Source organism: Nicotiana tabacum, chromosome 6 (assembly GCF_000715075.1).
Source record: "Nicotiana tabacum cultivar K326 chromosome 6, ASM71507v2, whole genome shotgun sequence".
Classification (NCBI taxonomy): Eukaryota; Viridiplantae; Streptophyta; class Magnoliopsida; order Solanales; family Solanaceae; genus Nicotiana; species Nicotiana tabacum.
In genome coordinates this window covers 75201-147289 of record NC_134085.1, presented here as the reverse complement: position 1 = coordinate 147289, position 72089 = coordinate 75201, and the positions used below count along the sequence as shown (strand labels likewise).

Here is a 72089-nt window from a genome sequence, read left to right as displayed (position 1 = left end):
ATTGGGAGGATTGGGGAGGTGGCATATGAGCTTTCTTTGCCACCCAGCTTATCGAGTGTGCATCCGGTATTTTATGTTTCGATGCTCCAAAAGTATATTAGCGACCCGTCTCATGTTTTGGATTTCAGCACGGTTTAGTTAGATGATGATTTGACTTATGATGTGGAGCCAATAACTATTTTGGAGCGTCAGGTTTAAAAGTTGAGGTCAAAGGATATAGCTTCATTGAAGGTGCAGTGGAGAGGTTGTCCCGTATAAGAGGCTACCTAGGAGACCGAGCGGGAGATGTGGAGTTGATATCCTCACCAATTTGAGGCTTCAAGTATATTTCTTCACCCATTCGAGGACGAACGTTTGATTTACAGGGGGAAAATGTAATGACCCGGCCGGTCGTTTCATTCTAGTTTCCCCATTTATGCTTCCTTATATGTTGTTTAGCTATATTTCTTCACATTGTGTTGGTTAGTTTGGGTTCAGAGTGGTTTTGTAGAGAAATGAGACACTTAGTCTCTTAAGTTGCCCTTTTATTTAGAAAAGTCAACTAGAAGTTGACTTATGAGTAAATGATCTCGGAACGTGATTTTTATGATTCAGATAGCTTCGGGAGGTGATTTAGGACTTAGGAGTGTGATCGAAATGGATTTTGGAGGTCCGGGGTAGATTTAGGCTTGAATTGGCGAAATTGGAATTTTGGTGTTTTTCAGTTGGTAGTAGAGATTTTGATATTTGACTTTGTCTGCTGGGAGGGTCTGTCCAACTGTCGATGAGGACCTGCAGGCATGAAATGCAGCGCCCCTAGCGAAAGGCACGTCAGTACGAAATAATGTACCGAGTATGTAAGGCAACAAAAAAACTGAAAGCTCAAATAGAACTGATAATATAATAACTGAATGTAACTCAAAGTCAAAGATAATGTGAAAACATGCTTACCTGCTGATACTAACTCAATTCTCTCCATATAGTATGTAAAATAGTTTTTCGGCCCTATAAGGCTCGGTATGTGTAAATGGTCTGCCTTAGTAGGCTCGCTTATAGGCGCTCAGCCATACTTGGTTCTATATCTCGGCCATTCTGGGCTCGCTCATAGGAGCTAGACCACAGTAGGTTCGGTATATAACTTACCATCTGATCAGAGGTTGTTCAATAGGGGCCTGCACACTACTTATAGATTTATGGTGGTGAAAATACTATAGTACTGCCCAATAGGGTCCTGCCCACCGATTATAGCTCGATGGTGGTGAAAATACTGTAATACTATATAAATATCCACTCTCTGCTCTCTTTGCTGACAGAAGACAAAACTAAACTGAATATGAAGTCCTGATATAGGAGAATGTTGTAACTTATGAGACTAGGAAAATTTACATAAATTCAGTAATATGAACTTCTCTTTATGTCTCGTTATCAAATACATTTAGTTACTGGATCATGCAAAAATGAAGGAAAGGTTTAGCCTTAATATACCTTATCACAATATTTCAAATCACCAAGTTGAACTCGCCTCTTCGCACCTTAATCTACAACAATGACAATAATACTATCCTTAAGTTACGAAAGGTACAACTATCACACAACGAACGACAAGTTTATTTTGTATAAAAATGGGTAGTATCTCCCATATAATCCTTACTTCCTCCAAATTCAAGATAACACCAACGACACAAGAACACAACGATATCAACATATATACATTATTTTTCAACCTTATATACACCACAAAATACTACAAAACAGCCCAACATACCCCAATCTCTTCATACACAAAACGACCACCGTAGTAGTATCAAACAACCCGAAAATATTTTAACGAACAACAAGCCCTCCACCCTGCATATATGTGAAGTTTCTCCTCACCCTTCCTCCTCCAAAACTCCAGAAAATAGTAGTAAAACATGCATCCCAACAACAATACAAAATAGTCCACAAAACAGTCAAGTGAATAACTCGAACTCACGACTTCCGATCACCGTCCCGTGAGTTCTTATAACTATAGAACGACTTACCATGAATTTACAGAAGAAAAAAAGGATGAAAGAGAGCAGTAAAATACCTTTTTTTGTTTGATAACTCATCTCCTATCTTGGTTCTTCAAACTCTAGGTTTTACCCCCAATTAGAACTTGAAAGGGAGAGAAAATCAATTAGGGTTTGTGGGTAATTTTTAGGAGGAATTTTGCAAGGGTTTAGGTGTGGTTATTTGTTATATATAATGAGGTTTATATTGCAGGAGATAAGCCCTTAAATGGGCTATTTGTCTGACCTGAAATTGCCTCTTTTTGGGCTCTCATTTAACCAAGTAGGTGACACACCTACTTGTCACCTAGTAGCCTGTGCAGTCTCGCAAAAATGCGTATATCTATCTACTCCAATGTCGTATTGATAAACTATTTAATGAGTTAGAAAATATACTCATAGAGATTCAATTTTATGGGTGGAACACCCCATAACTTTATGTATATTGGGACAAATAGCAGTTACATTTGACCTAAGTTTCAACATATTTATGAATGTAACTTGTGATGACCTTTTCCAACTTTTGTTCCACAACTCGCTTGACTTCAAATCATAACACACGTCTATCATATTATTAAAATAACTCATAACATAATCTCCTTATAATTTTAAACACCCTATTCTCTCCCAAAAGTACATGTTACACCATTCCCAACCTATCGATTTTCAATGAAACTTATATTCTTCAATTCATTTAGCTTTGAAGCCTTCAAACCCTCTTGGTACTTGGTATTCATGATCTTAAATATTTGTAAACTCCATTGTAACATGATTAACTTACTTTATGTACTTTCAAAATTGATCTCATTTCTGAGCTTACATCAATTGACTTACGAATACTCTCACGTACGAAAACATGGGGTGTAATATCATTCCCCCCTTTGGAATATTTGTCCTAGAATGTTGATTGATGCGACTATTAGTCTCATAACCCATATCTTACGAATATTGTAATAAGGTCCTTGTCATCTAGGCAACTGTTTTATGTATAAATTCGAAAGCTAGGGCATTCCCCCCTTTAGATCTCTTTCTCACACTATGACTATGCGACTCTGCTCTCCTACTTCCTCCAGCTTTTAGCCAGTCTCTAGGCTTCATTTTGTGAATATATACAAAATTATGGCAGGTTGTCCCTCTAAGAATCTATAGGTGTACTGAAGTCCTTCGCTTGGTACTTTGTTGAACTTACGACTATTGTTATATCTTGTTTCATAGCCTTGTATATCTATCCTTATGGTTTTACTATATCTAGGTAGGTTATACTATACCATAACAGTTACTTCGGTTTATTATTACCGAGGTTTGCAACACAACTCCAGGTTACACTCTCGTTGCTTATCCTATATGTATAAATCTAAGTCCTTTAGTGCTTCCTCATTACTATTCATCTTAAGAATAAGAAACAAATATCATCTCGTACTTTGGAACTTGTACCCATCTATTGTTGATTCACTTTAACGCTGATCTATAATCTATCATTGATCACTTGAAACCTCTTTTGTAATACATATAGTTAGGTCTCACGTTGCATCGAGGAACATCTGAGTTATTTGCCTGATCCACCTAGGGACGATACAATACTTCATTAACCGTATTTCATAGCATCCCAATGTGATTCACCTTATGGGGTATTTTAATCTTGTTCAATTCATGAAATCCCTTTTCTTTGAATATTACCCAATCAAAGGTATAAACGTCATCCTATTATTTATCATAATTACACCCTTATTCTACCATTAGAGTAGCATTTCATCTTTTCTAAATTCTCCTAGTCTTAAACTCCTATGAGTTCACTTATGCTATACTGAGCTTTTTATAACTTTATGGAAACCATCAGCTCTCTTGTTGTGATGGGTTTAATCCCGAGGACTTACCTATTCTCGTCACCTTCTCACTCACCTTTTCTTATCCTTACTCTTGTCTAGCTAAAACCTTATCGCTCTACCATACTTTAGCTTGCTACCTACATATATCTATTTATACTACTCGCAACCTTCCTTTAACTTGCTAGCACCATAGATTTTCTTATGTTATTCTGGAACCTCAAGCGAGACATCATATCGTCTCTAACTCTTCTTTAATCTCTTAACTTGTCCTCTCAGTATCTGGAAACCACAGGATGGAAAAGATGCCACTAACGACACCACTATCATTTCTTGATACAGAATTACAATGCTTCCAGCCCTCTATCTGATATCTAGATTATCCGTAACCTTCTGTACTTGGGCATCTTGTACCTTCTTCACATGTACCTTACTTATCTTTAAATCTTGCATCATATATTCTGTCTCTTTCATAACATCCCTTCCACATAGGTGGACTTCACATCCACAATTTGAAGCTCTACTATAATACTTGCACCTCTAGTGTATGCACGATCCAGTGGGAGCTTCATATTGACTTCTTATGTGGATGGTAGACTCCTACATGGCTTTATCGTAAAACCATTATAGAATATGGCTATTGTACTATCTCTTTTGTACCTCTGATATTTAGAGTGATTCTTTAATGTTCTGAATCATGATTTCTATACTCATTGGGGTCTAGTAATCAGACTCCTAATTCATTTAGTTGATGTAACTCTTTAGTTTCCTCTTCTATCTCAGCCTTTAAGTAGGCTTACCTTATCTTCTGATCTGTGGCTCAATGTATTAGTTATTACTTTAGCCCCTCGTGGACATTATGGAACATCCATGAAATAACCTTCAAGCAAATCAAGCTTTTGTCTGTGACGTGGACTCAATTCTTTCTCTTAACTTATGCTGGAGTCTCCTATAATTGTATCATTGTAAACATATATGTTGCATGGATAACACTCCGAAATCTTATGTGTGTTCATAACATAACTACCTATGGTCATAGATCGAATAGTTCCTTTCATGCCTTCTCAGCTTTCTTTAAAAGTAAGCAATTACCTTTCTTGGTCATTCTTCCACTTGTTGCATGAATACTTGACTTATCTTAGTTCCCACACCTATTGGAATTTCGTGCAACTCATATAATCTTGAATATTACTTTGGATTTTACTTCCTGTTACTTAGTCACGATAGGTGCCACTTCCTTATGGAGTGCATACAATATTACAGTGAGACTGTTGTTACAAGACCATTTCTTCTTTAGGTCACTATGCTTAAGTTGAATCCTTCTTCTTTATTTCGTTAGCTAGTCTTTCGTTGCAGTGCTTAAGGAAGACCCTCTGACTCTTGTAAAGCCGCAAGCTTATTGCATTGTATACCCCACGGAATTTCTGATGTTCTTACTCGCCTATCATTATCCGCAGTTACCTACCTCCGCGCCCTTGTGCTCGTGGAGTTACTTTTGAACCCAAATTTTGATAGTCTCCCTAGTGGCACTCTTTGTTTTTCTTTATGTAAAACTTATACTTTACCTTTTACTACCCCAACTCTTTTCTGAATATTTCTCAAAGATTACGATGTCGTGTCTGAGAGACTCAATTTCCTATGTTGGGTTTCACTACGTTCATCTTGCATGATCTACTGATTTATCTAATACCTCTTGTCTAGCCATAACCAAGCTCTTTCTGAATCAAATACTAACTACTCGCCAGTCCATGCTCATATTTATATTCTGTGTAACCTCTCTTGGGTTATGTCCTTTGACTTAACTTACCTCTCGTATTGGCTTCTTATGTATCAAATGCCCATTCACACTTATTTATCTATAACATACTGGGCGGGAACCCTTACTGCCTCTCCCCGACATCGTGCTTGCATAGTGTTCTGGAGTCGTAGTATATATGTATGATCTGAATAAATTCAATCTCACTCCTTTAGCCTTTTTACCGCATTACTCCTTTACTATTCCATAGATACTTGAACTACATAACTCTGACTTACTACCATATCACACCATCTTCCCCTCTTTAGGGGAGTACTAGCATTTAATGCTCTGAAGATTTTCCTATATATGGTTTACCTCTTCATCTTTGGCATTTTTTCACGTCTTCATTGACTCTTACTCGCCATGCGGTAACCCATCTCTACCAGGGACAACTGAGTTCCATATGCACGAGGGTGACACTTAGTGTAACTGGCACACTTAGTCCCTTAAGCTTAACTTTTCTCAAAGTTTTTACTTTGGCGGAGCGTCTTCCTGAATGCCCTTTAAAGGTTATTCTTTTGTTGTCCATTTTATTATTGTTGGAATGCGATCTTTGAAATTCTCTTGATGTTAACTATTATCACATCGCTCGATCCCTAATTGATGTTCAATTTATCTTGTTCACTATCCCATGCTGATTTCTCTTACTCCAGGGGTCTAAATTTTTGTTCTAGTAATCACATTAGACTCCCCAACTCATTTCTCGAAATGAGGATATGACTTTTGACCTATACTCTTTTATTGTCTCAAGGCCTGTCACCTCTTGTCTTTTCCTTCACTTGACTATAAACTCTGTCATTATATCATATTATGATTTACTGTTACCACACTTTTATCACATCTTACTCGTAATGCTTCATTTACTCTCTTCTTATTCTCCTGCTAATATTTTTGTCTATCACATTATTTTGAAAACCTCAATAAAACATTGTTTCACTTTTAGCTCCCCTGGATCAATCCACCATTTTGGGTTACTCTAACCCAAGCTGGATCTTGATATTCCATCCTCCTCTTAAACTATATATGTTAGCTCCCATAGGGCATAACTGAGATGGGTGTGGCCATTTGTAAATACCTCTATTACGTTTGAAAGTAAACTCAGAGTACTTGTATTTCTCTGCCTGAATTGTAAATATTGATAATCTCCTCAAACTGGGTACCTCTTACCCTCTTTCACCTTGCTTCAATTACATGATGAAACTTAAACTTTTACCTTATTATACTCCCATGGCCTGCTATTCATAGGGTGTATTTTATATTACCATCTTAGGGTCTTAAGCTGGAAATTTGCACATTTGGTATGCACGATATGATAGGGCCTCAAACAGGGCCACGTCGTCAAGAGCTCTCTTCTATTAGTGCCCTTACTTGTTGCTATATTAGCCCTCTGGCTAGCTGTAATTTTTTTTCTAATTGAAAACATCTCTATATTATTAGCAAATATAAGTCTTGGCTCGAACTCTTATAACTCAGCTCTATAGAACGATTTGGATTTGAAAAAAGGGTAACAGACTCCTAAATGCCTTGTAGCTTCATGTTTATATAATGTGGTGCACAACACATCTATAAACAAGGCTCTACTAGACACGACTTGTAGACTCCCCAGGAAAGAACTGCTCTGATACCAAGTTTGTCATGCCCCGAACCTGGGTAGGCGTGGCCGGCACCCGGTGCCGTACTCGGCCCGAGCGTACCACTCTGTAACTGTGGACTCTGGAGGGGTAACCCTTAACTTAGCTCGATGAGGCCATATTCTAAATCGTCTAAAAATAACGCCTCTCTCGTCTGTGGGGTAAACATACCCAAAAGTTCATATATATATGGAGGCTAACGAGGCCGCCATGAATATCTACTAACATACATACTATACAAGACTCGTCTACAAGCCTCTAGAGATAACTAAACTGTACCATAGTCGGGACAGGGCGTCGACCTACCCATCAAACTTGTATATATACAATGGACTCCAAGGGCTAAACCTGGCAACTCCGGGGAAGTGGAGCTTACCAACTAAGCTGATGTTTGACTCTGTCTGCTGGAAGGGTCTGTCCAACTATCGATGAGGACCTGCGGGTATGAAATGCAGTGCCCCCAACAATAGGGACGTCAGTACGAAATAATGTACCGAATATGTAAGGCAACAATAAAACTGAAAGCTAAAACTGAATTGATAATATAATAACTGAATATAATTAGGAGTCAATGATAATATAAAGATATGCTTACCTGCTGATACTGACTCAACTCTCTCCATATAATATGTAAAATAGTTGTCCGGCCCTATAAGGCTCAACATGTGTAAATGCTCTGTAGTAGGCTCGCTTATAGGCGCCCAGCCATACTAGGTTCTATATCTTGGCCATTGTGGGCTCGCTCATAGGCGCTCGGCCACAGTAGGCTCGGTATATAACTTACCATCTTATCAGAGGTTGCCCAATAGAGGCCTGCCCACTGATTATAGCTCGATGGTGGTGAAAATATTGTAGTACTGCCCAATAGGGGCCTGCCCACCAATTATAGCTCAATGGTGGTGAAAATACTATAATACTGTATACATATAGACTCTCTACTCTCTTGGCTGACAGAAGACAAAACTAAACTGAATATGATGTCCCAATAAGGGAGAATGCTATAACTTATAAGACAATAAAAATGTTAATAAATTCAGGAATATGAACTTCTCTTTATGTCTCGTTATCAAACATATGTAGTTACTGGATCATGCCAAAATGAAGGAAAGATTTAGCCTTATCACAATCTTTCAAATCACCAAGTTGAACTCGCCTCTTCGCACCTTAATCTACAACAATGACAATAATACTATCCTTAATTTACAAAAGGTACAACTATCGCACAACGAACGACAAGTTTATTTTGTATAAAAACGGGCAGCATCTCCACTATAATCCTTACTTCCTCCAAATTCAAGATAACACCAATGACACAAGAACACAATAATATAAACATATATACATTGTTTTCCAACCTTATATACACCACAAAATACTACAAAATAGCCCAACACACCCCAATCTCTTCATACACAAAACGACCACCGTAGTAGTGTCAAACAACCCAAAAATATTATAACGAACAACCAGCCCTCCACCCTGCATATATGTGGTGTTTATCCACACCCTTCCTCCTCCAAAACTCTAGAAAATAGTAGTAAATCACTCAGCCCAACAACAACACAAAATATTCCACAAAACAGTCCGCTACAAGTGAATAATTCGAATTCACGGCATCCGATCACCGTCCTGTGAGTTCTTACAACTATAGAATGACTTACCATGAATTTACAGCAGAAAAAATAGATGAAAGAGATCAGTAAAAATACCGTATTTTTTGGATAACTCAGCTCCTATCTTGGTTCTTCTAACTCTAGGTTTTACCCCCAATTAGAACTTGAAAGGGAGAGAAAATCAATTAGGGTTTGTGGGTAATTTTTTGGAGGAATTTTGCAGGGGTTTAGATCTGGTTATTTGTGATATATAATGAGGTTTATATTGAAGGAGATAAGCCCTTAAATGGTCTCTTTGGATGACCCAAAATTGCCTCTTTCTAGGCTCTCATTTAACCAAGTAGGTGACAATACCTACTTGTTACCTAACAGCCTGTGCAATCTCGCAAAAATACGTATATCTCTCTACTCCTACATCGTATTTATAAAATATTTAATACGTTAGAAAATAGACTTATAGAGATTAAATTTGATGGGTGGAACACCCCATAACTCTATGTATATTGGGGAAAAATCGTAGTTACATTTGACCTAAGTTTCAACACATTTATGAATGTAACTTGTGATGACCTTTTCCAACTTTTGTTCCACAACTCGCTTGACTTCAAATCATAAAACACGTCTATCATAATTTTAAATACCCTATTCTCACCCAAAAGTACATGTTACAATATTCCCAACCCATCGGCTTTCAACGAAACTTATTTTATTCAATTTATTTAACCTTCAAACCCTCTTGGTACTTGGTATTTATGATCTTAAATATTTGTAACCTCCATTGTAACATGATTAACTTACTTTATATACTTTCAAAGTTGATCTCATTTCTGAGCTTATATCAATTGACTTACGAATTCTCTCACGTACGAAAATATATGGGGTAACATTTGTAGACAGAGGTTCATTTTGTACAGTATGTCAGAGGCCTTGACGGCCTATATGTAATCATATTTTAAGAACGATGGTTCATTGATACAGTGTTTGCCCACTTATAGTTATACATTATGAGTTGTGACCATGTTGGCCCATGATAGTTAAAGAAGAAAAAAGAGTTACAGAGTGGTTCGCTCGGGCCAGTACGGCACCAGGTGCCAGCAACACTTCCCTAGGTTTGGGACGTGACAAAGTGGTATCAGAGCGAGTCGTGTCCTAGGGAGTCGACAAAGCCGTGCCTAGTAGAGTCTCACTCATGGGTGTGTTCCGTGCCACACTTATAATTGAGAGGCTATAGGGCATTTAGGAAATGTCACCCTTCTTTTGTTTCAAGATCGTGCCATAGAGTTGAGTCGTAAGAAGTCAGTATAAAACATCAGTCGAATTATGTATGCACCAAAGCTGCTATCACAATAGAGCTTTAAGGCGTAGATGTAATTTTTACCTATGTAGAAGGGAGATTATGAAAGCAATAGAAGATACGAAGCGATATTGAAACGTAAGTAAGATAAAGGTGAAGACGATACGAGATACTCAAGTACAAAAGGTTGTGAATAGTCAAGACTTCAGATAGAGGTTGGGATTTAGTTTCATTTACAGAGGAAACCCTAGTGAAAATTTTGTAAATCTCTAAGAGTTAACATTCGAGGACGAATGTTTCTAAAGGGGGGAGGATGTTACATCCCGTAATTTTGTACGTTGGGTTTGTTGTTAGATAATCGATATAAGTTCAAGGAAAAGACTATTTTGAGGTTATATTACAAGTAACTTATGTTATTTATAACAAGTGATAAGTAAGTGTTTTGAAGGTCAAATGGTAAATAAATCGATGAAAACAAGTTTCATTGATGTTTGACATTTCGAGATAAAATACGGTCCAAGCAAAAATACCCGTATTTATGAATTAGTGCTACACCACATAACCAAGATAGAAAGGTATATGAAATATATTAGTATTCAAGTGAATCGAGACCTAGAAATTATTGTGCGAATAATTGATTATGTATTGGCATAAAGTCATGGAATATGGAATTAGTTATAAATGGATAAGTTTCATTTGTATGAATCCACGTGGAATCGTAAGGATAAGGAGGGCTCATGACTAATCAACTTTATAAGGATTAAGGTGGCAACAAGTAGGGAATTCAATATTGAATAGGCACGTCTTGGAGCTATCTGGCAAGATTAGGAAGTTTTGTGGCTTAGTCATCAAATAAGTGGGGTGGATAAGCATTTACATGGCTGCAAGTATGGGTCTTGATCAAGACAAAGAGTGACTCTTTGGTTTGTAAGATTTGGTGTCATTTAGGGAAATTTGTAGGCTACCATATGGAACGAAGTTAGCCAAGGGTAGTACCAATGTGCACATGAGTCATATCACTTAAAGTACATGATTTACACAAGTTAAGTTTGGTGATGAGTCATTAGGTGTGCACCTAGAGGACTACACGTATAGAATGGAAAGAAATCTTTAATGTTGTTAGTATGACATCCCGTACTTTACTGCAAGGATGAGTCGTAGTAATCCATATGAGCTTAGATGGTTTAACATCATTCATGAGGTTATAGAAGATTTGTGGCAATGTTATTGTAAGACCTTGTAAGCTTAACAATCTTGATACCGTTAGATACGTTTTGATATGGTATCATAATTTTTTTAAGAATATATTTATAGTAGTACTTTAGGATGAGGATTTGTGTACAATTACAAGGTGACTAGGATGTCACCATGTGGCTACATAGTAAGGAAAAACAAGTGACTAATACAAGTTATCATGGAGGTAGCATCTTTATTGCAAATTAGGAAATTATGGATAAGTATTGCTAGTAGTAGAACTAGATCAAAATTAGGTAGGATAAAGGGGTGGATACGTGTACAAATTAGGTAAAGTTATGCACTGGGTGTCTAATTTTATTAGATGACCATGTGTCATAAATTAAGGAAAGAGTGGATGGGGGAGGATCCCATGTGTAGTTGTAGGAGACAATATTTAGTGACTAAGTACTACTAGAGATAAAGGTGGCATTCCTATAAATGGTGACTCTTTGTTTATGTGGCTAGGTGGCATCTTTACGGGATTTTAGGGCATAAGTAAGCCACAAAAGAGGGGCACACAACCCATAATTATAAGAGATCTTCCTACATTATTAAGTGATATTTATTTACATATCTAGCAGCGAAAAGGCTCTCACTTCGCTTACTATATTCCACAAACGTTTTCTAGTCTTTTTAAGAAAGGGTGTTTGGTTCCTGTTCAAAATTAAGAAGGAGCAAATATTGTTCTTGGAAAGCACAAGTGAAAATGTTTGATAAATCATCAAGTAAGGTATGTTAAGGCTATCTCTTCTTTCTTTTTGGCATGATCCATATGAAACAATAAAACGAGCAAGCACACAAGTTTCACAAATGATACTATTCTTAGAAGTACTAAGGCTGCCTATGTTTTTGATTCCCCATATGTCTTACTACCATATTGTCTATTCATGGGTTTCATGACATTCCAAGAGATCATATTGACTTACTTTATTATGCATTGCATTCATTTATACATGTGCAATTACCAATGACCCAAATGGCATTATATACGCGTATATTATATATATATATGGGGTATAGGGAAAGGTTACGGCATTATATACGCACCACCACCTGATCAGCTGGTATATGTTGATGATTTTTCCCATAATGGCCGAGATGATATGATAGGATGCCCTCAGAGGCTTGATGATGTTATATACGTATTAACCTATGTATTACATGACATTTGTATATATATGCATGACATTATAAATACATCATGGTTTATAGAGCTATCCAGACTTACAGGTCGAGTCCTTTACTCCATGTTTCTTACATGTCCTTTATATACTGATTTACATGCCTTACATAGTTGGTACATTATTCGTACTGACATCCATTTTTGGGGGACGCTGCATTCATGCCTGCAGGTATAGATAATCAGTTCGACGAGCCCTCATAGTATACGAGGTTAGCATTCAGCGAAGAATCGGTAAGACTCCACCTCATTCGGAGTGAAGCCGAGTCTATATGTCATCGTGTCAAAATTTTGCTGACTTATGGCTAGGCTAGTATCCTGTCCCATTTGATGTCAAATAATCTTAGAGACTTTGTAGAGAGAGGTTCATTTTGTATAGTATGTCAGAGGCCTTGACAAGAAATATGTAATAATATCTTAAGAACGATGGTTCATTGATACAGCGTTTGCCCACTTACTGTTATACATTACGAGTTATGGCCATGTTGGCTCATGATAGTTACAGGAAAAAAAAGAGTTACGGAGTGGTTCGCTTGGTCTAGTACGGCACAGGGTGCCAGCAACGCCTCCCCAGGTTTGGAGTGTGACAAGTGGTATCAGAGCGAGTCGTGTCCTAGGGAGTCAACAAAGCCGAGCCTAGTAGAGTCTCACTTATGGGTGTATTGCGCGCCAAACTTATAATTGAGAGGCTATAGGACATTTAGTAACTGTTACCTTCATTTGTTTCCAAATCGTGCCATAGAGTTGAGTTGTAAGATTAGGTGGCATTTTAAGGAAATTTGTGGGCTGCCATATGGCACAAAGTTAGCCAAGGGTGGCACCAATGTGCACATGAGTCATAGCACTTAAAGTACATGGTTTACACATGTAATGTTTGGTGATGAGTCATTAGGTGTGCACCTAGAGGATTATACGTGAAAAATGGAAAGAAGTCTTTAATGTTAGTAGTATGACATCCCATACTTTAGTGCTAGGATGAGTCGCGGTAATCCATATTAGCTAAAAAATTGATTAAGGTCATTCATGAGTTTATAGAAGATTTGAGACAATGTTATTGTAAGACCCTGTAAGTTTAACAACCTTGATACTCTTAGATACGTTTTGATATGGTACCATAATTTTTTTTAATTTTTTTTATAATAGTACTTTAGGATGAGGATTTGTGGACAATCACAGGGTGACTAGGATGTTACCATGTGGCTACGTAGTTAAGAAAAACAAGTGGCTAATACAAGTTATCATGGAGGTGGCATCTTTATAGCTAATTAGGAAATTATGGATAGGTATAAAATAAAGGGGTGGATACGTGTACTAATTAGGTGAAGTTATGGAATGGGTGTCTAATTTTATTAGATGACCATGTGTCACAAATTAAGGAAAGAGTGGAAGGGGGAGAATCCCATGTGTAGTTGTGGGAGACAATATTTAGTGACTAAGTACTACTAGAGGTAAAGGTGGCATTCCTATAAATGGCAACTCTTTGTTTATGTGGCTAGGTGACATATTTAGTTGATTTTTGGGCATAAGTAAGCAACAAAGGAGGGGCCCACAACCCACAATTATAAGAGATCTTCCTACATTATTAAGTGAGATATATTTACATAGCTAGCAACGAAAAGGCTCTCACTTTGCTTACTATATTCGACGAACGTTTTCTAGTCTTTTAAGAAGGGGTGTTTGGTTCCTGTTCAAAATTAAGAAGGAGCAAAAATTGTTCTTGGCAAGCACAAGTGAAAGTGTTTGATAAAATCCTCAAGTAAGGTATATTAAGACTATCCCTTCTTTCTTTTTGTCATGATCCATATGATACAACAAAACGAGCAAGCATGCAAGTTTCACAAATGATTCTATTTATAGAAGTACTGAGGTTGCATATATTCTTGATTCCCCATATGTCCTACTACCATATTGTCCATTCATTGGTCTCATGACATTCTAGAGATCACATTGACTTACTTCATTATACATTGCATTCATTTATACATGTGCAATTTCTCATGACCCATATGGCATTATGTGCGCATATATTATATGTATATGGGGTATGGGGAAAGGTTACGGCGTTATATACGCACCACCACTTGATCAGCTGGTATACGTTGATGATTTTGCCCACAACGACTGAGATGATATGATGGGATGCCCTTAGAGGCTTGACGATGTTATATACGTATTGACCTATTCATTACATGACATTTATATGCATATGCATGACATTATAAACACTTCATGGTTTACAGAGCTATCCAAACTTGTAGGTCGAGTCCTTTACTCCATGTTTCTTCCATGTCCTTTATATACTAATTTATATGCCTTACATATTCAGTACATTATTCGTATTGACGTCCTATTATTGGGGACGCTGCATTCATACCTGCATGTATAGATAATCAGTTTGACGAGCCCTCATAGTAGATGAGGTTAGCATTCAACGAAGGATCGGTTAGCACAAAGTTATCCAAGGGTGGCACCAATGTGCACATGAGTCATTGCACTTAAAGTACATGGTTTACACATGTAATGTTTGGTGATGAGTCATTAGGTATGCACCTAGAGGATTACACGCCTAGAATGGAAAGAAGTCTTTAATGTCAGTAGTATGCCGAATTTTTTATGCACCATAGGTGCTATCACAATAGAGCTTTAAGGCGTAGTTGTAATTTTTACCTATGTGGAAGGGATATTATGAAAGCGATAGAAGATACGATGCGATATTGAAAGGTAAGTAAGGTAAAGGTGAAGAAGATATGAGATACACAAGTACAAAACGTTATGAATAGTCGAGACTTCAGATAGAGATTGGGTTTTACTTTAGTTTACAAAGGAAACCTTAGTGAAAATTTTGTAAATCTCTAAGAATTAACATTCGAGGACGAATGTTTCTAATGGGGGGAAGGATGTTACATACGTAATTATTTACATTAGGTTTGTCATTAGATAATCAATATAAGTTCAAGGACAAGACAATTTTTGAGGTTATATTATAAGTAACTTATGATATTTATAACAAGTGATAAGTAAGAGTTGTGAAGGTCAAAGGGTAAAGAAATCGAAGAAACAAGTTTCATTGATGTTTGACATTTTGAGATAAAATACGGTCCAAGCTATAATACCCCGTATTTACGGATTAGTGTTATGCCACATGACCATGATAGCAAGGTATATGAAATATACTAGTATTCAAGTGAATCGAGACCTAGAAATTATTTTGTAAACAATTGGTTAAGTATTGGAATAAAGCCATGGAATATGGAATTAGTTATAAGTGGGTAAGTGTCATTTGTATGAATCCACGTGACATGAGGATAAGGGAGGCTTATGACTAATCAACTTTATAAGGATTGAGGTAACAACAAGTAGCAAATTCAATATTGACTAGGCAAGTCTTGGAACTAGGTGGAAAGATTAGGAAGTTTTGGTGTCTTAGTCATCAAATAAGTGGGGTGGATAAGCATTTACGTGGCTGCAAGTATGGCTCTTTATCAAGACAAAGATTAACTTTTTGGTTTGTAAGATTAGGTGGCATTTTAGGAAAATTTGTGGGCTGCCATATGGCACAAAGTTAGCCAAGGGTGGCACCAATGTGCACATGAGTCATAGCACTTAAAGTACATAGTTTACACGTGTAATGTTTGGTGATGAGTCATTAGGTGTGCACCTAGAGGATTACACGTGTAGAATGGAAAAAAGTCTTTAATGTCAGTAGTATGACATCCTGTACTTTAGTGCTAGGATGAGTCGCGGTAATCTATATTAGCATAAAATTGATTAAGGTCATTCATGAGGTTATAGAAGATTTGAGGCAATGTTATTGTAAGACCCCATAAGTTTAACAACCTTGACACCGTTAGATACGTTTTGATATGGTACCATAATTTTTTTTAAAATATTTTATAGTATTACTTTAGGATGAGGATTTGTGGACAATTACAAGGTGACTAGGATGTTACCATGTGGCTACATAGTAAGGAAAAACAAGTGACTAATAAAAGTTATCATGGAGGTGGCATCTTTATAACTAATTAGGAAATTATGGATAAGTATTGCTAGTAGTAGAACTAGATCAAAATTAGGTAGAATAAAGGGGTAGATACGTGTACAAATTAGGTGAAGTTATGAAATGGGTGTCTAATTTTGTTAGATGACCATGTGTCATAAATTAAAGAAAGAGTGGAGGGGGAAGGATCCCATGTGTAGTTGTGGGAGACAATATTTAGTGACTAAGTACTACTAAAAGTAAAGGTGGCATTCCTATAAATGGTGACTCTTTGGTTATATGGCTAGGTGGCATATCTAGTAGATTTTTGGGCATAAGTAAGCAACAAAAGAGGGGCCCACAACCCACAATTATAAGAGATCTTCCTACATTATTAAGTGAGATATATTTACATAGCTATCAATGAATAGGCTCTCACTTTGCTTACTATATTCCACAAACATTTTCTAGTCTTTCTAAGAAGGGGTGTTTGGTTCCTGTTCAAAATTAAGAAGGAGCAAAAATTGTTCTTGGCAAGCACAAGTGAAAGTATTTGATAAAATCCTCAAGTAAGGTATGTTATGGCTATTCCTTATTTCTTTTTGGCATGATCCATATTATAGAACAAAATGAGCAAGCACGCAAGTTTCACAAATAATTCTATTTTTAGAAGTACTAAGGTTGCCTATGTTCTTAATTCCCCATATGTCTATTCATGGGTCTCATGACATTTCAAGAGGTCATATTGACTTACTTCATTGTGCATTGCATTTATTTATATATGTGCATTTACCCATAATTCAGATGGCATTATGTACGCATATATTATATGTATATAGGGTATGGGGAAAGGTTACGGCGTTATATACGCACCACCACTTGATCAGCTGGTATACGTTGATGATTTTGCCCACAACGGCTGAGATGATATGATGGGATTCCCTTAGAGGCTGTACGATATTATATACGTATTGACCTATGTACGCATATGTATGACATTATAAACACTTCATGGTTTACAGAGCTATCCAAACTTACAGGCCGAGTCCTTTACTCCATGTTTCTTCCATGTCCTTTATATACTGATTTATATACCTTAGATATTCAGTACATTATTCGTATTGACGTCCTATTATTAGGGACGCTGCATTCATGCATGCATGTATAGATAATCTGTTTGACGACCCCTTATAGTAGACGAGGTTAGCATTCAACTAAGGATCGGTAAGACTCCACCTCATTCAGAGTGCAGCCGAGACTATAAGTCATCGTGTTAAAATTTTGTTGACTTATGGGTAGGCCGGTACCCTATCCCATTTGATGTCAAATAATCTTAGAGGCTTTGTTGATAAAGGTTCATTTTGTACAGTATGTCAGAGGCTTTGATGGACCATATGTAATCATATTTTAAGAACAATGGTTCATTGATACATTGTTTGGCCACTTATAGTTATACATTACGAGTTGTGACCATTTTGGCTCATGATAGTTATAGAAGAAAAAAGAGTTATGGTGTGGTTCTCTGGGGCCAGTACGACATCGGGTTCCCGCCACGCCTCCCCAGTTTTGGGGCGTGACAAAGTGGTATCAGAGCGAGTTGCGTCCTAGGAAGTCGACAAAGTCGTGCCTAGTAGAGTCTCACTTATGGGTGTGTTGGGCACCACACTTATAATTGAGAGGCTATTGGGCATTTAGGAAATGTTACCCTTCTTTTGTTTCTAGATCGTGCCATAGAGTTTAGTCGTAAGAAGTTAGTATAAAACTTTTGCCAAATTTTGTATGCACGAGAGGTGCTATCACAATAGATCTTTAGGGCGTAAATGTAATTTCTACCTATGTGGAAGGGAGGTTACGAAAGCGATAGAAGATACGATGTGATATTGAAAGGTAAGTAAGGTAAAGGTGAAGAAGATACAAGATACTCAAGTACAAAAGGTTTTAAATAGTCGAGACTTCAGATAGAGGTTGGGTTTTAGTTTAGTTTAAAGAGGAAACCGTAGTGAAAATTTTATATATCTTTAAGATTTAACATTCGATGACGAATGTTTCTAAAGAGGGGAAGTATGTTACATCCCGTAATTTTGTACGTGGGTTTGTTGTTAGATAATCGATATAAGTTCAAGGACAAGACCATTTTTGAGGTTATATTATAAGTACCTTATGACATTTATAACAAGTGATAAGTAAGTGTTGTGAAGGTCAAAGGGTAAAGAAATCGAAGAAAGCAAGTTTTATTGATGTTTGACATTTTGAGATAAAATATGGTCCAAGCTATAATACCCCGTATTTATGGATAAGTGCTATGCCACATGACCATGGTAGTATGGTATATGAAATATATTCGTATTCAAGTGAATCAAGACCTAGAAATTGTTGTGCGAATAATTGGTTATGTATTGGCATAAAGTCATGGAATATGGAATTAGTTATAAGTGGATAAGTATCATTTGTATGAATCCACATGAAATCATGAGGATAAGGGAGGCTCATGACTAATCAACTTTACAAATATTAAGTTGACAGCAAGTAGGAAATTCAATATTTACTAGTCAATACTTGGAGCTAGGTGGCAAGATTAGGATCTTTTGGTGGCTTAGTCATCAAATAAGTGGGGTGGATAAGCATTTATGTGGCTGCAAGTATGGGTCTTGATCAAGACAAAGAGTGACTCTTTGGTTTTTAAGATTAGATGGCATTTTAGGGAAATTTATGGGCTGCCACATGGCACAAAGTTAGCAAAGGGTGGCACCAATGTGCACATGAGTCATTGCACTTAAAGTACATGGTTTACACGTGTAATGTTTGGTGATGAGTCATTAGGTATGCACCTAGAGGATTACACGTGTAGAATGGAAAGAAGTCTTTAATGTCAGTAGTATGACATCCCGTACTTTAGTGCTAGGATGAGTCGTAGTAATCCATATTAGCTTAAAATTGATTAAGGTCATTCATTAGGTTATAGAAGATTTGTGGCAATGTTATTGTAAGACCCCGTAAGTTTAACAACCTTGATACCGTTAGATACATTTTGATATGGTACCATAATAGTTTTTAAAAATATTTTTATAGTAGTACTTTAGGATGAGGATTTGTGGACAATTACAAGGTGACTAAGATGTTACCATGTGGCTACATAGTAAGGAAAAAAAAGTGACTAATACAAGTTATCATGGAGCTAGCATCTTTATAGCTAATTAAGATATTAGGGAAAAGTATTGCTAGTAGTAGAACTAGATCAAAATTAGGTAGAATAAAGGGGTGGATACGTGTACAAATTAGGTGAAGTTATGGAATGAGTGTCTAATTTTATTAGATGACCATGTGTCATAAATTAAGGAAAGAGTAGAGGGGGGAGGATCCCATATGTAGTTGTGGGAGACAATATTTAGTGATTAATTACTACTAGAGGTGAAAGTGGCATTCCTATAAATGGTGACTATTTGTTTATGTGGCTAGGTGGCATCTTTAGGGAATTTTGGGCATAAGTAAGCCACAAAAGAGGGGCCCACAACCCACAATTATAAGATATCTTCCTACATTATTAAATGAGATGTATTTACATAGCTAGCAACGAAAAGGCTCTCACTTTGCTTACGATATTCCACAAACGTTTTCTAGTCTTTTTAAGAAGGGGTGTTTGGTTCTTGTTCAAAATTGAGAAGGAGCAAAAATTGTTCTTGGCAAGCTCAAGTGAAAGTGTTTGCTAAAATCCTCAAGTAAGGTATGTTATGGCTATCCCTTCTTTCTTTTTGGCATGATCCATATTATAGAACAAAACGAGCAAGCACGTAAGTTTCACAAATGATTCTATTTTTAGAAGTACTAAGGTTGCCTATGTTCTTGATTCCCCATATGTCCTACTACCATATTGTCTATTCATGGGTCTCATGACATTTCAAGAGATCATATTGACTTACTTCATTGTGCATTGCATTTATTTATATATGTGCATTTACCCATGACCCAGATAGCATTATATACTCGTATATTATATGTGTATAGGGTATGAGGAAAGGTTACGGCATTATATATGCACCACCACCTGATCAGCTGGTATACGTTTTTGATTTTGCCCACAGTGGCCAAGATGATATGATAAGAGCTATCCAGACTTACAGGTCGAGTCCTTTACTCCATGTTTCTTCCATGTCCTTTATATACTGATTTACATGCCTTACATAATCTGTACAATATTTGTACTGACAACCTTTTTTTGTGGATGTTGCATTCATGCCTGCAGGTATAAATAATCAGTTTGACGAGCCCTCATAGTAGACGGGGTTAGCATTCAGTGAAGGATAGGTAAGAGTCCACTTCATTCGGAGTGCAGCCGAGTCTATATGTTATCATGTCAAAATTTTGCTTACTTATAGGTAAGCCAGTACCCTATCCCATTTGATGTCAAATAATCTTAGAGGCTTTGTAGACATAGGTTCATTTTGCATAGTATGTCAAAGGCCTTGACGGCCCATATGTAATCATATTTTAAGAATGATGGTTCATTGATACATCGTTTGCCCACTTATAGTTGTACATTACGAGTTGTGACCATGTTGGCCCATGATAGTTACAGAAAAAAAAAGTTACAGAGTGGTTCGTTCGGGCCAGTACGGCATCGGGTGCTAGCCATGCCTCCCCAGGTTTTGTGCATGACAATTTAATAATGACATTTTGGTGTACTCCCGAACACGAGAGAATCATGAGCAACACCTAAAGACTGTGCTCCAGACCTTGAGAGAAAAGAAGTTGTATGAAAAATTTTCAAAGTGTAAGTTTTGGCTAGACTCAGTGGCATTTTTTTGTCATGTAGTGTCGAGTGATGGGATCAAGGTGGATCTGAAGAAAAGGTTGAAGAAATGCAGACTTGGCCCAGACCATCCTCAGCTATGGAGATCCAGAGTTTTCTTGGTTTGGTAGGATATTACCGTCGATTTGTGGAGGGTTTCTCATCTATTACAGTATATATGACCATGCTGACCCAGAAGGGTGCTCCGTTCAGGTGGACAGAGGAGTGTGAGCAGAGCTTTCAAAAACTCAAGACAGCCTTGACTATGACCCTAGTATTGGTATTGCAACAGGTTCGGGATCTTATACTGTATATTGTGATACGTCATGGATTGGTGTCGGCACGGTGTAGATGTAGGACGGTAGGGTGATTGACTACGCGTTTAGATAGAAGAAGGTGCATGAGAAGAACTATCATGTCCACGACCTTGAGTTAGAAGCTATTGTTCATGCCTTAAAGATTTGGCGACACTATTTGTACGGTGTCCCTTCTGAGATCTACACCGATCACTGGAGTTTGCAGCATTTGTTCTAACAGAAGGATCTTAACTTGCGTCAGCGGAGGTGGTTAGAGCTGCTTAAGGATTATGATATCACTATTCTATACCATACCAGTAAGGCCAATGTGATGGAGGATGCTTTGAGTCGCTGGGTGGAGAGTTTGGGGAGCTTAGAATATCTACCAGCAGCAGAGAGGCCATTAGCGTTGGATGTTTGGGCCTTGGCCAACCAGTTCATTAGATTGGATATTTTTTAGCCGAGTCGAGTTTTGGCTTGTATGGTCTATAAATCTTCTCTTTACGACCGTATCAAGGAGCGTTAGTATGATGACCCCTATCTGCTTGTCCTTAAGGACAAGGTTCAGCATGGTGATTGAGATTATGGTACATTGATGATGCAAGAGGCTATGCGTGCCCAATGTAGATGGTTTGCGTGAGCTGATTCTCTAGGAGACTCACAATATATGGTAATCCATTCATCCGGGTACCACGAAGATGTATCAGGACTTGAGGCAGCATTATTCGTGGAGGAGAATGAAGAAGGACAGAGTAGAGTATGCGGCTCGGTATCTAAATTTCCAGCATGTGAAGTATGAGCATCAGTGGCCAAGTGGACTGCTTTAGAAGTTAGAGATTCCGGAGTGGAAGTGGGAGCGGATCACTATGAATTTTGTTATTGGGCTCCCACAGACTCGGCAGAAGTTTGATGCAGTCTGGGTGATTGTGGATAGGCTGACCAAGTCAGCTCATTTAATTCATGTGATGACTATTTATTCTTTCGAGCAGCTGGCTCGAGTTTATATCCGCGAGATTGTCAGGCTATAGCGTGCCGATATCTATCATCTCTAACTGGGGTATATTGTTTATATCATGGATCTGGAGAGACGTAAAACATGAGTTAGATACTTCGGTTGAGTTGAGCACAACATTTCATCCTTAGATGGACGGGCAGTCTGAGCGCACTATTCAAATACTGGAGGATATGCTCCGTATGTGTGTGATGGAGTTTTGGGGTTCTTGGGATCAGTTCTTTCCACTTGCAGAGTTTGCCTATAACAATAATTATCACTCGAGCGTTCAGATGGCATCGTATGAGGCTCTGTATGGTAGGAGGTATCGGTCTTCAGTGGGTTAGTTTGAACCGGGCGAGGCCAGACTATTGGGTACAGACTTGGTTCAGGATGCTTTGGAAAGGTTATTCAGGATCGACTTCGCACAACCCAGTCCAGATAAAAGCGTTATGCAGGTCGGAAGGTTTGCAATGTTGCATTCATGGTTGGAGAGCAGGTTCTGCTCCGGGTGTCACCCATGAAGGGTGTTAAGAGGTTCGAGAAGAAGGACAAGCTAAGCCCAAGGTTTATTGGCCCGTGCGAGGTGTTGCGGCTGTGAGCATGTGATTTTTTCCGTATATGAATTACTCCTATAAAATCAAAGAAAATAGATTTTTCTAATTATTTGCCATTTTATAGGAATTTTTGTAGAGTTTTATTAATTGTTTGTATTTTTTTGCACGTTTAATTCTTATTAAAATCATGCAAATACGAAAAATACCATGCATTGCATTTAGGTTTATTTTTAAATTTTTTAGAATTAATTAGTAATTATTTATTTTATTAAAAAATAAAAATCACAAAAAATATCTCATTCTGCACCTTTTAATTTTTGTATTATTGATTTTTTCTCTTTTAATTTAGGATTAAGTGATTTTTATAATTATTTTAATTAGGTAATTAGTTTAATTTTGCAATTTAGATTAATTTAGGATTTTTAATTAAAAAAAAGGAAAAAGGAAAAGAAAAAGGAAATAAAGAGTTATTGAAAAGGAGTTTAAATTTCTAATATTGGGCTGATTCTTATACCTGAAACCTATTCCCAAATCTTCCCAACCCATGCCCAACTCAACCTTACCCGGTCCGCCCTATTTATACCCAAAACGACACCGCATCACTTAACCTTGATCTCAGCCGTTGATCACTTTGGATCTAACGGGTGGAAACTGATCACCCTTTTTATATAAAAGTTTCCGAATCTCTGCTAACCCTAGAGACCCCCCCCCCTTCCATTTCTGCCTGCATCTCTCGAAAACACATAACCCTAGCCGCCTTGTAACTCCTCGCCATCTCCGCCGCCAACCGCCACCGGAAATCGCCTCGCGGCGGTTCAATGTTCCAAATGGCCCTAAATCAATACCCCAGAAACCCCATTGTCTCCTCTTTACAAATCTCCAAACCAATTTCCTCGAATCATCACCAAACGACTTGAATCTTAATCTAAGATCGATGCCTCAAAACCCTAAGTCACCCAAATGCTACCAAATTCACACCTCATAATCCTGGCACCCCTCTAAACCCTAAACTACCATTAATCCCCTTCGAATCAGCCTGAAGTTCCTCGAATTTTAAATCTAAGTTCTCAAGAACCCTAGCTTTCTTTCACTTCCAAATTTCCGGCAGTTTTTGGGGCTTTTGAACCCAAGACTTCCATAAATTCATTTCCCTTAATAAGAGCAGTTGATTCATGGTTGTGTAAAGTTCATTCATACCCAAGAACTTGGGTCAGAATTCGAATGTGTTTCAATTTTATTATTGGAATAATCGAGTGATATGTAATTTCTTGTAACCTTTTCTTTAGTTTTCTTCTGGTTTTGGTCTTTCCCCCTTTCTTTTAATTGTTTTTGGTTTGGCCGTATGACTTAGGTTACCTTTTCTTTCTTTGTTTAAGCTTCGTTAATTGCATGTTTCAAGATTTCGTCAATTAGAAATTCAATAATGACTAGGCCCATATTGTTAGATTGAAATGATTAGGTTTAGTTTTCTTTTAATTTTCCTATTTCTATTTCTCCTTTTATTTTATTTCTTGCTGTTTGCTTTGTTTATTTTTGTTTCTTGCAAGTTTTGTTAAGAATGGTGTTAAAAGGTTAATCAATAGCCTATTTAACCAATTCCTACTTACTTTAGTTTTAGCTGGATTCAATTTCATTTCATTGTGTTGAATTTAGTTAGTTTGATTTTTGGTTTTCTTGGACTGAGCATGTTGGATTTCAATAACTTTTTGAATCTGAGTTTGATTGCCTACATGTTTTAATTACTTAGGTTTAATTCATTTTAAACTTAATCTTGAGCCTTTGAACAACAATTTAAACCTTAGGTTAAGAAATTGGAATATCATTAGGCAACTTAATCACTTAGTTAAAGGTTTTAAAATGGTTGTAATTAATTTGAAATCAGAACATAGGGCAAAGCTGAAATAGGTAGTAATTAAAAGGATAAAAATGGACTTTTACATAGGCTAATAGGAGAATCTTCTAGACTTTTCACAGTTGTCCCTATCCCTAACATAAAAATTCTAGTATTGGATAAGGAAAAGGACAGACAACTATAAAAGATGTTGTACTATCCTGAAAGTTCAGAATTTTAGGTTAGAATATTCTTTTTTTTTGCCTTTTTGTACACTCTATAAAAGGAAAACATTCCATCACTCACACACAGACTTGAGCATCATTTTACTGCACAAAAAGTTATCTCTTCTTTTCTGAAAAATATCAAAATTAAAAAACTATTATTTCTGATTTTTTACAAGCTGTAAAATATGGTGTGAAGTGGAGGATCTTTCTTGGGTGTTTTAGCTGGAATTTCTGGTTTCAAGACTGATTGGGTTTTTATTTGGAAATTCTGGTTTATCTGGGTTTTCTGTGCTGTGTTTGCTACTGCTGCTGTTTGATTTTGATTGATGTTCCATCTTTGGAACTTCAGCCATCAATCTCTTTTATTCCTTGTTGTTTTTTAACTCTTTAAAGTACTGATTCTAGATCTCCTATGTAACTGCTTTGTTTGATAAGTTATAAAACATCAAAATTTGCAAAGATATTTGTAGTAAATGAATGTTTCTTCTTGTGTTGTTTGATTAATCTGTTCTGAACTTAGCTAATTTGATTGTGTGAGCTTAAATGCAAAATGTACTAGTATGAGCACTTGTGTGGGTAGCTGATATTGGTAGTCCTCTTTTAAAATGGCCAAAGTCTGAATTTACTAAGATGAACTTTCATACTGATTTTTTAACTTTTGTCATTAAAGCTGTTGTCCATACCTCTTCTGCTCACAAATGACTTTAGTGTAACGTTTTATTTGAGGTCATGTCGGCTATAACTTGTGGATTTGGCCACTAATTGGCCAAATTAGCATGTGTTAAAGCCCAAAATTGGATGTGTCTGCTGATAGTGTATGGAAGTTGAGATCCTTATATTGGTGAACCAAGCTTGATGGATCAGCTATATCCAAAGGGAGTTAATGTTCACTTGGTTGTTAGTTTCTTGATAGAAATTGTAATAGGGTCAGCTATTGTAGTTATTTCATAAGTTTTAATGTAAAAGATTAGTTCAAAGCAATAGTTTATATATTAATAATCCATGATGTAATTTCCTTATTTTGGAAAGCTTTGGCCTCGCCTGATGCACTATAGTTCATTATTTTTTTGGTTTCATGTACTGCAATTAAAACAATTGTTGTTAGGAGTATAATTATCTTGTTATCGTATTTCATAAGCATAAGTGGTGTAATGGCCAAGGTTGTGGGCCGAGCCTTCAAGGCTAAAGGCCTTTTTCTGATTCAAAGTGGGCAAAACTTGCGAATAAACTCACATGTAAAAACAAACCTCAAAAAAGTCTGGGCCCAAGTCATTGGACCAAGACATTAAACCCAATGGTTTGGTTCAGTTATAAAGCTCCTCTTGTGAACTATAGAACAAATGCATGTCTTTTATGTCTTGCAAATCATAGTAGTGTAATTAATCTCCAAATTTGAATTGTATTTTGATTTCTTTTGGGTTCTGATTCACTTACTTAAGAATGAATTAAATTACAATTTTTGAAAAATGTGTGCTATTTATGAATGGGCAAATTTGGCTAATTGTAGAGATGGATAGGCCCAACTAGAAAATTTGTAGTAACTAGGCCCGCCTACACATAAGCCCGATATGGGTTGTGTCCATTTGGACTCAAAAAAATGCCTTTGAGTCTTCTCTTTCTGGGACGGATTCCAGCCCAAATATAATTTTAAGGTTACTGATTTCTCTTAGGTAATTAATCAATGGGCCATCACTGGCCCAAACACTTTCTCAAAAAGAATTTAAAAGCTTAGCCCTCTCACACCTTAAGTTAAGGGATCCTTAGTTTAAGCTTCAAATCAGGATTAAAATACTAGTATCTTTAGTCTTAATTAAATCAAATGCAACCCTTTCGTTAAAATAAATTGAGGTGTGCCACACACAAACAAAGCCCATAACTCATGGCCCTCATAAATTAGATTAAAAGCTAATATTTGTAGTTGCTATAGTTAAATACCTTTCCTTTAAAACAAAGAAAAATAGTTGAGGTGTGCTATCCATAAATTAGATCATCCATGGCCCTTACAATATTGTAACTTAGCTATTAAAAATGAATCTTCGTAGTTGTTTTAGGCGCGCTACATTAAATTATCATGGCTACGGGTACGACTCTCGTGACATAGTTGTGATTGCTAGAATCTGGGTGTATATTTCATGTGACCCGACATCAATTTCCAACAATGTTAAATAAAACGTGTCGCGAACTGCGGGTGTATTTCATGTAGGTGGTTTAAGATGTGTTTTAAATAACATTGAATTTTTCTAAATAACAGTAAAAGCGGTTTAAAAAGTCGTAAAAATGCACATAGTTTTAAAATGAGTAATTAATCAGATAATAGGCCAATATTAACAGTTTAAGCGACCACGCTAGAACCACGGAATCCGGGAATGCCTAACACCTTCTCCCGGATTAACAGAATTCCTTATCTAGAATTTCTAGTTCGCTGACTTTAAAAAATAAAAATTTCCTCGATTTGGGATTTTAAAATAAACTGGTGAGTTGGAACACCAAATAATCTATTCCAATTGGCGACTCTGATAAATTAATTAATCTCATTTCGAATAATGTCACTTTAATTGGAAAAACCCCATATACCGTCGAGGTGTAAAAAGGAGATGTGACAGCTCTGGCAACTGTGCTGGGGATAAGAACCCAGAATCTCTAGTTTAGGGTTTAAGATTTCGAGCTTCGAATAACTGTTATAGTTGGCTTTATTCATTATCTGATTTTACATGTTTTATCCTAATGTGCTAAATGTTGCTTTTTACCACTTTGATATTATTGAATTGTATATAAATTGTTACGAAACCCTCTACTCTCTGAGTCTGCTAAATCATCTGGGAAGTGTGCACTTCGTGTAGCTTCTTTTTTGTTAGAGTCATATCCCAATTTTAGAATGAGGTTCGGACAAGTTGCAAAACCGGTGAAGCTTCTGTATTCCCGGTACGCTGCCCCCCCCCTCCCCCTCGGCTCGAGCTGTCCGCTCGGGTAAGCCATGTCTAGAACATTACACCCAGGTTTTAAACCTAGTATAACATAGCTTCATGCCGGATCCCTAGTAGGAACGCTTGTTTGCATCACGTGCATTTGACTTTGGCGACTCAACACAGGGGTTGGGTCCGTCTAGGACAGGTGTACCCATAATCAAAAAGACGATCTTGATGTATTTTACTTACTACTTGTACATTTATTTGCTTCGAATTACATGTTGACCGGCTTTTAGAATAAAGAGAAAAAATTGGAAAAAATCAAATTGAGGTATGAGAGAGATAATTACCCGTCTTTGGAAATCTGGTGTCCAAAAAGTACCGAAACTCTGCCGCAATTTTGAAAAACAAAGAGAGAAAAGATAAAGAGAAAAAAGGAAAATTATTTCAAAAAGTATTTCATATTTTTCTATTGCGTCAAAATTGCCCGAACTACGCAAGTTTGATTCTCACTAGATATGGGATACGTAGGCAACCCTCACCGAGTCCAACTCCATTTTTGTAAAAATAACCCAAAAATATGAAATGTTGTTATTTTGTCATAAGTAAAATTAGGTAATGTCGTTCTTGTCTAAATAGCCAAAACATCCCCAAAAGGGCGCCAAAAGGCTGCTTTTGCAAGAATAGCCACCTATGATCCTTTTTTCAAATTTTTGGCTGATTAGCAAACACAACCCTAAAATCTTCTTTTCTGAGGTGCTGAAGGGCCGTATTTGCAAAGGTGTTTTGTTTTGAATTGCAATTTTGAAAAAAATTGATAATTTTCTCTTGAGTCAAAATAAATCATGGTCTTTTAACCGATCACTTTAAATAAATGTGCGGGATGAGAACTATTGAAAATGAACCCTTCATAGTCCTCGAGGAGATCCCATTAGAACTACATATGTGGTGGAATGACTTAGGGAAAGTCAATAGAGATACTATGATAAAAACTTTGGGCGGTCTCATTGGTCTTTTGGAGATTAAGCCGAGGTTGGATATAATTGAGGCTTTAATACCCTTTTGGGACCCGACGCATAATGTGTTCCATTTTTATGATTTTGAGCTAACCCCTACACTTGAAGAAATAACGGGCTATGCTGGTCTTAGTGGGAATCTTAGAAATCAATAACCAGTGGCACCTAGAGCGGTGACTCCTCATAAGTTTCTGGATCTTCTGAGTATCAGTCGGGAAGTTAAAGATGGAAATTTGGCTGAGGGATTTTGCACATTCTACTTCTTGTATCGGTGTTACGGGGATCCCCACAGTTTTGAGGCTCCAGATACTGGTCTAACTCATTCAGGGAACAAAGGTAAATAGAAGGCACGTCGGGGACTGGCTTTTATAGTAGTGTTCCTGGGTGTTTTCATCTTCCCAACAAAGGATGGAAATATAGAGTTGGGGATCGTGGGAATGGCCGACTTCATGACTAAGAAGACTAATGGGACCATTGTACCGATGATCCTAGCAGAGATTTATCGAGCTCTAACTGTTTGCCGAGAAGCGGGAAATTTTTTTGAGGGTTGCAACATGCTTTTACAACTTTGGATAGAAGAACGCCTTTGCCATTGTCTAGGGTACATGAACTACAGTATGACCGGTATTAACTGCATTGAAGAACATGAAAATCGGATGGAGGGTCATGAGTTTCCGGAAGGTATAGAGGCATGGTTCGCACATTTGATTTCCTTGACTGCAAGCAAAATTGAGTGGACATTCAGTTGGCTCCCGGTCACTGAAGTCATTTACATGTCGGCCGAAGTGTGCTTTCTTCTAATAATGGGTCTCCGGAGCATTTAACCATATGCTCCACACAGGGTTCCGTGCCAGCTATGCAGGTACCAAACTATCCCACATGATAAAGATTTGAGTTGACAACTCATTGAACTAGGTCCAAAAGTTGTATTCCCGGAATAAAAGGTTCGCCAAATTTGGCATCAGTGTAGGTTCCTAGAGCTAAAGAATCGGGTACGGGATTTGTCCAATGGCGAGTTAGAGCCTAGTTACACGACTTGGTATGGTAAAAGGTTTCAAGTCCATCAAGAGTCCGAACGGCCTGCCAAAAGGCCTCATGTCCAACAATTCACTGATGGGGCACAAGAGCAATGAGATTGGTTGGCAAAAGAGACAAGCTACAGGGCCACGATAAGCAAATTGGAGGGGCAAATCAGAGATCATAAATTTGATAATAGTGTACAGGTTGCTACTGATGAAGGGGAAAAGAAGAAGTTGGCCCAAGAAAACAAAGCCCTTCGAGCCCAGATCCAAAAAATGAAGATAGTTGTTGAGAATCAGGAACGGGAGCTGAATGGATGAAAGACTCATAAATGGTCTTAGGAGGAAAATATCTGAGTATGAGGATGATTTGGAAAAATCCGAGGGTAGTCTGGAAAGAGCCCGGGCACAGTTGGCGAAGTACGCAAAGGGACGGGTAGAGTTTGTTCGGCAATTGAAAAGGAAATATGATGGAGAAGTCACAAACCTGAAGAAAAAGCTAACTACCCTCGAGAATGAGATGGCCAAACAAACAAAGAGCTTTAAAGCAGAGAGGGAACATTGTTATGCCTTAATATCTCAGGTAGAGGAAGATATGCAACAGCTGCAGGGTCAAAGCCATCATGACACCAAAGTGCTAGAAGCTAGGTCTCAACAAATTGGACGTTTGCTCCAAGAGAAAGGCGTCATTAGGGAAAGGGTTAGAGCAATTGCCGACTACATTGTCATGAAATTGCATGAATGCTAGAACATGACTAGAACCACCTTATTCATCGCAGTGATGGCCTTTGTTCGCCAAATAATGAATGACCCGGATCGTCTCCAAGGAGATCTTGCACATAGGCCTGTGGCAAGACTGACTGATGTTTCATGGGCCCCTGGAGTAGTTTTGGAAGCACTTATATATTCTTGATTTTCGTTTCGAGTCTATATTTCAAGTTCTAGTTCTAGAGTCTATTTCGAGTTTGTTTTTAGTTTTTCAATTCCTAGAAAGGTGTGATGGAGTCTTTGTAATAGAGAAGATTAGAAGATTTTATTAATGAAAATTTGGAAAAAACCAAAAATTGTTTCTTTCTTTTATTTCTGCATTTATTCCTTGAACTACGTGATGATATGATTCACGCGGTATCGTGATACGTAGGCAATCCCCATCGGATCCGTTCATGGTTTTAAATAACTCAAAAAAGAGAATGACGAAAATAGAAAACCAAAAAAAAAAAAGAGATGAAAACAAGTAAAAGAGAACGAAAACAAGAAAGAAAACAGTGAGAGAATGCAAAAGAGAGCAAGAGAAAGATCGGGGAGATAAACAAAGGACAGGATGAGACACGCAATCGTTGCAAAACATGTAGAAACATATTTAACTATTAAGTGCATCACAACCCCAGTGTGCAATTCCCTATGTGTTAACTGCTTTGAACTAACTGATTTGTTGTGTCTACTGTTGAGTTTAGGTTCTTATTCTAAGGTGGTTGGTTTTATGGTAACCTGGCTTCGCACCCTTACTTTACAAGATCCAAGAGAAGTGTCGAAATGTCATCAGAAAGTCATCTACCAACAATTCTCATCCCAGAGGATAGCTCGCTATCGGTTATCCCAACCTCAAAGTCAGTGACTACTGAAGAGAATAGGGCATTGCGCCTCCGCATGTTGGAAATGTGGGACGCTTGGTCCAACGGTAGAGAGCCACCAAGTTCCATACCTAGTTTCCCCGAGCTACTTCCTAGAGCAAGTGGAACTTCCAATATCCCAATAAGTTACCTGAATACCCCATTTGGATACCCTACCATCTTAGCTCACTTCGCCGTAACACCTTCTAAGGTTCGCCCCCAAGTGATTTCAGGAGTGGCCTCTAACATATTTACTGCACCACCAACCTCGGCTACGGCACAACCAACTTTGCCCAGGCCATGCTTTGATCCATCATTCTTTTCTTTCCAAGTACCATCTTTTCCACCAGACCCTGCCCATTTCACCACCAATTCTTAACCTCAACAACCCTGGTACAAGTTTACCACAGGACAAGAGAAAGCTATAAAGAATCCCGAGCAAGAAGATATCACTCGAAAAATGAGAAGCATGGAACAAAGACTTAAGAATATACAAGGTTTAAGTGGCCAAAAAAGCATATATTACGTTGATCTATGTATATTCCTGGATGTTCATTTGCCCATCGATTTCAAGACCCCCAAGTTCGAAAAGTATGACGGGCACAGGGACCCCATAGCCTACCTCAAGAGATATTGCAATCAACTGAGAGGGGCAGGCGAAAAAGAAGAGCTCCTAATGGCTTATTTCAGAGAGAGTCTAGTTGGCATTGCATCCGAGTGGTACATAGATCAAGACATATCTCTTTGGCACATATGGGATGATTTGGCTCGAGATTTCATCAGGCAATTCCAGTACAACAGAGACATAGCTCCAGATAGAAATTCCCTATCAAATCTCAAAAAGAAGTCTTCGGAGAGTTTCCAAGAATATGTTGTTAAGTGGCGCAAACAAGCGCCCAGGGTTAAGCCCCCGATGGATGAGACCGAGATGGTCAGTGTTTTTCTACAAGCCCAAGAGGCTGACTACTTCCAGAATATGATGCCTGCAATGGGAATGTTGTTTGCTGAGGCTATCAATATTGTAGAGATGGTCGAGAATGGTATGAAAACAGGTCGTATATTGAGCCAATCTGCTATAAGGGCTACGTCCCAAGCAATTTAGAGTGGGTCAGGAGGTGTAGCAAATAGAAAGAAGAAAGAAGAAGTGGCGATGGTGGCTTCAAGTCTGAGAAACCCCATCAACGTCGAGGTTACTTCCCTCCAAACACCCCACGACATTATTATCCTCACTAGGATGTGGCTTATGCTATGGCTTATCATCCTTATGCAGTGATGAATGCCCAACTATACGCTCAACCACAACAATAATTTAACCAAAACCGAGCTCCACTTTCTAGAAATAACCCTCCTCACCAAGCTCCATATAATCCCCATCCCCACAAAATAATTTTCCATACAATTCCCGGGCCTGGGAGCCAACCAGAAGAAACAACTTCACTCATATTGGCGAATCATACTCTAGCCTTTTCCCTAAACTGCTCCAAATAGGATTGCTGCAACCTGTAACCCAAACCAGGCAAAACCCAGAGTTGCCCTCCTACGGACACGGTGCTCGACGTGCTTACCATTCAGGAGCGGAAGGGCATGACACTTAAGACTGTTGGACTCTCAAAAGGGCAATTAAAAACCTAATAGGGAAAAAGAGGATAGTGTTGAAAGATGAAGAGATCCCAATGTGACCAATAACCCATTGCCGGCTCACAACAACGGGCCAGTTATTGGGATGATATTTGAAGATAAAGAGTTTGACCCAGCTCTGAAAGCCATTATTGCCATCGCTGATGTTAAAAAGAAGCCAAAGGCGGCTGCAAAGCAAGCCAAGGGGGAGAAGAAGAGTTACTCTGCCCCTCAAAGTGTAGAAAAGATGGTGGAAACCAAAACAAGGGTAGTACCCCCTAAGGATGCCATTCTTTATGTTCCCCGGGCCTCCAGGAAAAAACAATTGGTGTTGAGTCCCCCCAAGAGGTTCAAGCTAAGAAAGGGACCTAAGATGTGTGTAGCAAGAGGGACTTATGTGGCGCGGGGGCCGGTAATATCACCAAGGCTAAATGAGCCTATGGTTATCAGCAGCGCACCACAGAAGCCCATGAAGTATCCCACTGTCATCCCCTGGAATTACAACAAAGCGGTAGTGACATACAAAGGAAAAGAAATCACAGGGGAAGTAAATGAAACCAATCCATCCAGGAAGTACCTCAATCTGGAAGAAGGGAAGAATGCCAAACTGAAGCGTTTTCCGCTTAAAAAGCCAGTCAGTGCCAAAAAAGAAGAGGAATTCTTCTGAAAAAATGAAAACTACGGACTATGAGGTAATTGACCAACTCTGGAAGTCTCCCACTCAGGTCTTACTGTTGTCTCTACTTATAAACTCGACTGAGCATCAGAAAGTGTTGATAAAGACCCTCAATGAAGCATATGTTCTGATTGAAACCACTATTGAGCAACTGGAAAGGATGGCAGAATGATTCTTTGAAGTCAATCGGATTTCATTTAGCAAAAATGACTTGCCCCTGGAAGGGGCTGCCCACAATAAATAAAGCTCTTCACCTAACAGTTAAGTGTGAAGGGTACTATATGAAAAGAGTCATGGTGGATGGTGGATCAGGGGTTGACATATTCCCTCTCTCACTTTGCAAAGAATGGAAATTGGGAATGAGAGAATCAGGCCTAACAATGTTTGTGTGCGTGCTTTCGGTGGCATCAAGAGAGACACAATAGGGGAGATTGATTTGATCTTGACTATCGGTCATGTGGATTTTGAAGTGACATTTTAGGTCTTGGACATGGATACCTCCTATACGTTTTCCTTAGGAATGCCTTGGATCCATCATGCAAGGGTCGTACCTTCTACTCTCCGCCAAATGGTAAAATTTGAACACGGAGATCAGGAAATTATGGTCCATGGAGAGGACAGGCAATCAATTTACAGGGACCCATCATTCTCGTGTCTCGAGGCTAGGGAAGGTAGCGAGCATATAGTCTATCAAGATTTTGAGGTTGTGGTCGCAAATAAATGTGAGGAAGGGAGCCCGTGTCCTTAACCCTTTCTATCAAATGCATCAATCATGGTCGCTACTGAAATGATCAAACACATGTATAAGCCCGGGAAGGGGCTCGGGATATCTTTGCAAGGTATCACAAAACCAATCACTTTAGCTGCCAGGGAGAAGTTCTTAGATGTGGGTTTTCACGCTACAGAAGCTGATATGACATGGGCAAATGAACGAAAGAGCAATGGTTAGGTGTTGCCTCAGCCGATCCCGTATCTCTCCAAAACATTCGTCAATCCAAAAGTACAAAAAAGAAGATGAGGCCTTCACGGCCGAGGAAATTGAGGACATATCTGGAGTCATGAGCCAAATGTTATATGAAGTTCATATGGTCTAGTCGGGTGAAGGATCGAGCACTGCTGAGGTGCAATTTGTGGGGGCCCGATGCCAAGCTGCAAATTTGAAGGCTACTCCGTTCCTAGTCAGGCGGTAATTCTGGTAGTCCAGTCTTGCCACTTTTTCTGCATCCCGATTTATTCCAGGGTGTAACTCGAATGTTTCTTATAGTTTATTGTCTTTAAAATTCCAATGTAAACCCTTCTATCTTCAAAATTCAATGAAATAGAATCAATATTTCATTGTCTATGAATCTCAGCTCTTTCTTTATTCTTTATTATTTTGGTTAATTTTCTTATTTCTTCTTTTCAGTTCTAATAATGCGGACTTAAATAACATGACATGCTTGTGGACTTCATGCCCAGATCATAGCACGTTGTCTCACTATGAAATAATGAATCAAGAACCGGAATATGATGAAGACGAGGCTTTTAGGGAAATAAACAGAGAAATAGAACAATTTGAGAATAAACCTAAGCTAAACTTAAATGAAACCAAGCCGGTTAATTTGGGTAGTTCAGAAGAGGTCCAAGAAACCATGATAAGCATTCACACGGATGAAGAACTAGGGATGCATTGATCCAACTTTTGTTCGAAATCAAAGATGTGTTTGCTTGGTCCTATGATGATATGCCAGGACTTAGTGTTGATTTAGTGGTGTGCAAATTGCCAGCTTACCCCGATCATCCCCCTATCTAGCAAAAATAGAGGAAGTTCAAAACTGACATCAATGACAAGATCAAAGAGGAGGTTACCAAACAGTTGAAGGCGGGGGTGATCCGAGTGGTCCGATACACCATATGGTTGGCTAATGTGGTTCCTGTGCCAAAGAAAGATGGAAAAACTCGAGTGTTTGTTGACTATCGGGATTTGAACAAACGAAGTCCTAAAGAAAACTTCCTTTTGCCAAACATCCACATCCTTGTTGACAATTGTGCCAAACATGTGATATAGTCTTTCGTGGATTATTATGCTGGGTATCATCAAGTCTTGATGGATGAAGAGGATGCGGAAAAGACAACCTTCACCACACCCTGGGGCAACTATTGTTACAGGGTCATGCCTTTTGTTTTAAAGAACGCCGGGGCAACTTACATGAGAGCTATGACTCCCATCTTTCACGATGATGCACCAAGAAATCGAGGTGTATGTGGACGATGTAATCATTAAATCAAGAACGCAGGATGACCATATTCGAGATCTGAGAATGTTCTTTGAGCATCTGCGTAAGTATGGCTTAAAGTTAAATCCAGCTAAATGTGCATTTGGAGTTCCGTCTAGGAAACTCTTGGGATTTATAGTCAGTCGGAGGGGCATCGAGCTAGATCCAACGAAGATAAAGTCTACTCGGGATTTGCCTCCTCCGAGAACCAAGAAAGAGGTTATGAGTCTGTTGGAAAGGTTGAATTACATCAGCCGGTTCATTTCTCAGTTGAGTTCCACATGTGAGCCAATATTTAAGCTGTTGAAGAAAGATGCAGTGATTAAATGGATAGATGAGTGTCAAGAAGCCTTCGACAAAATCAAAGAATATCTGTCAAATCCTCCAGTCTTGGTCCCACCCGAACCTGGGAGGCCTTTGTTTTTGTATTTGACAGTGTTGGAAAATTCCTTTCGGTGCGTTCTTGGGCAACATGATGTGACCGGGAAGGAATAACAGGCAATATACTATTTGAGCTAGAAGTTCACTAGTTACGAAGCCAAATGCACTTTGTTGGAAAGGACTTGTTGTGCCCTAACTTGGGTCGCTCAGAAGCTTAGGCATTACCTGTTGGCCTACACCACCTATATTATCACCATGTTGGATACTTTGAAGTATATATTTCAAAAGCCGATGCGCACGAGGAGGTTAGAAAAATGGCAAATCCTGCTCACCGAGTTTGACATAGTCTATGTTACCCGCATGGCAATGAAAGCTCAAGCTTCAGTGGATCACTTAGTGGAAAATCCTATTGATGATGACTATCAGCCTTTGAGTACTTACTTTCTGGAGGAGAAAGTAAATTCAGTTGAGGTAATGTCAGAAGACACCAATGCTTGGAAAATGTTCTTCGATGGAGCTATGAATGCAAAAGGTGTTAGGAATGGGTAAATCTTAATCTCACCCACTGGTCAGCACTATCCGGCCACAGCCCGGCTTCAATATTTCTGCACCAACAACACTACCGAGTATGAAGCCTGCATTATAGGTATGAATATGGCAATCGACCAAGATGTGGAAGAATTGTTAATCATGGGAGAGTCAGACTTGATTATCCGACAAGCTCAGGGTGAAAGGGAAACTCGGGATGTCAAGCTTATTCCATACAGGCAACAGGTAGAAGATCTTAGCAACCGGTTCAAGTCAGTCGATTTCAGGTACGTTCCTTGGTTTCACAATGCGTTGGTCGATGCACTCGCTACTTTGGCCACGATGCTTCCATATCCAGGCAATGTCCACATTGACCCGTTGGAAATCCAAATCCGAGAAAGGCATGGTTATTGCAATACAATTGAGGTGGAACCATATGTTCAGCCATGGTATCAAGATTTCAACAGATTTTTGAAAACAAAGGAATATCCCAAGCAAGCCAATGGAGACCAAAAGAGAACCATTAGAAGGCTTACTAGTGGTTTCTTCTTGAGCGGAGAGGTCTTGTACAAAAAGACTCCAGATCTCAACCTTTTAAGATGTGTGGATGCCCAAGAGGCCGGAAGAATCATGAATGAAGTACACGCAGGAGTGTGTGGTCCCCATATGAATGGATACATCCTTGTAAAGAAAATCATTCGAGCAGGCTATTACTGGATGACTATGGAAAAAGATTGCTTCAGTTTTGTCCGAAAGTGTCATCAATGTCAGGTACACGGTGATCTGATTCATGCACCACCTTCAGAACCGCATCCTATGTCAGCACTATGGTCGTTAGTTGCTTGGGGTATGGATGTCATTGGGCCAATCGAGCCAAAAGCTTCAAATGGGCACAGATTCATATTGGTTGCCATTGACTACTTCACAAAATGGGTTGAAGTAGTCACTCTCAAAGCCGTCACTAAGAAAGCAGTGGTAGACTTTGTGCACACCAACATCATCTATCGTTTTGGTATTCCTAAAACTATCATTACGGACAATGTTGTTAATTTGAATATTCATTTGATGAGGGAGACATTTGAGCAATTTATGATCACGCATCAGAATTCTACCCCTTAAAGGACCAAAGCTAATGGTGATGTTGAAGCAGCAAACAAGAAGATCAAGAAAATTCTTAGAAAATGATTCAGAGTTCTAGACAATGGCATGAAAAGTTGTTGTTTGCATTGTTGGGATATCGCACAACTGTGTGCACCTCAGTTGGAGCAACACCCTATCTATTGGTTTATGGCACTAAAGCCATAATACCTGCAGAAGTTAAAATTTCTTCTCTCCGAATCATTGTTGATGCCGAGATTGAGGATAGTGAGTGGGTCAAGACCCGTCTAGAATAGCTAACCCTGATTGATGAAAAGCGGATGGCCACAGTTTGCCACGAGCAGTTGTATCACTAAAGAATGGCCCGTGCCTACAATAAGAAAGTGCAGTCTAGGAGTTTTGAGGTGGGGCAACTCGTTTTGAGACGTATTCTCCCACATCACAAGGAAGCAAAAGGAAAGTTTGCTCCAAACTGGAAAGGTCCATACATTATAAGAAAATTGTTGCCAAGAGGGGCCTTGTACTTGGGAGACATTGAAGGAAATGACCCCGAAATGGCTGTCACTGCAGGCGCGGTCAAAAGGTATTACGTTTAACCATCCCTAACACAAAGATTCTCCGAGTGTTTGATGAAGGCTTTCATTCTCGCTACCTCAAACACTTCCACCCTTTTCTAACACTTTGACTCAGTTATCTTTCTTTGATTACCCTCCTAGGAACCCGAAAGCATTTGTAAAATCAAAATCAAAATCAAAAACAAAGTTTCCCTGAACTACGTTCGACTTGATTCTGAAAGGATACGTAGGCAGCCTCTTTCTAGGGTTCAGTCACACCAAAACAAAAATCCAAATTCCCCCAAAAGTCAAACTGGGGCAGATGTTATAATGGTTCGACGATGATCCCGCCTGAATAGTTCCAAATTTGTAATTTGATCCAAATACTTTTTACCCTAAACCCCCTTCAAGTCCTTCCGATCAATCGGTGAGAATGTTCAAGGATCGGAGAACGCAGCTACTTGGATCTGATGCAATCAAAATGAGAGAAATAAAATGAGAGAGTCTTGTTGGTGAAAACCCACACGGGCACCATAAGGCGATGGTGAGTAGAGAAACTGAAAATGAGAGAGTCTTGTTAGTGAAAACTTGCAAAGAGAACTATAAGGTGATGTTAAGAAGAGAAATGAGAGAGGTCAATTGGAGAAAACCCGCAAAGGGCGCAATTGATCAAAAAGAAGGAATTCTCTACAACCATCGGCACTGATAAAGTCCTGGAAAGGTTTCTCGATTTTAAGACATGAGTTATGTTGGGTTTATGAGAGATTGGATGGTTGCGCAGATCGGGTATCTAGTCCAAGAAGCATGTCATGTCTATTGAAGTCCTCCTGCACTCCAGATAAGTCCGTATTTCTTCTTCCCCGAAAGGGACACTTTTTGTTAAATTCATTATCATGTCCTTTGTTTACTTTTCTTTGAATCCCTTTCGATTTAATCCTTCTCTGAAACTAATACACAGAAAAGATGGAAAGATTGGTTTTACAGGGTTCTGCTTAACAAAAGCTAAATTCAAGAAAAAGCACCCAGCCTCAGCAGGTGCATCAAGTCGATCTCAACTGGCCATGATGGCCGATGCTTCAGAGTCAAAATTATTAAAAAATAAAGAAATCCAAAGCCAAGTGCCCACGAAGGCAAAATGAGATGAAAAGGCCAAAACCCCACGCGGGTGAACCATCATGAGAAATTTTGGAAAGTAAAGATCCCTGGTTTTAAAAGAGAGATTGATCTCCAGAAAGCCAGTGAGAAATAGAGGTTTTCATCGAAAGAGTTGGGCCGAGATCAAAACATTCAAGGCCACAAAACCAACCACCGTTTCAAACTAACAATTGTTCTTTGTTTGAAAACATGAAACAGGTGTGATCCAAAGCAACCTTGCAAGAAGTAGGTGCCACCAAATGAAACTACGCAAGGGCTAGAAACAGTTTTGCAGCAATAATTAATCCAAAAGGAAGTCTCTCCCAAATTCTTTAGTACATTCTTACTCATTTTTCTTAAAAAAAAAAGAAGAGAAGAAAGTTCAAAAAAAAACATGGTAGCATAAGGTCCCCAATCTCTAGCTATGTTTTTTCCAACATAGGGTCTCCACTCCCTAGTTAAAGTTATTTTAGACATAGAGTCTCCACTCTTTAGTCATTTTTCCAACATAGGGTCTCCACTCCCTAGTTGAATTTACTTTAGATATAGGATCTCCATTTCCTAGTCTGCTTTTCCAACATAGGGTCTCCACTCCCTAGTTGAAGTTATTTTAGACATAGGGTCTCCACTCCCTAGTTGAATTTATTTTAGACATATGGTCTTCATTCCCTAGTCTGCTTTTCCAACATAGGGTCTCCACCCCCTAGTTGAATTTACTTTAGACATAGGGTCTCCACTCCCTAGTCTGTTTTTCCAACATAGGGTCTTCACTCCCTAGTTGAAGTTATTTTAGACATAGGGTCTCCACTCCCTACTCACTTTTCCAGCATAGGGTCTCCACTCCTTAGTCACTTTTCCAACATAGGGTCTCCACTCCCTAGTTGAAGTTATTTTAGACACAGGGCCTGCACTCCCTAGTCGTTTTTCCAATATAGGGTCTCCACTCCCTAGTTGAAGTTATTTTAGACATAGGGCCTCCACTCCCTAGTCACTTTTCCAACATAGGGTCTCCACTCCCTAATTGAATTTACTTTAGACATAGGGTCTCCACTCCCTAGTCTGCTTTTCCAACATAGGGTCTCCACTCCCTGGTAGATTTCATTATAGATATAGGGCTCCACTCCCTAATCTATTTTTCCCAAGGATACACAATCCTGATTTTATTGCTTTCAATAAAGAAATAGTTAGATTTTTGTTACGAATAACTCACAATTTTTCTAGTGAAAACTGGGGCAGAAAATTTAGTTCATTTGTTTGCTTTGGTGCCTGAATAGGTTCTCACTGTGAGGGACAAGGTTTGAGATGACCAAAAGAAGGAGTCTCAACCCAAATAAGAGAAAATAAAGGAAGAACAAGAAAAGAAGTTGAACTCCAAGTATAGAAGCGGAGAAAAGATGCGGACTGCCCAAAATATGATTGAAATCACAAGTTTTGCATGTCCCGCCTTGATCCGAAAAGCTGAAGAAGAATGAACCAGCGGTTGGAATTAACGAGCATCAAGATTTAGATTAGAGTCTGCAAGACGAACTGACCAAGACTCAAGATCAAGCTTTAGAAGGTCTATAGATAGGAATCTTGTAGCTCGTAGTTGATAGGCTTGGCTAGTTAAGCTTTTCATCTTTTACTTTGGTGTAATAAGGAGCTCAGCAAGCATAAACAGCGGCAACATCAGTGAAATCACAGTTTCCCGATAGTCCCAGCTACCAAAACTTTCAGAACCACTGACCTAATTCCTTTATAACCAAGGATATGTAGGCAACCTCCGAAGCAAGATTCGGTCAGACTTTTTCAAAAGATCCTTCTCATGGAGTTTCAAACGGGCAAAAATCGCTCGTATTTGCTCATTTTATCTTTGCCCAAAAACCCTTCGTGTTTCCAAGCAAAGAGGGGTAGCTGTGAGCATGTGATTTTATACGAATTTTTATAGAATTTTATTAATTGTTTGAATTTTTGTACATGTTTAATTCTTATTAAAATCATGAAAATGCCAAAAATACCATGATTTGCATTTAGGTTTGTTTTTACATTTTTTAGGATTAATTAGTAATCATTTTGTTTTATTAAAAAATAAAAATCACAAAAAATAGCTCATTCTACACATTTTAATTTTTGGATTATTGATTTTTTCTCTTTTAATTTAGGATTAAGTGATTTTTATAATAATTGTAATTAGGTAATTAGTTTAATTTTGTAATTTAGATTAATTTAGTAATTTTAATTTATGATTTTTAATTAAAAAAAATAGGCAAAAGGAAAAGAAAAAGGAAATAAGGAGTTATTGAAAAGAGATTTAAATTTCTAATTTTGGGCTGATTCTTATACCTGAAACTCATTCCGAAAACCATCCCAACCAAAGCCCAACTCAGCCTTACACGGTCCGCCCCATTTATACCCAAAACGACATTGCATCACTTAGCCTTGATCTCAGTTGTTAATCACTTTGGATCTAACGGCTGGGAACTGATCACCCTTTTTATATAAAACTATCTGAATCTCTGCAATCCCTACAGACCCCCCTTCCATTTCCGCCTCCATCTCTCTAAAACACATAATCCTAGCCGCCCTGTAACTCCTCCTCGTCTCCGCCACCGGAAATTGCCTCACGGCGGTTCCGGTGTTCCAAATGGCCCCAAATCAACACCCCAAAACCCCCATTGTCTCCTCTTTACAAATATCCAAACCAATTTCCGCGAATCATCACCAAACGGCTCAAATCTTAAATCTAAGATCGATGCCTCGAAACCCTAATTCACCCAAATGCCACCAAATTCACACCCCATAATCCTGGCACCCATCTGAACCCTAAACCACCATTAATCCCCTTCGAATCAGCCCCGAAGTTCCTCAAATTTTAAATCTAAGTTCTCAAGAACCATAGCTTTCTTTCACTTCCAAATTTCCGACAGTTTTTGGGGCATTTGAACCAAAGACTTCCATGAATTCATTGCCCTTAATAAGAGCAGTTGATTCATGGTTGTCTAAAGTTTATTCGTGCCCCTAGAATTTGGGTCAGAATTCGAAGGCGTTTCAGTTTTATTATTGGAAGAATCAAGTGATCGGTAATTTCTTGTAACCTTTTCTTTAGTTTTCTTCTGGTTTTGGTCTTTCTCCCTTTCTTTTAATTGTTTTTTGTTTGGCCGTATGACTTAGGTTACCTTTTCTTTCTTTGTTTAAGCTTCCTTAATTGCATGTTTCAAGATTTCGTCAATTAGAAATTCAATGTTGCCTAGGCCCAGATTGTTAGATTGAAATGATTAGGGTTAGTTTTCTTATAATTCGCCTATTTCTGTTTCTCCTTTTATTTTATTTCTTGCTGTTTGCTTTGTTTATTGTTGTTACTTGAAAGTTTTGTTAAGAATGGTATTAAAAGGTTAATCAATAGCCAATTTAACCAATTTCTGCTTACTTTAGTTTTAGCTGGATTCAATTTCATTTCATTGTGTTGAATTTAGCTAGTTTGATTTTTGGTATTCTTGGACTGAGCATGTTGGATTTCAGTAGCTTTTTGAATCTGAGTTTGATTGCCTACATGTTTTAATTACTTAGGTTTAATTGATTTTAAACTTAGGCTTGAGCCTCTGAACAGCAATTTAAACCTTAGGTTAATGAATTGGAATATCATTAGGCAACTTAATCACTTAGTTGAAGGTTTTAAAATGGTTGTAATTAATTTAAAATCAGAACATAGGGCAAAGCTAAAATAGGCAGTAATTAAAAGGATAAAAATGGACTTTTACGTAGGCTTATAGGAGAATCTTCAAGATTTTTCACAGTTGTCCCTATCCTTAACATAAAGATGTTGGTATTGGATAAGGAAAAGGACAGACGACTATAAAAGATGTTGTACTATCCTGAAAGTTTAGAATTTTAGGTTAGAATATGCTTTTTTGATGCCTTTTTGTACACTCTATAAAAGGAAAATGTTCCCTCACTCGCATACAGACTTGAGCATCATTTTACTACACAAAAAGTTCTCTCTTCTTTTCTGAAAAAGTTCAGAATTCAAAAACTCTAAAAAACATTCACAAATTCTTATTTTTTATTTTTTACAAGCTGGAAAACATGGTTTGAAGTTGAGGATCTTTCTTGAGTGTTTTAGCTGGAATGTCTGGTTTCAAGATTGGTTGGGTTTTTGTTTGGAAATTTTGGTTTATCTGGGTTTTCTGTGTTGTGTTTGCTACTGCTGCTGTCTGTTTTTGGTTGTTGTTCCATCTTTGGATCTTCAGCCATCAATCTCTTTTATTCCTTGCTGTTTTTTAACTCTTTAAGGTACTGATTTCAGATCTCCTATGTAACTGTGTTTGATAAGTTATAAAACATCAAAGTTGGCAAAGATGTCACGACCCCGGTTCGCCCTCCGTGAACCATCATGACGACACCTAGTCTCTACGACTAGGTAAGCCTAAATTGCGGAAGATAACCAAAACTTGCGGAAGTAAAACAATTTTAAAGCAGAAATAAGACAATAACAGTGTCTAAATATGCTCAATATAAAACCTAGGGATCTCTTGGTATCCCGGAGATCTCTCGGTATCATCAATATATGCTAGGGATCTCTTGGTATCCCAAGGATCTCTCGGTATCCTCAATTTATGCTAGTGATCTCTTGGTATCCTGAGGATCTCTCGGTATCCTCAATATATGCTAGGGATCTCTTAGTATCCCGAGGATCTCTTGGTATCTTCAATATATGCTAGGGATCTCTTGGTATCCCGAGGATCTCTTGGTATCCTCAATATACGTGCCAGGGATCTTTTGATATCCCGCACCTCAGTCTAGATCATAAATACGTACAGGGGATCTCCCGGGATGTCGTCCCATAGTCCCAAATTAAAAACACATAGAAGCAACAAAAGAATACTCAATTAAATGCAAATTTCGTACCAAGTAAAAAGTTAATTCTAGCCTAACATGTTTCATGTAATGCAATTAAAGAAGTTTAAGCAAATAGGCAATTAAGTCAACTAAACATGCTTTTCTAAACTACAACAGGCTAAATTCGCAAGTAGATAAAGCAGGAAAAAGGAACTCAATTGAAATACTTAAAGTAAAACCGGATTTTCAATAATTAGCTCAAGTACGCACTCGTCACCTCACGTACAAGGCATTTCAATTACCAAATATATCATATCCTAAGGGGAATGTCCCCCACAAAAGGTTAGACAAGCCACTTACCTCGAACCGGCTCAAAATCAACCCAACACCACATCTTTGCCAAGAGTACTCGACTCCAAATGGCTCAAATCTATTCAATTCAATTGCATAATGTAAATAACACTTCAAGTAACTGATACTATGAAGAAATTCTAAGCTAATACGCGAAATTAGGTAAAATGACCAAAATGCCCCGAGAGCCCACATCTCGGAATCGGGTAAAATTTATATTTACAGAATACTCATACCCTCGCGAGTCTAACCATACCAAAATTATCCAATTCTAATACCATTTGGTCCTTCAAATTGTCATTTTACATTTTTTAAAGATTTCACAAGTTTTCTTCCCAAATTCCATCCCAAATCACGAACTAAATGATGAATTTAATGATGGATTCATGTACTCTATCCAAATTTGAGTTAGAATCACTTACCCCGATGAATTTCTTGAAAAACCTTCAAAATATCGCCAAAATCCGAGCTCCCTAGGTCAAAATATGAAATAAAATCCAAAACCTCATATTTATAGAGCCCCCCACCCCCCGGATTTCCACCACTGCGGACCGCACAAAACGAGTGGTTTCCGCACAAAACCAGTGTGGTCCGCACAAAAACGACTGTTGTCCGCATAGGTTCTGACTGCAGTGATAGGCTTTAGTATTTTGGCCATAACTTTCTATACAAATGTCCACATTGTGATTGCTTAACTTTTCTGGAAACTAGATACAAAGGGCTACAACTTTTGTTTTTGAATCATCCCAAAATTCCTTGTAGATCAAAAGAAATGAGCTTCCGAAATAGGACCAGTGAAATTTTCCTCACCGCGGACCGCACTGCATTTTGTGCGGCCGCACAGCCCCCACCGCAGATGCACTGGACTTTGTGCGGACCGTACTGGTGGGTTCCGAGGCTTGCGACTCTTCTGGACCTTCAACAACTATGATTTTTGGCCTAAAACATCCCGAAATCTACCCGAAACTCACCCGAGTCCCCGGGACTTAAAATCAATTGTACCAACACATCCCATGACATCGTTCAAACTTGTTCAAAACTTCGGAATGCTCACAACAACATCAAATCACCAATTTAACATAGGATTCAAGCCTAAGAACTCCAAGAACTCTAAACTTATACTTTCGATCAAAAAGTCTATCAAATCTCGTCCAAACGACCTGAAATTTTGCAAGCACGTCACATTCAACACTACGGAGCAACTCCAATTTTGGGACTTCCATTCTGACCCTTAGATCAAAATCTCACTATTGGACCGTAAACTTCAAAAATTCGACTCTCGCCATTTCAAGCCTAAATTAGCTATGGACCTCCAAAACACAATCCGATCGCGCCCCTAATCCCGAAATCACCCAACAGAGCTAACGAAACTGTCAGATTTCCATTTTGAGGTCGTCTTCACACTATTCCGACTACGGTCAACTTTCTAACACTTAAGCTCTCATCCTAGGACTAAGTGTCCCAAAGCTCCCCGAAACTCAAAACCGAACATCCCGGCAAATCAAAATAGCAGAAATAAACTTGGGAAAGTAATTAATACGGGATCGGGGCATTAATTCTTAAGACGACCGGCCGGGTCGTCACATCCTCCTACACTTAAACATTCGTTCATCCTCGAACAAGCATAGAGACATATCTAAGGTAGTGAAAAGATGAGGGTAACAGCTGCGCATATCCTACTCGGTCTCCCAGGTCGCCTCCTCGACCGGCTGACCCCGCCACTGAACCTTCACTGATGCAATATTCTTTGACCTCGGCTTTCTGACCTGCCTATCCAATATTGCCACTGGCTCCTCAACATAAGATAGATCCTTGTCCAACTGGACTGAACTGAAATCCAACACGTGCGACGGGTCACCGTGATACCTCCGGAGTATCAAAACATGAAATACCGGATGAACTCCTACCAAGTTGGGAGGTAAGGCAAGCTCATAAGCAACCTCCCAACACGCCTCAATATCTCAAAAAGGGCTAATAAACCTCGGACTCAACTTCCCTTTCTTTCTGAACCTCACAACGCCCTTCATAGGCGAAACCCGAAGCAGAACCCGCTCTCCAACCATATAGGAAACATCACGAACCTTTCGGTCCGCATAACTCTTCTGTCTGGACTGGGTTGTACGGAGTCTATCCTGAATCACCTTAACGTTCTCCAAAACATCCTGAACCAGGTCTATGCCCAACAATCTGGCCTCACCCGGCTCAAACCAACCCACCAGGGATCTACACTGCCTCCCACATAGAGCCTCATACTGTGCCATCTGAATACTGGACTGATAGCTATTGTTGTAAGCAAACTCCGCCAATGGCAAGAACTGATCCCAAGACCCTTCAAACTCAATCACACATGCACGGAGCATATTCTCAAGAATCTGAATAGTGCGCTCGGACTGTCCATCCGTTTGAGGGTGAAATGTTGTACTCAATACCACCTAAGTACCCAACTCATGCTGAACGACTCTCCAGAACCATGATGTGAACTGAGTGGCTCTATCTGAAATGATGGACACTGGAATACCATGCAGATGAACAATCTCCCGTATATAGATCTCCGCCAACCGCTTCGAAGAATAAGTAGTGCACACAGGAATAAAATGAGCAGACTTGGTCAGCCAATCCACAATTACCCAAATAGCATCGAACTTTCTCAAAGTTCGTAGGAGCCCAACTACAAAGTCCATGGTGATCCGCTCCCACTTCCATCCGGAATCTCTATCTACCGGAGCAACCCACCCAGTCTCCGGTGCTCATACTTCACCTGCTGACAGTTAAGTCACTGAGCTACAAATCTAACTATATCCTTCTTCATCCGCCTCCACCAGTAGTGCTGCCTCAAATCCTGATACATCTTTACGACAACTGGATGAATGGAATACCGCGAGCAATGGACCTCCTCTAGAATCAACTCTTGAAGCCCATCAACATTGGGTACACAAATCCAACCATGCATCCTCAATACCCCCATCATCACCAATAGTCACATCCCTAGCATTACCGTGTTGAACCTTGTCCTAGAGGACAAGTAAATGAGGGTCATCATACTGCCGCTCCCTGATACGATCAAATAAAGACGACCGAGAAACCACGCAAGCTAGAACCCAACTAGGCTCCTAAAGATCCAATCTTACAAACTGGCTAGCTAAGTCCTGATCATCCATCGCCATAGGCCTCTCCGATGCTGGTAAATAAGCCAAACTCTCTGCCCGACGACTCAAAGCGTCGTCCACCACATTGGCCTTGCCCGGATGATACAAAATAGTGATATCATAGTCCTTTAGCAACTCCAACCACCTCCTCTGGCGCAAATTTAGATCCTTTTGCTTGAACAAGTGTTGTAAGCTCCGATGGTTAGTATAAATCTCGCAAGGAACCCCGTATAAATAATGGCACCAAATCTTCAGGGCGTAAACAATGGCAGCTAACTCAAGGTCATGAACAGGGTAGTTCTTCTCATGTATCTTCAATTGTCTTGACGCCTAGGCAATCACCCTACCGTCCTGCATCAACACCGCCCCAAGCCCAACCCTCGATGCATCACAATAGACCGTATAAGACCCCGAACCTGTAGGTAATATCAAAATTGGGGTTGTGGTCAAAGCTATATTTAGCTTCTGAAAGCTCGCCTCACACTCCTCCGTCCACTGAAACAGAGCACCCTTAGGGGTCAACCTGGTCATATGGGCTGCAATCGATGAAAACCCCTCCACAAAACGATGGTAGTAACGCGCCAAACCCAAGGAAACTACGGATCTCGGTAGTTGAGGATGGTCTGGGCCAACTCTGCACGACATCTATCTTCTTCGGATCCACCTGAATACCCTCACTCGATACAACGTGACCTAAGAATGCCACTGAATCCAACCAAAACTCGTATTTCGAGAACTTAGCATATAACTTCTTCTCTCTTAGAGTTTGAAGAACTGTCCTCAGGTGCTGCTCAGGATCTTCCCGACTCCGGGAATACACCAGAATATTATCAATAAAGACAATGACGAACGAGTCAAGATACGGCTGGAACACACTGTGCATCAATTACATAAAGGCTTCTGGGGCATTGGTTAGCCCAAATGACATGATGAGGAACTCGTAATAACCATACCGAGTCTGTAAAGCAGTCTTCAAGATATCTGGCTCCCGAATCTTCAACTGATGGTAACCTTAGCGCAAATCAATCTTAGAAAACACTCGTGCGCCCTGAAGCTGGTCAAACAAATCATCAATACGAGGCAAAGAATAATTGTTCTTCACTGTAACCTTGTTCAACTAGCGGTAATCAATACACATACGCATAGAGCCATAGTATCTGGCCTTGCCTCCCCCTCTAGAGTGACCTCTACCTCCCCGACCTCCACCTATAGCTGGCTGAGCAGATGGGGTAGCAACTGGATCTGTAATCATAGCCTGAGAACTCTGCGGGCACATTGTGGCTGAGAAGTCTGTGGAGGTGCACCCCTCCCAAGTTTGGGGTAATCCCTCACCATACGACGGGTGTCACCACACTCAAAACAAGCTTTGGGAGGATGTGGCAGTGGAAACTGTGCGGTACAAGTACTCCAAGACCCCTGAACACTTGAAATATTATGTGAAATCTGAGGTGCATACTGAGCTAGCTGACCCACAAAATATCTACCATGTCGTACTCTTCCTCCAAAACAAGGACCAGTGGGTCTCTCTAATCTATGAGGTCTCTCACTTCCCTATACTCTATCTTCTGATCTCGTCTGTCCTCTCTCTCCTGGACCCACCTGTCTTGTACTCAGCGATAGGTCCTCACCACTTGCTGAAGTGGGACCACAAGCTGTGTCGTTCGCCCTCTATGAACCATCGTGACAGCACCTAGTCTCTACGACTAGGTACGTCTTAATTGCAGAAAATAACCAAAACTTGCAGAAGTAAAACAATTTTAAAGCAAAAATAAGGCAATAACAGTGTTTAAATATGCCACTCGGCATACACCATATATAAATCTTGAAACCAATATCCAAATCCAAGACCTGAAAACCCACGAATCACAAGCTAAGAAAAAAGAAATGCTATATAGCTCTAACGCCGGAATGTCTAACAAGAACAAAAGTACAGAAGGGCTAAATACTAAAATGCAGGAATAGAAGGAGACTCCTCGGTCTGCGGACGCGGCAGATATACCTTGAAGTCCCGTAGAATCGCCTCGCCTCAAGAATGGTAAGCCTGAGTAAATGTTCTCGGATCTGCACATGAAAAACATGTGCAGAAGAGGCATGAGTACACCACAGCGGTACTCAGTAAGTGCCAAGCCTAACCTCGGTTGGGTAGTGACGAGGAAGGTCAGGGCCCTACTAAGATTAGACAAATATAAATATGACAAGATACGATAAGCAGTACAATTGAGATCTACAGTAAGAATCTACACAGGATAATAAGAGCATAATTAATGAAAACAGAGATAAAGGCAAACCACAAGGAAAGTAACCAGGGATCTTTCAGTATCCCAAAAGATCTCTTAGTATCCTCAACATGTACTAGGGATCTCTTGGTATCCCGGGGATCTCTCGGTATCCTCAATATTTGCTAGGGATATCTTGGTATCCCGAGGATCTCTCGGTATCCTCAATATATGCTAGAGATCTCTTGGTATCCCGAGGATCTCTCGGTATCCTCAATATATGATAGGGATATCTTGGTATCCTAAATATACATGCTAGGGATATCTTGGCATCCCGCACCTCAGTATAGATCATAAATACGTACAGGGGATCTCCCAGGATGCCGTCCCATAGTCCCAAATTAAAAACACATAGAAGCAACACAAGAATACTCAATTAAATACAAATTTCGTACCAAGTAAATAGTTAATTCTAGCCTAAGATCCTTCACGTAATGCAATTAAAGCAGTTTAAGCAAATAGGCAATTAAGTCAACTAAACATGCTTTTCTAAACTACAACAGGCTAAATTCGCAAGTAGATAAAGCAGGAAAAGGGAACTCAATTGAAATACTTAAAGTAAAACCGGATTTTCAACAATTAGCTCAAGTACGTACAAGGAATTTCAATTACTAAATATATCATATCCTAAAGGGAAGGTCCCCCACACAAGGTTAGACAAGCCACTTACCTCGAACCGGCTCAAAATCAACCCAACACCACGTCTTTGCAACGAGTACTCGACTCCAAATGGCCCAATCTATTCAATCAATGGAATAATGTAAATAAAACTTCAAGTAACTGATACTACGAAGAAATTCTAAGCTAATACGCGAAATTAGGTAAAATTACCAAAATGCCCCTCGGGCCTACGTCTCAGAATCGGGTAAAATTTATATTTTCAGAATCCTCATACCCTCACGAGTCTAACCATACCAAAATTATCCAATTCTGATACCATTTGACCCTTCAAATCATCATTTTATATTTTTGAATTTCTTCAAAAATTCCATCCCAAATCACGAATTAAATGATGAATTCAATGATAGATTCATCTACTCTAGCCAAATCTGAGTTAGAATCACTTACCCTGATGAATTTCATAAAAACCTTCGAAAATTGCCAAAATCAGAACTCCCTAGGTCAAAATATGAAATAAAACCCAAACCTCATATTTATAGAGCACCCCCCCGGATTTCCACCATTGCGGACCGCACAAAAACGAGTGCTGTCAGCACAAAACCAGTGTTGTCCGCACAGATTTTGACTATAGTGACAGGATTAGTATTTTGGCCATAACTTTCCCTACAAATGTCCACATTGTGAATTCTTGACCTTTTTGGAAACTAGACACGAAGGGCTACAGCTTTTGTTTTTGAATCATCCCAAAATTCCTTGTAGATCAAAAGATATGAGCTTTCGAAGTATGACCAGTGAAATTTTCCTCACTGTGGACCGCACTGCATTTTGTGCGGCCGCACAGTCCCCACCACAGACGCACTAGACTTTGTGCGGACTGCACTGGTGGGTTCCGAGGCCTGCAATTCTTCTGGACCTACAACAGCTATGATTTTAAGCCTAAAACATCCCGGAACCTACCTGGAACTCACCTGAGTCCCCGGGACTTCAAACCAATTGTACCAACACATCCCATGACATCATTCAAACTTGTTCAAAACTTTGGAATGCTCACAACAATATCAAATCACCAATTTAACATAGGATTCAAGCCTAAGAACTCCAAGAACTCTTAACTTATGCTTTCGATCAAAAAGTCTATCAAATCTCGTCTGAACGACCTGAAATTTTGCAAGCACGTCACATTCAACACTACGGAGCTACTCTAATTTTCGGAATTCCATTCCGACCCTTAAATCAAAATATCACTGTTGGACCGAAAACTTCAAAAATTCGACACTCGCCATTTCAAGCCTAAATTAGCTACGGACCTCCAAAACACAATCTGATCATGCCCCTAAGCCCGAAATCACCCAACGGAGCTAAAGGAACCGTCGGATTTCCATTACGAGGCCACCTTCACACCGTTTCGACTACGGTTAACTTTCTAACATTTAAGCTCTCATCCTGGGACTAAGTGTCCCAAAACTCCCCGAAACTCAAAACCGAACTTTCGGACAAATTAAAATAGCATAAATAAACTCGGGAAAGCAATTAATAGGAGATCGGGGCTTTAATTCTTAAGACGACCGGCCGGATCGTCACAAAAGATATTTGTAGTAAAAGAATGTTTCTTCTTGTGTTGTTTGATTAATATGTTCTGAACTTAGCTAATTTGATTGTGTGAGCTTAATGCAAAATGTACTAGTATGAGCACTTGTGTGGGTAGCTGATATTTGTAGTCCTCTTTTAAAATAGCCAAAGTCTGAATTTACTAAGATGAAATTTCATACTGGTTTTTAAACTTTTGTCATTAAAGCTGATGTCCATACCTCTTCTTCTCACAAATGACTTTAGTGTAACATTTTGTTTGAGGTCACGTAGGCTATAACTTGTGGATTTGACCACTAATTAGCCAAATCAGCATGTGTTAAAGCCCAAAATTGGATGTGTTTGCTGATAGTGTATTGAAGTTGAGAGCCTTATATTGGTGAACCAAGCTTGATGGATCAGCTATATCCAAAGGGAGTGGATGCTCACTTGGTTGTTAGTTTCTTGATAGAAATTGTAATAGGGTCAGCTGCTGTAGTTATTTCATAAGTTTCAATGTAAAAGATTAGTTCAAAGCAGTAGTTTATATATTAATAAGCCTTGATGTAATTTCCTGATTTTGGAGAGCTTCGGGCTCGCCTGATGCACTATAGTTAATTATTTTTTTTGTTTCATGCACTGCAATTAAAACAATTGTTGTTAGGAGTATAATTATCCTTTTATCGTATTGCGTAAGCATAAGTAGTGTAATGGCCAAGGTTGTGGGCCGAGCCTTCAAGGCTAGAGGCCTTTTTCTGATTTAAAGTGGGCCAAACTTGCGAATGAGCTCAGATGGAAAAACAAACCTCAAAAAAGTCTGGGCCCAGGTCATTGGACCTAGACATTAAACCCAATGGTTTGGTTCAGTTATAAAGCTCCTCTTGTGAACTATTGAACAAATGCATGTCTTTTATGTCTTGCAAATCATAGTAGTGTAATTAATCTCCAAATTTGAATTGTGTTTTGATTTCTTTTGGATTCTGATTCTCTTACTTAAGAGTGAATTAAATTACAACTTTTGCAAAATGTGTGCTATTTATGAATGGGCATATTTGGCTAATTGTAGAGGTGGATAGGCCCGCTAGAAAATGTGTAGCAACTGGGCCCGCCTACACATAATCCCGATATGGGTTGTTCTATTTGGACTAAAAAAACGCCTTTGAGTCCTCTCTTTCTGGGACGAATTCCATCCCAAATATGATTTTAAGGTTACTGATTTCCCTTAGGTAAATAATCAATGGGCCATCGCTAGCCCAAACTCTTTCTCAAAAGGAATTTAAAAGCTTGCCCCTTCACACCTTAAGTTAAGGGATCCTTAGTTTAAATTTCAAATCAGGATTAAAATACAAGTATCTTTAGTCTTAATTAAATAAAATGCAACTCTTTCGCTAAAATAAATCGAGGTGTGTCATACACAAACAAAGCCTATAACTCATGGCCCTCATAAATTAGATTAAGAGCTAATATTTGTAGTTTCTATAGTTAAATACCTTTCCTTTAAAAAAAGAAAAATAGTTGACGTTTGCCATCCATAAATTAGATCATCCATGGCCCTTACAAATTTTGTAACTTAGCTATTAAAAATGAATCTTCGTAGTTGCTTTAGGTGTGCTACATTAAATTATCATGGCTACGGGTGCGGCTCCCGTGACGTAGTTGTGATTGCTAAAATCCGGGTGTGCATTTCATGTGGCCCGACTTCAATTTCCAACAAAGTTGAATAAAATGTGTCGCGAACCGCGAGTGCATTTCATGTAGCGTGGTTTAAGATGTGTTTTAAATAATATTGAATTTTCCTAAAAAACAGTATAAGCGGTTTAAAAAGTCGTAAAAATGCATATAGGTTTAAAATGCGTAACTAATCAGATAATATGCCAATATTAACAGTTTAAGCGACCGTGCTAGAACCACGGAACCCGGGAATGCATAACACATTCTCCCCAGTTAACAGAATTCCTTATCTAGAATTTTTGGTTCGTAGACTTTAAAAAATAAAAAATTCCTCGATTTGGGATTTTAAAATAAATAGGTGACTTAGAACACTAAATAAACTATTCTAAGTGGCGTCTCTGATAAATTAATTAATCCCATTTCGAATAATGTCACTTTAATTTGAAAAACTCCCGTATACCCTCGAGGTGTAAAAAGGAGGTATGACAGCAGCGAGTTGGGGAGGTTGCTTATGATCTTGCCTTGCCTCCCAGCCTGGTAGGAGTGCACTCGGTATTTCATGTTTCCATTTTCCAAAAGTATCACGACGATCCATCTCATGTGTTTGATTTCAGCTCAGTCTAGTTGAACAAGGATTTATCTTATGTTGAGAAGCTTGTGGCTATTTTGGACAGGCAAGTTCGAAAGTTGAGGTCAAAGAACATTTCTTCCATGAATATTCAGTGGAGGGCTCACCAATCCAGGAGGCGACTTGGGAGACCGAGCAGGATATGCGTAGACATTATCCTCATCTTTTCACCACTTTAGGTATGTCTCTATACTCGTTCGTGGACGAACGATTGTTTTAAGAGAAAGAAGATGTATCGACCCGGCCAGTCATTTTATGAGTATTAGCACCAATCCCCTATTTTCTACTTCCCCTATATCATTATATGCTTATGTACTTGCCAGGAGGATTTGTTTTTGGTTTTGGAGTGAAATGGGACAACTAGTCCCTAAATGGAAGCTTAAGTTCTAGAAATTTGACCGTATTTGGAACTATGTTAGGATGACTTCGGAATGGAGTTTTATCGGTTTCATTAGCTCCGTTTGGTGATTTTGGACTTAGGAGTGTGTCCGGATTGTGATTTAGAGGTCTGTAGCTGAATTAGGCTTGAAATGGCGAAAGTTTAATTTTTGGGAATTGACCGGGAGTGGACTTCTTGATATCAGGGTCGGATTCCATTTTGGAGGTTGGGGTAGGTCTGTAATGTCAAATATGACTTGTGTGTAAAATTTGGGGTCAACCGGATGTGTTTTGATAGATTTCGGCATCGGTTGTTGAAGTTTGGAGTTTTAAAGTTCATTAAGCTTGAATTGGAGTGCGATTCTTGTTTTTAGCGTTGTTTTTGAAGGCTCGACTAAGTTCATATGATGTTTTAGGACTTGTTGGTAGGTTTGGTTAAGGTCCCGGGAGTCTAGGGTGGATTCCGGATGGTTAACGGACTAATTTTGGACTTGTTGGAATTGCAGAAAATTCTGATGTCATGTTGTTGGTTTCCTTAATCGCGTTCGCGAGAAAGGTCTCGCGTTCGCGTAAGGCATCTAGAGGCCAGCGGAGTTTTGTTCTTCGCGTTCGTGCTATAGGTCCCGCATTCGCGAAGTTGTGAGGTATTTGGTCTACGCTTCCGCGATAGGGATCTCGCGTTCGCATAGAGGATCGGTCAGATGGGGCTCCAGGCATTTAATCTACGCTTTCACGATGAGGGTCCAGCATTCGCGTAGGTTCAGGTAGTGTAAGCTTCCGCATTCGCGAGTGGGCTCTCGTGTTCGCGAAGAAAGTTTTGGACTGAAGGAAACTTTTATGCTTCGCGAACGCGAGGCACATTCCGCTTCGCAAAGTAGGAATTCTCTGGACAGTTATAAACATTTCAAATCAAGGGTTTTGCCATTTTTATCAAAACTTGAGATAGAGAGCTCGGATTTGGACGAGATTTTGAGGTATTTTCAGAGGCATCGATTCAGTAATGATTCTTCACTTGTTTTTGGTTATATCCCACTAATCTATCATTAATTTTACCTTCTAATTTAAGATTTGAGTTGAGAAATTTTGGAAAAAGTGGGAACGTTTTTCAACCATACTTTTGGATTTTGATTGAGATTTTGGAATCGGATTTGAGTAATTTTGGTACGAGTGAACTCGTGGTTGATTGGGCGTTCATATTTTGTGATTTTTACCCGATTATAAAACGTGGACCCATGTCGACTTTTTGGGGCAATTTTTGAATTTCTTATTAAAGTCTTGAATTCATTAATTGGATTAGTTTATTATAGTTGTATTTATAGTAAGTAACTATATTTGGCTAGATTTAGGCCATTCGGAGTCAAAAAATCGAGGAAAAGGCACTCTTGTTGATTGATTGAACTTGGCTCGAGGTAAGTGGCTTGCCTAACTCTATGTGGGGAAAATTCCCTTAGGATTTGGTACTGTTTGGACACTTCTAATGATATGTGAGTGTCGTGTATGCAAGGTGACGAGCACGTACACGAGATAATTGTTATAAAATCTGATTTTACATTGAGCAACAACCTGTTATGTCTTTAATGAGTTATCCCAGCATGTATAGTTATCATGTTTAGCTTAATATCACATGTCTGTGTGTCTTAAATGCCTATTTTCAATCTGTGTAGCATGCTTAGTTGATTTCCTATTTTTCCTTGACTCGTATTAGTCTTAAATTGTAGGATTTCTTGCTGTTAATTGTTGTTGCCATTGATTTCGAGCTGTGTGTTTACTTTTGGGACTGCGAGGCGGTACCTCGGGAGATCTCCCTATACATTTACTTTTGGGACTACGGGCGGTGCCTCGGGAGCGCCCCTGTTGTTTACCTTTATGTGTTGTATTGTTATTTTTCTTTAAATTCTCAGCCTTTCATCATATTGTTATATCATCTGTCTTATTATCATATCCTAGTATGGCCCTGACCTGACTTCATCATTATTCTACCGAGGTTAGGCTTGGTACTTACTGGGTACCATTGTGGTGTACTCATGCTACTCTCGTACATATGTTTTGTACAGATCAATGTACCTCTTACTAGCCCCGCTATTAGTTGAGCGTACTTGCTGCTGCTTCAGAGACTTTAAGATATATCTGCCAGCGTCCGCAAACCTCGGAGTCCCCCTCTATCCCTTATGTTGTTCCTCCTTTATTTCTCTTAGGTACAGATGTATAGAGATAGTTAGGACAAATTCGTAGAGCTTGTGACTTGTGACTACCGGGTTTTGGGAATTGTTTGTGCTAGAGTATTGGTTTACTTGTACAGGCGAGCGACATCTCTCAGTTATATAGTTATCTGTTGAAGTTTAGTTGTTAAATTATGCTTTATTTCAATTATTCTGCAATCTGCTAAGCTTACCTAGTCGTAGCGATTAAATGCCGTCACGACGTTTTACGGTGGAAGAATTGGGTCGTGACACATATAAGATGGTACATACACCATCTTTTGTAAAAATAATCAAATAAGAATATATGACATTTTATTAAATAAATTTAAGGCCTCTTATTAAAGATTGACTATAAACCACAAATTTTTTAGAGCAACCTCTGTTAGTTCACAAAAGGAAGACTCTTGGACATTTTATGTGGATTTATGTCTTGAGGCCAACTTTGACCTAGTGACGGAGAATATTCAAGGGTATCACCGACACTCCTTCGTCGGAAAGCTATACAGTATAATTAGATAATTTTTATTTATTCATGTATATATACTACATATTGACATGCTTTTGTTCTCTATTTATAAACTTGATTATTTAGTACTCCCTGCGGCTCTTAATAAGTGACTTTTTTGCCTTTTTATTTTGTCAAAAATAAGTAACGCTTTACATAATAAAGAAGGAATTAACTTTGTTTTTCCAAACTTTGCCTCTGTTTACAAATCCTAATATATCAAGTTAACAGTATACTAATTTTAATTAAGGGTAATTTAGTCAAAATACCCTTTTTTAGGGGTTAGTATTTTCTTAAGGGATGTGTCAAAGGCCAAAATCTCATTTATTATGGACCAAATGGAGTATCTATTTTACTGCATTTCATGTGATTTCTAAGCCTACATGCTGAATATATGATTTTAGCAGATCTAACATTCTTAAATTCTTGTGTTTCTATTTTGATAGACCAATGGTGCTTTATATGTACTCCCTCAGTTCACTTTTACTTGGCATATATACTAAAAATAGATTTTTATTTTTACTTGACACTTTACGCATATCAGGAGAAGACAAAAAAAATTTCTTATTATACCCACAGTAATTATTAATCATTTCAAATTATTTTCTCAAATCCAATAAAAATATGCATCAATTAATATGGATATCATGGTAAATTATGCCTTACATTTATTATTTTTTAAGGGATATGAAAAGTCAAAACGTGCCACGTAAAAGTGAATGGAGGGAGTAGTTTTTATTTCATGGCTTTAGAGAATTAACTTTGAATATTATGTATTTATTTTTTTATATTTCGACCCCGTAAATAAATATCCTAACTCCACCACAACATTGACATGCTGAACAAGTCAAAATAATACTCGAAAAGTGAGAGTTCTACTCAATCAGAACAACCCAACTGCCAAATTTTTCATTTTTCTCATGTTTTGTATCAATGTACAAGGGAGCGTCCTTTATTTCCTTCTTTCCGTTAATTGCTTATCTCTTGGATATATTCAAGAATTATGGTGTTTTATCAACTATGTTCTATGTATTTCTCATTAGCACCATATTTAGAAAAGCATAACCCTCCAGTGCATGCAATGAATTATCGTCATTAATAAATAATTCACCTAAAGTTTCATGATAGGAACAAGGTGGTTTCCTTAAAAATAAAATAAAAGGAGAAAAAAATAGTTTACTACATTAGTTGGGAAGTTATGAAATCATCTCAAATGATATTTTGTGTTTTTGAAGATTATATATTTTAGAACCCCTAACTCCAGAATAAATCTAATTTATGTCCTTTTCTTTTAATTAATAAATGTATCTATAGTAACATAAAAAATTACCAAAAAGATTATTTAACTCTACACAAATCAATGCTGATTTTGCTTTCCTTCGTAAATGCATGTGTTAGGAAATTTTAAATGAGCAAGCCAGCAATATTTATTCATTTTTTATTTTCATAATTAAATGGTACCAAATGGTTGTTTTGCAACTAAGATCCAAATGGGACGAGGAATATGTGTTCTACTATATACATGAAAATTGGTCCAACTTTGGTTAGCAAAAATCTTTAATTTAGGTCCTCCTAGCATTATAGATACAGAGGTCCTGCAACATTTTTTCTCAAATTACCACAAAAATGATGATCTCGTGGCTTTTTTATCTTTCACTTCTTGTTTTCTCATCATCTTTATGTGCAGCTTCAGCTGATGCTCAAGAGAAGTTCCTTCAATGCTTATATGTTAGTAACCAAAAACACTCCATTTACACCCCAAACAACAAATCTTACTCATCCGTTTTGCAATTCTCGCTGCAAAACCTAAGGTTCAATACGACGAAAACCCCTAAACCTCTTGTAATTGTGACCCCAGTTAGTGAAGCTGAAATCCAACGAGTCATACTTTGTGCTAAGGAAAGTAGCATACATATTAGGGTTTGTAGTGGAGGGCATGATCATGAAGGCCTTTCTTATGTATCAGAGGTTCCATTTGTCCTAATTGATTTGATTGACCATAGAAACATCACTATCAATATTGATGATAAAACTGCATGGGTTGAAACAGGATCCACTCTCGGCGAACTCTATCATAAAATATCGAAGAAAAGTAAAACCCTAGGGTTTCCAGCAGGTATTTGTCCGACAGTTGGTGTTGGTGGTCATATTAGTGGAGGTGGCACTGGGGTTATGCTTAGGAAATATGGCCTAGCAGCAGATAATGTTATAGATGCACGCTTAATCGACGCGGATGGAAGGATTCTTGATAGGAAATCAATGGGGGAAGATCTCTTTTGGGCTATAAGAGGAGGTGGAGGTAATACCTTTTGACTTGTTCTTGCATGGAAAATCAAATTGGTGGATGTTCCTGAAAAGGTAGTAGCCTTCACTATTGACAAAACCTTGGAACAAAATGCCACAAAACTTGTGCACAAATGGCAATACGTCTCGTCGAAGTTGCATCAAGATTTGTACATTAGAATCTTCATACATAAAGATAAACAAAATATATTCATAGCTTCATTCATCTCTATATTCCTCGGTGATATCGACCGATTACTCCTTATCATGCAAGAAAACTTCCCTGAATTGGGATTAGCAAGACAAAATTGCATTGAGATGGGCTGGATTAAATCTACTTTATATTTTGCAGGGTTCCCAAGAGGAGAATCTCTTGATGTTCTAATATCTAGGGGTTTACCACCAACGCTTTACTCAAAAGCAAAACCGGACTACGTGCAAAAGCCAATCTCAGTACAACAACTAGAAGGGATATGGGACTTTTTCAATGCAGGTGAAGCTAAATTTGAACAAATTATATTGACTCCATATGGTGGTAGAATGGATGAGATTTCAGAGTATGAGCTTCCATTCCCACATAAGAGTTGGAAATTTGTATGAAATCCAATACCTAATGTTTTGGGATGAAGAAGGAGAAGAAGAAGCTGAAAGGCACATAAGTTGGATGCGAAGGCTTTATGCCCATATGGAACCTTTAGTTTCTGCGACCCCACGAGCAGCTTATATTAATTATAGGGATCTTGATATTGGAGTGAATAACAAGAAGGGAAACACAAGCTATGCACAAGCTAAGGTTTCGGAAATTAAGTATTTCAAAAATAACTTTGATAGATTGGTTCAAGTGAAAACTAAGGTGGATCCTTCAAACTTTTTTAGGAATGAACAAAGCATTCCTCCCTTGGTGGAATAAGAATAAAGGTGAATTAAGTATATGGAGGAAGAAAAGGTCAAAGTAAAATAGTTATGGTATTTAATTCGCCAAGGGGTTGTTTGGTAGATGTATTACTAAAAATAATATCTAGTACTAAACTATATATATATATATATATATATGTGTGTGTGTGTGTGAGTGTGTACGATATGCATACTAATTACTCTTTTATAGCAAATACAATATACAATAACAAAAAGGAAAACACAATCTATCAGCAGAAAACATAAGAGGGGGTGAATTGTGTAGAATAAAATTTAGTCAATTTAGTTGGCTTAAAATATTGATTCCTGTAACTGCAGAAGATGACCATGAGTTCTTTGAAGAAATGAAGTACGAAACTAGAAGTACAAAAAAATAAAAATAAAGAGGTATTAGGCCCTTTTAGTTAAACCAATTTAATAAAAAGGGAAAATTTTAACCAGAGATAATTAATTCTAGATCTAAGATAAATGATAGGAATAAACAAGCACAACTGAACATAATTTTGATTACAACAGCGATTGACTCTCACAATGTAAGAAATAGATAATTGCTTCAATAATAAGAAATGATAATGAAGAATACATAAAGGAAAAGAATCACGATGCTCAAACAAGACCGCCCTCCGTCTGTTTGATAAAATAGAATTAAAAGATTCATATCGAGATTCTAAGATCTCGTCTCTTTTCTCGGCCAGGGGACTGAGGTTCGGGAGCATCTTTATCTTCTTTGGGATGTACATGTTGTTGTATATGTATGTGCTTCTCTCCCTTATGTCACATTTTCTCATGATATTTTTACCAAACACTTCCTTACCCGGTGGTCCTTAATCAGAGTACCTAAGTTCTTGGAATATCCTATAGAATATTCCTCTAGAATATCTAAGTGTCGAACTGGACGTTCGGACAATTGAGTACTCGACCTCGACCGTAGCTATATCACTTGCCGGCATATCGCTTTCTACACGCGACTTCAGTTTGGTTGCTCCTTGGTTGCTCTTCCTTAAGAAGAATTCCATTGATTAGATTTTGACTCATACAGTTAGTCTCTCTGCCCATTGGGGTTGCTTTTGGGCGAGATTGGTGGGCGGACTTCGCTAGTTGCACCTTTTAAGAAATCTGAGCACATTGGCCGAAGAGTGACCCTTCATAGGGAGATGATGATATGATATTTCAGGAGCCGACCATTCTGTCTGTTTGAATTGACGTCAATATCTCATGCGTCATTGTGGCGCATGTTTCCTAGTCATTTCCTGTACCTCCTCTGCTTTGGAATTCACGCGGAGGCGTTTGGTTTTTCCGCTCAGGATGTTTGTATTCTTATAAATAGAGGAGAGAACTCTTCATTTGTGGTTGCTGTATTTTTTACATATTATTCAAAAGACTCCAGGCTTCTCTTTCCTCCTTCCTCTGATTCTTACGTTTCCATCTTTCTTATTTTGAAGTTCCTTGTCATTGTTACTCCCTCTATCCTAGCTCCTATTACCTACATAACCGAAGAAACATGGCTAGTGCACCTTTGACTTCCGATATAGTTGTTGGTACCGTTGCATCGGAACCAGATATGCCCTCCCATGAAGAAAGGACGACCATTGTAGAAGATGAGAATTTTCCCACCATGGATGAGATATTTCCACGCTCGGGGAAAGCCAGGATAGATTTCAAGCATTTACCTGACGCCGATCCTGAGACCATTTTTTCCGTAATGGACGTTCCGGCACTAGCTACTCTTATGGACAAGTGGAGGATTCCTGATCATGTTGAAATCATTCCCACGGATAATGATGTTGTACAAGTACATCGCCCGGGATACTGCACCTTTTATGCATACTCGTTTGTCATCGGTTACACACTTTCCCATCCTTACTTCGCGGAAAACTTTTGTCATTATTATGGAATGTGCCTGGCTCAGCTCTCTCCATATATATACAAACTTTTCCTCATGCCCACCAAGTACGTAGAACGGGCTGTACGAGAGATTTCTCTTAACCACTTGTTCCACCTCTTCGTACCCAGTTTTTATAGGGGTACTATAATACATCTTCGTCACCATGGGACCAAGGGATTGGTGGTAAATATGGATGAAAAGACCAATCGTCGCTTTTGGGAGAGTTTCTTCTTTGTGAGGACAGAGCATGTTGTGTTAAATCCTAACGGATTTACCGAGAAGTCGCTTTTTTTTAAAGCGACTTCTTGTTGTCCCCTTCCAGTGAACTGATTGTTCTTTTTCCTTCTATTTCACAACCAAGAAGGCACCTCCCCCACTAGTCGATGATATTCGAGAGTAGGTGAGTCAGGTTTTGCCCTATACGATAGGGATTCGTGAATGGTAGTTGTTCCATGAGAGATTCAGTCGTAGACTTTCAATTGGTGAGTCATCTCGTCTTGCTTTTAGTTGTTTTGCCCTTTTCTCTGTGTTTTTCTCTTTGGTTTAAGCTTCCTTCTTTGGTAGGTCAACAGGGCACAAGGAGGGCGAGGGCTCCCGTGCCTGCTATCCGTCAGTCGAGTCTCTCAACCAGACTTGCACCTATTGCGGCTGCACGTGAGAGCATTCAAACCACCACTGCTTTATAGACTACGGCCCCTCCAGTGCTTGACCATCATGAGGATGCTCATCAAGTTGAGGCTCCACTTCCTGTGGTTCATTTGGTGGACGAGTCGTCTCAGGACAACAGCGAAGAGACTCTATTAAAGAGGTGAAGAATAAAGGCCGATGAGGTACCCAAGACCGGGGGGCCTTCGAGGAGTGAACCCGTGTTGGTGGTGCCTGAGTCTACTGGTGATGCCAATTTTTATGAGGAGACCGTATCCTCCTCAGGCGTGGAGGTGGTGCCCATTTCTGGCATGGAAGAATCTACCATGGTAGAGGGGCAGAATTCGAAGGCCGCTACGATTATTCCGTATGGTCCATCAACTTTGCAATAGGCTCGTGCTCCCTCTTCGGCCAGCGAGAGGGAAAAGAGCGTAGTCGTAGATGACTATAAATCTAGTTCGGATATTGAACCCGAGGACATAAGCATGTTTGAGGTGGGATTCACTCGAGTGGAGGTGGGGACGGATGATTCCTCCCGCATGATCGAGATTGCCCCCGAGTGTGACTTGTTAGAGGACACGGTGAGCCTGGTGCCTGAATTTGCCCTTCTTTTTTCCGTTACTGAAGGCAGGTCCCTTCAAGAGATCAGTGATGCTAGCCTATCACGGGGCGTAACCGGAATAGCTTTGAGGGTGAGTGTATTGCTTTCTTCGTTTTACATCTCCTGCTCTTGCTAATTTTCTCTTTCTGTTCTCTTTTCTTTCTTTAGGCCTTTATTTAGGAGACGGAGAGTATCCTCCACGAGGAGATACGGGCTGCCATTTTTTAGAAAATGGTTTTAAAATACCACCGATTTCGTGACAAGTGTCGCGAGATGCATGCACGACTCAGGGTGGGAGGTAATCCTCAGTCCCTTCGGGAGGAGTTGGAATGGAAGGACGAGGGCCAGATGCGGTCCATGAGCAGATGCAACAAACTAGAGGGGATTCTTAGGGCTAAGGAAGAAGAGCTTGAGGTGGGCAAGGGTGTTGCAGCTGAGTATGTTGACCTTCAGGCAAAGGTAGTGGCCCTGTGGGCAGTGCTTGAGAAGAGTGACATTAGGGTCGCCGGTTTAAGTGTTGAATTGGCGGAGAACGTGACTGAATTGGAAGGGAGGGCGACCAAGTTGGAGAGGGTTGAAGGAGCTCGAGTAGTGGCCTTGGCGAAGGTTGCGGCGCTGGAAGGTACTATCCGCGTTCTCAAGTCCAAACATGCCACTGAGATGGAGACGACCATTCTGAGGGAGGTGCGTCTTGATGAGCGGATTGGCGAGCTTGAGAGGGACGTCTCGAGCCTGGGTTATCAAGTTACTACTCTTGAGGCAGAGAAGGCGCAATTGTTGGCTTCGACTCCTCCTGCACCTGCCTCTGTTAATGTTCCTCGCCCTTTGTACGAGATGTGGGTTCACGGTGAGGCTCAGCGAGATATATATATAAGAGCTTTTTGGCAGCGGAGAATGTCTCTGAGGTCGCTTTCGAAGAGGCTCGAGCTAAAGTGCATGAGGCCCGGCTTGCCTGTGGTTATGATCCCGTGACGCCGGAGGCCGATAAAGTTGTTGAGGCTGAGGACGGGCTTGCCTTTGATGAGGAACATTCTGATAGAGAGGGTGACGGTAGAGTTGAAGCCGTTGAACCAAGCGGAGAGAGAGACGACGGCGTGGATGGGGATAATGCTGAATGAAGCTCTTGTATTTAATTTTTCCTCCAGTACTTGGTTGGTTGGTTGGGGTCTCCTTTTTGGTCCTTTGTAAGACGCTATTTTATCTTTAAATAAAATAGTTGGTTTGTCCTTGATTGTATGCCTTCGGCCTTTCCTTTTTTTTTCTTTTCGAATTTCTTGGATTTTCTCGTAATAAGTCCCTGACTTTTGCTAGTTAACTTGAGCGAGGTTGAATTTTGTCTTATTAATTTGAGAAAGGCCAGATTAGACCTGCTAATTCGAGCGAGGTCGAATGTAGACTTAGAAATTAGTTCAAGTTAGACTGAATATATATTTCCTTTGCGTTAGTGTGGTTGTGTACATTTGGCGTCGTGTAGGAATGTCATACTACTTTGTTTATTCATTGGATAATATTACATGTTTCCGTTCGATCCGTGCGTACATTCGAGGAGTCCCAATCTGTCTCGCCCCTTCAGCTCGGCCTAGAGAAGTAGTTGACAGACGGGGCGATGAATGTCTTGTTCAAGCTTCGAGACGTCTTAATGTATGGTCAAGATCAAATTTTAGCTAGTTGTACCATTGCACAGCTGCTTTGGTGAGCGCATAGGTGAGTTTTACAAACTTGTGCTCTATCTGCATGCTGGAGAGATTCGTATGTTTTTCGGGCCGGTAACCTGATCCCAGTCTACACAGGTCTTTCCCTATATGGCGTTAAGCACCAACTTGTTGGAGAGATTATACTTTTTGGGCCAGTGACCCAATCCCAGTCTATAAAGGTTTTTCCCTTTATGGCATTAAGCATCAACTTGGGGGGGGGGGGATTTTACTCGACCGTCGCCTGCAGGATGATATGGTACTGAATGTTTTCATGGTGCGTTGTTTTGATGGTGTTTGTTCCTTGTTCACGCATCTAGGAGAATATTCCTTTTCCTATCCCCATCCAAAAGAAAAATAACAAGATAAACCTAAACGAAATCGTTTGTTACCTGGACCTGATTGGTCTGCACGGGGGGAGGGGCGCTGTAGAATGACTCATTTCGCCCTGTACTCGAATGATGGCTTTAGATTTGATCTCAGCCTCGTGTTTAGCTTCGCCGTTAGTCGAGTCTAGGCATCTTATGGGCTGACAACTTACTTTGCCTACTAGGATCTCGAGTTCGACTCCCGTCCGATCCAGTCCTAGGTGCACAAGAATAAGGGAAACATAAGTTATACTCCGTATATACGGGCATGACAAACTTGTTATTTCAAAGAATTACACAACAGGCTATCCTCCCTTCCCAAGAGAGGGTGTGGTGTGCATAAAGTATAGATTATTATCTAACGTAAATATAGCTAGTAGGATTGTCGTCGTGCTCAATGCTTAGTGTCCATAATCCTACTTCGACAACTCATACTCAGGACATACCAAACCCATCACTACAGCAAGACATGGCTTTCGTATAGATATCTAACATAATTTCGATTTCATGCAAAGATCTGACTTTAGTTGGTTTGGCTATTTCAAAAGCTTGCCAACAAATTTCTCAAGTTGGTATTTGTAATAAGAGGGCGAGGCTATAATAGCCGGGAAGTGGAACTCTGACTGACATTAGATCTAGAGGAAACTAAAATTTTGGCTAGAAAATTCCCCACAGACGACACCAAATTGTTTGACTAAAAGGTATTAGGCCCTTTTAGTTAAACCAACTTAATAAAAAGATTTGGGGCAAATTTTAACTAGAGATAATTAACTCTAGATCTGAGATAAATGATCGGAATGAACAAGCACAACTGAACATAAATTTTAATTACAACAACGATTGACTCTCACAATGCAAGAAATAGATAATTGCTCCAATAATATGAAATGATAATGAAGAATACATAAAGGAAAAGAATCGTCATTCTCAGACAAGACCGCCCTCCGCCCGTTTGATAAAATAGAATTAAAGATGCATATAGAGATTCTAAGCTCTCGTCTCTTTTCTCAGTCAGGAGCCTGAGGTTCGGGAGCATCTTTATCTTCTTTGGGATGTATATGTTGTTGTATATGTATGTGCTTCTCTCCCTTATGTCACACTTTCTCATGATATTTATACCAAATACTTTCCTTACCCAGCGGTCCTTAACCGAAGTACCTAAGTTCTTGGAATATCCCATAGAATATTTCTCTAGAATATCTAAGTGTCGAACTAGCCATTCGGACAGAATTGAGTGCTCGACCTCGACCGTAGCTAAATCACTTGTCGGCATATCGCTTCCTACACGCGACTTCGGCTTTGTTGCTCCTTGGTTGCTCTTCCTTAAGTAGAAATTTTGACCCATACAAGTTCTTTGAAGAAATGAAGTACGAAACTAGAAGAGCAATAAAAAATAAAAATAAAGAGGCATGGAATTTTTACTGCATATAATTCAGTCACCTTGGGTTATAAGGGAGCTTATACTACGAAAACTTTGAGGAATATGATTTTAGTACAACTTGGATGGTTTTTCCACGTTCACCTCCCAAGTAACTTGGTTGGTTTTCACTCGATCGTCCAACAACAAACTTATCAGATTGGTTTTTCCATGATCACAAACCACGAACACTCCATTTTGGTTTTAACTCGATCACAAATGCAAGGAACCCATACAACTATCTTTTTTTCTCTTATTTTTTACTTCGACACTCTAAGATACTATAGCAGTTCTATTGCACCTACAAATTACCCATTCATGATGTAGCAGGGAGGATGGGTTTTTATTTGCCATCAAGGTGTACTGGTACTGTAGAAGCCTAAGACATGAGATCATGTCATAGTTATATCTAACCTCTCTTACAGCCTTAAAACTGTTATATAAAGTACCTTAAAGGTTTAGGAAAATTAAAAAGGATGAAAATAAAATATCTAGTATTTTCTTATAAATATAAATGATGCAATAGTGTTAATGTTATTATGAGATAAAAATCAACCATAACATTGTCTTTCGAACAATTAAAAGGTTATAATATCTTTAAAATATCATCGTCAAACTATATAACTTACCTATCTAAAAGTTAATAATCAATAAACTTCATCATTAAAACAATACTCCTTATGAGTAGATATAAAATTACTTGCAAACAGCAAAATAATAAAAATCTCACGATTTTGAGAGACATAGATATGAAGACCTATAGTAAGTAAAGATGTAAATCTTGACTATCTATTTTCAGAAGAAATATTCAAATGATAACCCCTATCGCAATGTGCTCGATTAGTAAATATATAATACCATGGCTCATTATTTTGAGTTACTCTCAATCTTCATATTTCTACAAATGAATATAATTTTAATAATCCATTTGTTAAAGAATTTTGAATGTCGACAACGCTAATTAGGAAATTTGACACACGATTTGTGTTAGGAACTATTAGACGAGTCCCGAACGTTGAGCATTGTGCATGTTTCAGGTGCACAGTCGGGCGTTTGAGGCGCAAGACTCACATAACTAATTAGCTCTATAAGTGAGCCTCATGGCATTTTGATAGTGTCCCGCCCCAGGGTAAGTCCCTCGGCGAGTCCCAAGAAAGCCTTTTAAAATACTGCTTAACAAACTATTCCTTTGCTATTGATATCTTGCTCAGTTTGAATCCTTTCAAGAATTACCATTCCTGGGTCGTAAACTTTTAAGTTTAGATAAGAATCAACTGCCAAACATGAGAATAAACACAAAGACCTTCCTTGGATGTCTAAGATAAGGAAAAGAAATGACAAGGAGGATTATCAAAGCATCCTCTTGGGCAGTCCTTATTTTCTCGATTGATACACTAAAAAGATCATTAAATTTACACCAAATTATTCTGATTTTTCTTTGTTCGTGAATTTATTTAATAGGAACAACAAATATGAGCAAGCCACCAATATCTCCCCTCAAGTTGTTGATGTTCAATTTTCATAACTAATGGTGCCAAAGCTGGATGTTTCGCTACAAATGCTATCTGCACCGAAATTAATTAGAGGGGGAAAGGTGTTCTAATATTTATATGAAACTTGATCCAACTTTAGTTGGAAAAGCACCTTTTAGCAAATTCAAAATAAAAAGTTGATATTAATGAATAGTTATTGGTCGTCGCACTACAACTGTAAATAAACATTCCCTTTCCGTTCTGACTTTGATCGAGGGCAGCTTGGATAATAATAACACAGAGAAAAATTTGATGAATGAAATCTTATCGTATTTTAAAAAATTTTGTACAACCTATATCACGGAAAAAAGAAATGTAGTCTAATATTATATAAAGAAAACCCTTGTTTTTCTTACAAATAAGTCGTTTACATTCAAATCATCCCAACAATTGCAAAATTGTCATTTAAAAAAAAAAAAACAATTGCTTCCTTTTGTTCTACTTAACAATTTCAAGGATTTGAAGTGCCTTAATCTAGATGGTTGAATAAGTCCATTTTAATGGTTACAAAAAAATAAACAAGTTGCGCAATCTTTGACGAGTCTACTTAAAAGGAAAAAATGCCAACCATAACATTAGGTCCTACTAGCGTTACAAATGGAGATTATTGCAACAGTTTATCTCAAACATCATAGAAAATGACGATCTTCTGTCATATAGCGGCATTACTTCAAGGAAAAATCAGACTACGTGCAGAAGCCAATCTCTGAAAAAGGAGTAGAGAAGATATTGGATTTTTTCTTTGAAAATGAAATTGATTTCGCAGAATTGCATTTGACTCCATATGGTAGAAGAATGGATGAGTTCCTTCCGCATAGAGCTGGAAATTTGTATGACATCCTGTTAGAACAAGAATTACAACAATATTAGAAAATAAACTTGCTTGGCTTAGAGGCACGTAGAAAAAATGTTTCTTGAAGATAGTTGGGGTCTCTTCCACGAGCAAATGGAAGAATAAATAACAACTCTATCTCCGGGATTCAATTAAGCCACACAACAAGTAGCATTCAAGAATGTTGCTCTTCTATTCTTGAATCTATGATTTCACAATTTGATCAACGCCTCTTATAATATTTTCTGGGAAAAGTAGTTTGTGAATTGCTTGTCTTTTTCAAAGAAAATCAGCCCTATTTATAGGCTAAAGACTCTTGAAAGATAAGTTTATCATTTAATAAGTTCATGAATATATTTATGAATTTGGAAGATCAAATATATTTTCTAAAACCAAAACGTATGTAGTAAATCAAGAATGAATTCACATTCATTCACTTTAAAAAATAAGAGTCTTTTTTAAATACATTAATTTATCAAATACATTGTTTCAAATTTATTGAAACACTTATTCCAACAATCCCTCACTTGTTTCAAGAAATTTTGAAAATTTTGAGACGTAACATGCGTCAATAATGGTGTCTTTTGGACATGAACCATTAGCTAGTGAAATCATTCTAAATCATTGACTACTTAGTGAACGAATCTTGAACTAAGTAGTTCATTGAATGAAGTAGAAAATATCTTACGCACATTACTATTTTTTCGGTGAAAATCGATATCCTTTGACACCTTACAGCCATGTGTCCTGAATCCTTTTATCTAATAGCTTTAAGATTTTCCTGTTAAATATTGAAGCGGCCTCCACTTCGCACTTAGAGCGGTGAATTCATCAAGAGTTACTTTGCATACTCCGACCAAATAGTCTATGAATTCATTAAGAGAAATTAAACTCACCCTCCTCCACAGCAAAGTAACGGTAAATCTATCAAGAGTGTTCCTCCACATCCCAACCGAAATTGATCTTATAGATTTATTAAGAGAATAAAATCTCATCCTCCTCTACAGTAGGAATATGGACATCTATCACAAATTTTCTGCAAATAAAATTTTTATTAACGTACTCAATTATTGTAACATTACTTGTTTCTCCCTGTGAACCTAAGATGATATCATTAGGTAGGGTTTCTATAAACTACAATCAATTTACAACAGGTTTTATTCTCATTCCATTACAAGTCTCTACCACCAACTCTTTGCCTAATCCTTTAGACAAAAAGATCTGCTAAATTAAATCTGGATTTCACATATTGAAGGGATATTACGCCATCCTCCAATAATCTTCTCACATGATTGTGTTTAAGATGAACTTGTCTTGATTTGTCATTATAACAATCTCTTGAAGCCCGAAATATAGCAACTTTATTATCACAATAGATAGTCAAAGGTGGCACTGGCTTACTCCATAGAGGGATGTCTACCAACATCTAAGTCAATCAGCTTCTTCTCCAGCAGAAAACATAGCTATAAATTCTGATTCCATTGTTGAGTGAGTAATACATGTTTGCTTCTTTGATTTCCAAGAGATTGCTCCTCCAGCCAAAGTGAAAATCCAAGCAGTAAGACTTAGAGTCATTCGGATCAGAATTCTAAGTAGCATCACTATAGCCTTCGAGAACTGTTGGAAATGTACCATGTAAGCCAACATTAGTTGTACCCTTTAAGTACCTTAAAACACGAATTAAGCCATTTCAATGCCCAACTCTGGGTTACTAGTG

At 38.7% G+C, this 72089-nt stretch overlaps 1 protein-coding gene and 1 pseudogene across 1 annotated transcript; both read left to right on the top strand.

Annotated features, from left to right (window-relative positions):
* Positions 1-32271: 32271 nt before the first annotated feature.
* On the top strand, positions 32272-32904 carry LOC142181509 (uncharacterized). Its single transcript, XM_075254413.1, has one exon. The coding sequence runs from the start codon at positions 32272-32274 to the stop codon at positions 32902-32904; it is 633 nt and encodes a 210-aa protein (XP_075110514.1).
* Positions 32905-59829: 26925 nt separating this feature from the next.
* Positions 59830-61396, top strand: LOC107796157 (tetrahydroberberine oxidase-like; annotated as a pseudogene).
* Positions 61397-72089: the final 10693 nt, after the last annotated feature.

Excerpts from the sequence above, each read along its gene's own strand:
- LOC142181509 (XM_075254413.1), top strand. The coding sequence starts at position 32,272 with ATGGAACAAAGACTTAAGAATATACAAGGTTTAAGTGGCCAAAAAAGC.